The following is a 72089-nucleotide window of genomic DNA, read 5'->3' as shown; positions in this document are numbered from 1 at the left end:
ATGGGGCTGAACTGGGATGGAGCAAATGAAGAGGAATGAAGAGAAAGGGGCATAAAAGAGGCTGTAGTGTGCTTGTCTTGTCAATGCTGCAGCTGATCATCTCTCATTTTCTGGCTAAACTCAATACCTGTGGAGGTACCCTTCTCCTGTCTATGTTAACCTGTTTGCAGGCAGCTGGGCTTGTACAGACCTTGTGTGTGTCCATGAGGGGTTAATGCTCAGCCTCATTCCTGGTAAATTCTGGAAAGGAAACAGGGGTAGCTCTTCTCAGCCAGTCCCAGAGGGGATGGGCCACTTGTGTCACTCACTCCACTGGATTTGGCTATATATTCTATGTGAACTAAATACTCTTAAATTTACCTATTAATCCTAATGTTTCAAAACTGTAGGGTCTGTGAGCTCTTCCAGGAGTCTTTGTTCTTTTGTTTTTTGTTTGTTGTTTTTTTTTTTTTTCAGGGGGTGGGGGGGATTGGGGGTGGTGGTGGTGCAGGGGTGTGTTTTTTCTGTGTACTTTTGAGGACAATGTTGGGTTTTTTCCACTTATTGTATCATTAGCTTGTGTCATAGACTGAGTGTAGATAAGAGAGGAAGAGTTATTAGAAGGCTTTAAACATGGATCTGCAACTATCTGTTTTGTTGTCTTTCTCAGTGAAAAAATCATGCTACAGCTGGAGTCTACAAATCTTGTCAGAAAGTGACCTGAGATAGCCTGACTCATCTCTCTGCAGGTCATGTTTTGGCTGGCTTTGTTTAGGGTATCTAGCCTGCAAACCTGGACTGAAGTTTTGCTGTTGGAAAAGAGATTCTGTTTCAGTCCTCCTCTACTTTTTCAATAATTCATGTTTCACAGGTTACAGTGTCATGTCTTATAACACAAGTCTGACGTGCAATTTTGTTGCCATGAAAAGTTGCAGACCAAAGCATTTTCTTTCAAGACTGTGATAAAGATAAAATACTGCAGGGCAGGTTATCAAGGTATTGAAAGGATTAAATGAGGTTAGAGATAGCTTTGGGGTTTCACTTTGTGTAGGAAAACTTTTCTGAAGGGACTAATAACTTGTATCACCTGAAGGAGAGAACATTCTTTTTATGTCTGTTGAGGTTATCATAGAATCTTACTGGGGCAAAAAAAAAATAAAGAGAAATTATTGATTAAAATTTAAAGGGAAGCATAAGACCTAAAAATATTTTCTAACAATTTTTTTAAAAATTGTTACAAAAAATTAAGATGTGGAAAATATTTTTTTATTGCACTGATTTTATTTGTTGTTTTTACCTGTTGATAACATTCCTTCTTCCCTTAATAGTTGGTCAGTGAAACAAACACTTGTGGTTTACTCTGGTTTTTTGTAAACATTTCTTTCGTGTGATTTGCAAACTAATTATTGAGTGATTTGTAAATTAGAAAAAATATCTAAAAATAAAATTCAAACTGAATTGCTCATTGTGTTATCAATATATTTATTTAACTAGTTACTAACACAGTGAGAATTCAGAATATTTACTCTCCAAGTTTATATTTTTACTTAGATGGACATAGAGGTGGTGCCCCATAATATAAGATGCCTTCCTGGGAAGAAATCTTGAATAAGATTACTGTTGCATGTCATTTTATGAAACAAATGGAAAGCACTCTAATTTCATTTAGCTACTAACCCTCAAGTGTAGGAATGTGTCAGGCAGCACTCAGGCATAAAGTGTTGGCCTAACAAGATGGACTGTCATCTGATCTTACAAGCTTTACTTAATATTTTTTCCTGCCTTTCATGTTCTGTTTCATCAACAAACTTTACTTTTAACCAACTACATTTCTAGGAAATCACAATGTTTTTATATGTAATACCCCTCAGAAGTTCAGAAATCCATCATTCTCCAACTTCAACATGTTCAAATGTCATTGTTGCCTATGAAAATATATAGTCCCAAATAATTCTCTCTCATGGTCATATTCTATCTCTTCATAGTCTGCTCTATGCAGATATAACCATATGGTTTAAGGCATGGAAAACTGTTGATTTCGGAGCTTTCTGTCCTGATATTTAAGAAACAATAAAATTCCGTAACTTATAGCATATTTCTTAATTGAATATCTCCTGCTATGTCTTGTCTTAATCTAAGCAAGAGTGTAGTGTTGCCACATAATCTTGATGATACTCCTTTATTTGCAAAACACTGGTCTTATTCAAAAGACTAAGATCTCAGTTGTGTGTGAATTTTTTTTTAGATGTTTCATTTAGCTCCTGTCAATTACAATCTTTACCAGGGAAAATTCCTTAATCTTCTACATGAAGCTTCCTCAAATGTTTGTGGGGGATTTTTTAATGATTGAAGAAGATATTAAATCAAAATGTAAATTATTCACAAAATAGAAATTTAATTCCGCTGGAGCCAATTGAACAGAATCTAAAAGGCCATCTCCTATTGGAATAATTAGACAATTACAATGAAATTTAATAGATGAACAATCCAAGTGACAAAACACATAATGTAAAAATGTCCCAAGATTTAGAGTACATTTACTTTAGATTCCTCTATTCTCTCCTTATTGCCTTCATTACCATTGCCTGGGCTGTAATGTCATGTAATGGAAGATCACAAATTTTTGCATAGTTCACCACCACAAATAAGGAAGGTTTCTTGACACCCCAAAGTTTAGTAAAGAGCAGGCAACACTGCCAGAATAGTCAGGGTGTAGGGGTAGAAAAATAAGAACTCTTAAGAGAAATAAAATTATCTGAAGTAGCATTTTTCATCAATGAAGGAAATGTTGAATTGGGATGAACTAAAGAATGGTAAGAGGTCTGAAATAAGTAGTCATATCACACTGAAGAGTCTGTGACTTCTTGTGGTTCAGCTACAACAAAGATGTTATTTAAATACTAGCTGTAAATGTAGTTGTAAATCAGTGATAAAAGAGAAAAGTTAAGAAGATATTTTGACTAGAATAAAATAAATGGTTTTCTATGGCAATAGTTCTCAAACAATAGCACGGAGACAATTGACACCAGGAAAGCTGGTACACAGTCTTGACATGCCATCTAGTATGAGCTCTGATGGTTTTGAACATTGTATCCTCTAAAGCAGCTAAAAATCTTTCCTACTAACACTTTTGTATGTAAACAACAGATATAATTGCTAGTGATGACAACTGGTTTGGAAAATCCCTGAGAAGTTTTCTATTTAACAAATCATTTATGTTGCTGTTAAATACACCAGTTCATTCTGCTCTAAGTTAGTTTCCTTGGTGGTATGTTGATTGAAGATAACTTTGGAGAAGCAAAGTTAGTTCTGCTCCATATGTATTTTTTTGTCCTTTGCAGTTTGTGAGAAAAATCACCTTTGACTTGTTTCTGTAGAGTTTCAGTGAACAAGGTGTATTACACTATGCCAGTAGACATTTTACAAAAGGAGGAAAAATGTAGCTAAGTAATCAACATGTATTAGTACGCTTAGCCCTCTAGCCTTCAGGCACTCAAAAATAACATATATTGTAGGAATTATCTCTTTTCAGTGCCTCTGTTGCTGCATGATAATTACCATAACTTTTATACAGGAAATTTATGCATCTGAAATATTGGAAGGGTTTAATCTTGCCCAAAATCTAGCTGATGGATATAATAGCTATTTAAGGTATAATAGCAACAGGTATAAGAAAGCAATAATTTCTTATACTATTCTCTTTTTTTCAGCTATTTACTCCTAGTATTAATATCAGAAACTACTAGACTGGGCTTGGGATATTTTACCAGCACAAAATAAGGGCTGCTGGAGACAAAAAAGCAGGTCAGCTTGTCAGCTTCCTTCCAGTTGCATTGCAGGGGGAGCAGGAGCAATATGTTTTCCAGTGTTTTGATTTAAGCATATTACTTAAATGATGCAAATTATATAATATCTTCTGGTTTCCTTAAGAGATTGTTTCAAAGTTAAAGCATAAGGTCTGTCTTATTTTTTTCCCTTTCTTTTATTTTTCTTCTCTCAAGACTTTTATTTTTATTGGTTAAACTTGTCAGTGTTCATACTTCTGTGGACTTGTTAATCTTTCTTTCATTTATTGAAGTATTTACATCCTTCAGTAACACTTTGTTATTGTCCTAAGCCATTGCTTTCTAATTTCTAGTTTAGCCAAGGTATACATGTCTTCCTTTTTCCAGCTTCAAAAGTAGCTTCATATGTTGTCTTAACATCATTTTTTGAATTCTTTTTGAACTGCTAATTACTCTTTGGCAAGGCAGTAATAGAGCTATACATGGGATCTCTGCCATGCCACATATGCAATTATGATCATGATATGCACCTTATATTAAAATCTAAGATTTATTTGGCTTCCATTCAACATAAGAAATTCATTGCCAGTTCTATTACAAGTCTTTCTAAGTCACTTCTGTTAAATAGCTATTTATATTAGTTTTGTACTGTGAATCAATTATTGTGACATTGTGAAGTTCATTACTAATAGAGTGGGCCTTGTGAAAAGATAATTTATTCAGGTTTTACAGGGGATGTAGTGTGTCTCTTGGTGTATAAGATATTTTAAAATAAAAGTTACAATAATTAGGACATTAGCACAGAATAATTTCAGGGGTCATGAAATTTCCCTGATCACATATCCTTGCTCTCACTAAAGTCATTGGAACTGTGGTTTCCTGAATATAATTGCTAGAGGTTAGAATCAAGTGACTTATTTTAAACTTATTGTACCTTATAACCTTAGTTTCTATCGTTTCACTCTGTTTTTACTCAGATATACAAAACACTGATAAATACTGCTACCATTAATTACCTTGTATTCCATATGTATTCAAACTTTTACAGATCACTTAATGAAAGCTTTATGTTACATGGCAATTACTAGTATTACAGATTTTTTCCTTTTATTTTAATACAAGACAAGCAATATGGATGTCAGCACCTGCCTCACTTTCAGGTATGATTCAGTTCCACTGGTTTTCCTGCATGTTCTTGATATTATGAAACATTTATACTCTTTGTAAGATGAGTTAACCTGCTTTTAAAAAAATACATCAATGGAGTTGGACTAGATGAATGTTGTAGGTCTGTTTTGCTGATTAGGGATACCAATTAAACTCAGACACCAGAGTGAAAAGGGCAGGTGTATTTTACTGGAAATAACTAAATAATGTAACAGAATAATACAGAAAACACAGAGTAAGAAAAGACAGAATAATTCACTTAAATGAGAAAATACAGGGTCATGCATCAAATCATTACTACCTGAGAGACGGAATAGTGATTAAGAAAGATCCATCCCCACGTGCACACGTTGCCATCACCCAGCCCCGCAGATGCTGGGCAGCCCTGGTCACAGCGAGGGTTTGCAGAGCCTGTCCCGGCAAGGGGGAAATCCTACGCGGTGCCTCCACCCGTAGGTGAGGCTGACAAAGTCGATGTGAGCAGGTCCAGCCTTATATACCAAAAATCAACAAGCCAGAATAGCTGGCACTTTTGTTTTAAGTGAAAATATCTGGTTTCAATCTCTCATTAGATTCCCCTCAAGCCTGGCTAGGGCTCAAGGGAGAAGCTCAGGGAGTTTCCCCTTGCTTCATTGATTTATGAGCGAGGTCACACAGCAGGTCACAGGGTCAGACAACTGTCTTTGTGGCCCTGTTATCTTGCCCACACAGGAAGAAAAAGATGTATTCAGGATAGACATGTTTTATGATGTTTAAGCTACATCTTCCATCCATATTTCACTAATAACTACATACTAAGTTAGCTGTCTCTTGTCAGTTCATTAGCAATGCAGGCATGGGGTCTGGCCTACACAGCAGGGCCACAAACAGCTATGGGATGGGGCCAGCTCAGTACGCTCTGCCCCTTTGAGGTTTATCTAGAGTCTGATAATGCAACCACTAAGAAATGAGGGGGTACATCCTTCCAGTACATTCCTGCTTCCCTGGGTGACACTCCCCAGACCAATTCACAGCTGCAGCAACTTGTCTTGGAGGTTAGCACAGACACACACAAGCTTTGAGACAGTCGTAGGACATGTCAGTCTCTCTCATTGACACACCTGCATTAAAGGTGAGAATGTAGTAACTTTTCATCCACCAAAGCAAAAACTCTCTTCTCATTCTAATGGGCAGTTGTACTCAAATAGCATAAAGTTTCAACTTTTTTTTTTTGTCTCTCTAGAAACAATCATGTTCTTTATCACTGAGTAAAAGCAATCTATGTAACAAAAAAGCTTTACTTCAGAAATTCACTGCAAGAGTGCAGCACAGGCTGGGATCTACCTGGCTGGGGAGCTGCTCTGTGGAAAGGGACCTGGGGGTCCTGGTGGACAACAAGCTCGACATGAGTGAGCTGCAATAGCAAAGAAAGCCAGTGGGATGCTGGGTTGCATCAACAGAGCAATCTCTAACAGACAGAAATCATCATCCCACTCTACTCAGTGCTTGTTCAACCACATCTGGAATACTGTACTCAGTTTTGGTCCCCACTATACAAAAAAGGTCTGGACAGGCTGGAGAGGGTCCAGAAGAGGCCACAAAGGTGGTCGAAGGACTGGGAAACCTGTCATGTGAGGACAGGCTGAGAGAATTGGGTTTATTCAGCCTTGAGAAAAGAAGGTTTATGGGAGACCTTACCACCATGTTCCAGTATTTAAAGGGTGGCCGCAAAGAAGATGGAAACTTCCTCTTTATAAGGAGTCACATGGAAAAGACAAGGGGTAATGGCAACAAGTTACTTCTGAGGAAATTCTGACTGGCCACAAGAGGAAGATTTTTCAGTGAGAACAATCAGCTATTGGAGTAGTCTCCCCAGGGAAGTGATGGATTCCCCGACACTGGACACTTTCAAGATTCAGCTGGACAAGGTGCTGGGCCATCTTGTCTAGACCATGCTCTTGTCAGTTTGGAGCAGATGATTCTTGAAGTCCCTTCCCACAATCTATGATATGATTCTATGATATAAACCCAATGGGACTCAAAGTAGGCTTAGAGACAGTAGAGTATCAGTAGTATAAGTTAGGAAGCATTACTGTGTTAAGCAATCATTTCAAATTTCTCTTTCCACTTTTCATACTCTGGAACTTATATTAAAAAAAAAAAATCACATTTTGCACTCAGCAGATCTGAGTTAAATCATTTCACTGCTGTAGTAGATGAGATTAAAAAAGAATCTGTACAAGAATAACAGGGGTGTTTACTCTGGGAAAATTAAAAAAAATAGAGTATAAAGGAAAACTGTCATGTCAGAATGTTCATGTAGAAAAAATCTTAGATATGTCACATGTCTTTACTGTTTCTATAAAATGCTTATCAGCATTTATCTATTCTTTCTGCAGTTTAAAGAATAAAAAATTGAATAGTAAGCAAGAGCATTTTTTGGAGAAAAAAGTAAGGCCTGAACACTTCTATGTGATTCAAGGTCTGACCACTATGAAAGATATCATAAGGTAATCACAACAACATTGATAAATTGGAGATGTAGAGATCAAAGATGCAAACATAGCTCTAAGCTGTCAGGGATATGAAAGTGTTATTGTATTCACACACCCTTAAAAAGACTTTTGTTTTTAAAAGCTTTTTATTACTTTAGAGGAGAATTATTCTCTTTGCTACAAGATGATGATATTCTCATTTTAGATGGCTAGATAGAAGCTCTTTAGTTCATGAACTCTTTACACTTCTAAAGCTTATTGACAATCAATTATTTTAAGATAACTAGTTTCACTACATATCATAAAGCCAGTTTACCTAAAGGGATTTATTTACACTGTGGCTTTCCTCAGCTTAAGTGAGTTTTACATTCATTGTTTATTTTATTGCCTAAATGCCTGTGTGTGTGTTAACGTGAGAATATCATAAAACCTCATTTTCCACTCCATGAGTTGTAAGCACTATTTTTGGCTGGGATGGTTGTGTTTTGAGTAAACAGTAATTAACACTGTTATATGTGTCAGCGTTTTAAAAAGAAATCCATCTATCTAAACCTGAAAATTTTCAAACTGGAATTCCAGGACTTTCATATGGATTTTATGATATGGAGCAATATGTAAAATCTTGATACTAAATTTTCACTGAAGTTGTTTCAGAGGCAGATAGTGATATAATCAGACTTGTACCTCCATCTCAGTTACATTGATCACCAGACCTTCTGTCAGGGTCAATATGTTCCTTTTAACTTGTGTTACCGTGACCTTGGAAATTTAGGCTTGGTCACTTTCAGCTATTTCACTATAATTTTGAAGTTGCCTAGTGCAATTGCCTCCCCAGTGGTAAGTTAGATCATGGCATTTCAGTCTAGTAAAAGAATGCATCTCATGATGTTTTTCATGCACTGTTTACCACAACATCACATATAAAACATTTGGAAAGACAGAATATCTGTGAATGTTCATACTACATGTCTGCTTACTTTGTACATACCTGTATGATAGGTTGTGTATGACACTGAAAGCATCTTGGGATCCCATTCACCACTAATTCATTTCAGTTTTAAGCTGCTATAAAATTCCACTGTGTCTAAAAGACTACAAAAGCATAAAAATGGAGGAAAACAATGCAATCGGTATTCAAAGAATTGGAGTTGATGTGAGAAACAGGTGGACTTCACATCAATGCATTCAATTAATTGTCTTGACTTTTACATGTCTGCAATTACCAATCTATCCTTTAAGGGAGAGGCAAGTTTCAAAGTAGTAGTATATGACTTGTTTTAATATGGCCTTTTTATTTTTTTTTTTTTAATGATCTGTTCAATGACACCCCTGCTTTTTTTCCCTCAAGTTAAGTTCTGGAAAATTATGAGAGTTCTTACTCTTGACGAATCCTCTATAGTAGTAGAAGACATTTTCTTAAATTTCTCTGAATCTGTTAAACTGCTTATCTACAAGACTTTTCAGGCAAACCACTAAAACCATTAACACAGACCCTGTACTTCAGTGTTCCTCCCAAATGCCTGGTGCCAGTAATGCTGTTGCTTCAGAGGAATGGTAAATAACATATATGGAGCTTTTGAGGCTTCTTTTCTGTGAAATCCATGACTTGTGGGCCATAAAAGAAGCTGTAGATATTACAAACAAAGCTTCCCTCTTTGTTTCCTGTTATGCTGCTCTGTGCCTCTCAAACCCTGTTCATTTGTTTTCATGACATCCCTTTACCTGGTACACCAAGTAGGCAGTCTCACCAAGGGTGGAACTAATGCGACACAACAGGAAATTTGCCTTGAATTTGCTCTTATTTTTTTGTTCTCTCTTCAGCCATTCACCATGTTTTAACAGGACACAGGAAAGTTGTGAACAGCCTATTCATACCACATATCCAGTCTAACACAGCTGATTTTACTGAAGCAAGAGTTTGATAATACTGAAGAAAGAGTTTGGCAGGATCTTGTCGAGCATTTTAGGAATAATGGGGTCTGAAGTCAGAGTATGTAGAATTAACTAAGATGTTTTATGTGGGACTTACTGATAAGGAGTGTGCAGGCAGGAGAATCCACATATGTTTTATAAACTGATCAGGGATGCTGACAGGAGCAGGCTATCCTGTAAAGCAAACTGGACAATTTCTGTGGGTGCCAGCATAGGAGTAGCATTTCACGAGCTAACTATGGATCTGCATTTTTGAATAGTAAGCATGTTAGATATAAATGTTGGAAAATGGTCAGAAATCTTTAATTTTGATGACAGCAGCCTATTCTCCATATTGCACCTTCACTACATTGCAGTAATTACAACTTGCATAATTATAAGTTATTAGTTGCAGAACATGTTATCTTTTTCTTAGATTAGATAGCTCAAACTCTAGTTATTCAAACCCTAGAAAAATGTGATCACTGACTACTGGGCAGAAAATATATGTCTCAATATGCTTAATTCTCATCTCCCTCTGCAGCTCTCCACCATGGAGGGATGCAATGAAATATCTATTCCCTTGTGATATGTTAGTGTTAGACATTTTTATGCTTTGGTGTACTTTAAACTGCAGAGGAAACTACATATACTCAGAATGTAATCGTTTTTTAACATCAGAGCATCATCATCAGTTTTTAATATAATAGATCATATAGAAAAAGAAGAATCTTAGAATTGAAACAACAGCCATAAATATTGCCAGACTTCACTGAAAAAAAAGTAGTGAGACTCCTCTCTAGGGTAGGTGTATAACAAGTTTAAAGTCTCTTTTTAAGCTCAGATGATTTTTTTTCACTTTGTTCAAGTTGCTGTTAATAGACACCTCTATGATGTTCATTTCCTCTATTAAATCCCTGCTTTCATTATTTTTTAATAAAAAGTAGATTTTCATTAGAAAGTCCATTAGAGTAGCATGGAAAAAGTTCAAAAAACATGTTAAATTATCCCTTTAAGATTGCATCTGTACAACTCATTTATCTGCAGCTATTTTTACTGTGTGTGTCCACGGCTATAATCTTGTACTTAATAACTTCGTGCACAGCATTTAGTTCTTGTTCTCTTAGGAAAACCATGATGGAAACTTAGCTCTACTTTTGCCACCTATGTTTAATTTTTGTATTTAGAACTTTCCACTTTCCCAGTGCATGCCACCACTTACCTGCTCTGTAATTATTCCATCCCTTAACAGCCTTTACAGGTGAGGTTGTTAAATATGCCTGTTCTCCCTCTCATTTTTGGTTCTGTAACTTACAGTTGTGGCTCTTCTTGACTCTTAGACTATTAGAAGAAATTGGATGTTTATGGAATTTTAAATTATAGTTGATTTCGTTTCAGTTCAAGTCTTACTACAGTAGTTGTCCTCACATGTTAAGGTAAAGATATATAAAATGTTAATCTCAAACAAAAGGGGGGAAAAGGTAGATCTCAGTATGCATGATTTATCCTGTTACTTATTTTTCTTTCTGGTTTTGATTTGTCAAAATCTTTCTGGACAATCAAGAAGTTAAAATGCTTAACTCGATTGAATAAACCTAGTCATATACATTTATACCCAACTCTAAATATGGAAGTAAGGCTATCAATGAAGTAAGTCACTCAGGAGAAAGCTTTATGTGAATAAACATAAAGCCTTTTGATTGGGGATAAATTATTCTGGGAACAAGGAAATGGGAAAATACAAGATTATGCTAAACAGGGGTTTAGTAAACTCAATTGCCAGATGTTATTTTAATACAAAAACTAAACTAAAAGAAGAAGAAATGTCAGTGAGAAGCATGACATTATTGGAAATATGAAGAGGATACATAGGATCATTTGTTGGTTCAGTTGAAGAAAAGTTTGCTCCTCCTTTATAACCTGATGACATTTCTCCATATGTTATGTCTTTATCTTGAAAAGCAATGGGGCAATACACTCTGTCTAGTCTTTCCCTGTCCTGCATCTAACAAAACAATGCTGCTGCAGTGGCAATTGATACTACTTCACACAACTTACCAACAAGGAAATAATAACCTAATTTAAACATTAAACCTTTACAAAAAGAACAAATGGTCAAAGTAGTCTTGTTATAGAAAAAGACTAAACTAGATAATTGGAGAACTATGTCAGTGTAAATTTTTAAGTTGCTAGCATAGTAAATTTTACTTAGCAAGATTATAAAATTTTCTTAATTTCCATAGAGTAAGTGCAGTGCTGAATGCTAAAAGATTACCTAGCTATACCACTTAATTAGGGATGACTTGGTTTTGAGTTTGGAGTAGACTTTTCCTCAAAATTTGGAAAGAAATAAAGAAGACGACAGGAGATATTCTTCTACAGAGGTTAAGAGTTCAAAGGAAAAACTCTTCTTCAAAAAGTAAGAAAAAGTAGATAGCCTTTTCCTGAATTCTTTACCAAAAAGTGGTGGGGACATCAGTTGACATACACATATTTTAATTTTTTAAAAGAGAAATAGGAGGAATTTGGAGTAATAAGACATTAAAGCAGTCTGAAATCAAGAATAAGTATGTACACAGCAGAAAGCTACTTTTTATGTCCTTGATGTTAAACCAAAATCTGGATTATTTCTGTTTGTACAGAGAAAAGAAACACAGGTAAAAATGGTTCTGTGTTTTCTGGGCAAGATTAGATGATGAAGACATACAGCAGAAAATGGATGGATGGATGGATGGATGGATAAAAATGAATTTTACTGTGGACTAAAACAATAAAATCAAAACAGGTATGATCAGGGCTTAGCAACTTCACTGAACATGAAATGAAGTTACTAGAAGATAAGGAAAATATTGGAAATCAGACAACACTGAAGAAAGTGAGGTTAACAAGCTGGAAACTAACATCAAAGGCATGAAAACCTTAAGGAAATATATCTGTTCAAGAACCTGAATCCATCAGTAATGTATTAAAAGGACCAACACTTTAGCATTTAAATCAGAATGATATTTGTAAAAATGTATTTACAGTGCAATGAAAGTGCTAATGGTCTTTTTTTTTTTCAGTATGAAAAGTAGGAAAACACTACAAATTATATTTTAGCCACCCTGGAAATAACATGAATGAGATGGAAACAATTAGAGTGTGAGGTGTATGTAGATTTTTACTCTATCTTCTTGTTTCATGACAGTGGAAGTGAAACTGTCATTTTACCTGAGCATCACAGAAAACATTCTGCTAGTCTTTATCTTCACTGTTGCCATTTCATAAGGGATATGTGGAGGGGTTTTGATCCTTTGTGAGCACAGTGTTGCAGCTGTAGCCTTTCTCTGTATCTGTGCAGATATAAACTGGGATAATGATTTGGTCACTGCTGCAGAACAGATTTGCTTGAACTTCCTACTAGAGAAACTCCCCGAAGTGACCAAAAAGTTTTAGATTAAAAAATACCTTTTATTCAAAAATAAAAATGTAAAAAGTGTATTAGCTTTCAAAATCAAAAGACCTCAAAGCAATGAACAAATACAGAAATAGAGATTAGTATTAATCTTCTGCTGTCTATTGTGTCCCTGTAGGCTGGAACTTAATTATGTGCTTCAGATCAATTAAGTTGTTACTTTCTGAACAGCAAAATTTGTTGGTTTCTTCTGTCCTAGAGAAGCTCATTCCACTGTATTTGTGGGCTTGCTGCAGGACGACTCGTCTCTGCAACTTCTTAGCCTCTGCATGAGCTCCAGGCTGTGCTAGATCTCACCAGCTCTGCAGCCTTTCCTGCCCTAATGATACTCAGCAGCTGCCTGGGGGCATGAGTGGCCTCTTCCCTTTCCAGAGGGCTCTGCTGGAGCCAGCATCTCCTTGAGGAGAGGACAAGCCTATACTTTGGAATACAGACATTGATGTGATCAAAGGATAGCCAAGTGAGCAAGTACAGTTTTCTAGTGTTCATTAAAACACTATATTTCCTGATAGATATTTGATGTATTTTTATTGATTTATTTCTATTTTAATCCTTTGATTTCCTTAAAATTACATCAGCATACCTTTTACTTATTTGACAAGGCATGATTTGAATCACTGGGAGGTTGTGTTACTAATAAAATGTAGTTAGTGAAATGATACAAATTCATTTTAACTTCCAGCTAAAGTAAGATGATTTTATGGTGGTGCATTTCTGCATACACTAGCATTGAAATTCTCCTCTTTACTGGAAATAATTTCTACAAGATGTATCAGACAATTAAAACTGAGGTGTCTGGGCAGTTTTTCTAATGAAGCATTAATACTGTACACTTTTATTTCTTTGGCTTGCTCTTACATTTGTATCCTTTTCTCAAGCTATTTTGTAAGTCTTTTTATCAGATGTTAGTGGTAATCCCCTTCCAACATACCCTTCATAGTTTTGAGTGCTTTGCTTGTTTTGTGCTCTTGCAGCTTCTATTCCTACAGATTAAGCCAGTTACACAGAAGCAATCAATACTAGGACCTAGTGGTGATGAGAGCACTCTGAAAAAGCGTATTTTGTAAAGCTCAATCTCAGTTCAGAACTTAATTTCACCCTTGGAGAAAAACAAACAAAACCCCCCACAACAACCCAAGCCTAAAAAGCAAAACAAACTCAAGAAACAGCACTCACAGTACTACTCTAGAACGGATAAAGAACTGACACTCTAGACTGAGAACAGTAACCTTACTATAAATTCCTAAACTAAGTTCTTCTAGGCTTATCTTTTACATTTTTTGTTTGATGTTCCCTGCAGAAATTCACTGAATTGTAAATATTTGGCATAAATTACCGATTTTCATGGTTCTACCGAATGGTTTAGCTGAATGGTGAAAGATAGAAAATTTCAGTCGCTGCATGGAATCTCCCTGTAAATGACTATGAGTATAGTTAAAGAAGATAAGTAATAGAGGAAGAAAAAAATACAATTTAATTTTTGTCATTGCTATTAAAACTGCTGCAGGGAACACTTAGAAAAATAACTTTAAAAAAAATTACATTGCATTGTATATTAAGATACAGTCCAATGATAACAAGAGGGTCAGAAGAGCATGTTTCAATTTCTGTAGACTGAAGCATTCCCTAAACCAAGTAAAAATCATAAATCTAAGCAATATGTTTTGTATCTTGTAGATCAAAAAATGCTATTAAGTTGGATTACATCTGTATTAAACTATAAATAACCGAGAAAAAGAAAAGGAGTCAGGGAGGAAAAGAAATTAATAAATAGGAAAACGTCATCATTTTTCCTTCTAACCCTGAGCAAGGGTTTGGTGTCTAAGAGTCAAGGTGCCCTAGCTCACTGGACGTAAAATTGCTGGTAACAGACAATGTGAGTCCTATTGTGCTTGAGGTGGGTGAACAGCAGAATCTGATTGCTTTCCAAACCATCAGGCAGGTTTGGAATATGGCAGACAAGGGGTACATCTTGAACTTTGAACTATACATATTTTTTTTTTCTGTGGCTGTGTCATTTTCATATAACTTTCATAATATTGTATATTCAGTGGTTTTGTTAATTTTGAGAACATTTCTATTGAATTTGTCTGGGAGTTTATTTTAATAATTTTCTTTCTCTGGGGGAGGATTTTCTCAAGTATGGTAGTTCTCTGCTCTTATTCTTAACAGCAGTGGAAAAAATCCAATGATATTGCACAAACAGTTTATTTCTTACTCACCTGCATGGATAAAAAGTCTGGTGTACAGCCTTACAGAATATCTGCAAAAGTTTTTAAACTTAGAAAATATATGTTGCTGTTTCCAAATTCAAATTTGAAATGCAGATCACATCCTGATGTTAATTTATAGTTTTTAAAGTTAGACTCTATGTGGAGAAAATCAAGTGAATGAAATGGAAATAACTTGGACTATCTCACTTTCACTTGTTTGTTTTCTGTTTCTTTATGGAAAAGCTCTTCCTGGATGTTTGGACGAGATAATAAAACGTAAACTGGAGGTACTAGACTTGGTTCAGCAAAAAAAGAATGTGTATGCTTTCTGTGAATAAGATTAAAACCCAGTTGCAGTAAATTCATTTTCACCTATCTGATTCAGTGTTGTACATTGGATTTTAGACCACTTTTGCTCTCAGCAATTAGATGAAGTTTAAAATTCAGGGGACAGTTAAAATGTTCCCGTAAAAATACGACCACATCTTACACTGCTGCACGATTTTAAGCTAGTTCATGATACTTGGAAGAGTTTTATCATAACAACACTAATAAGTAGAGCTTGAAATAAGGGGAGAAAAATAAAGATCAAACTGGTTTTACAAATTATACTGTGAGCATATCATTAGATTTTATAAAATAATTATACTATATTTTACTTAGCTCAGTTCTTAAGGAAAATTGTAGACAGTGATTTGGAAAAGCTCCCCCTCCATGGTATAATCATAATCAGTTTTCTCCTAAACAGAAGCAATAAGAGCTGTTAAATATGTTGTCGATGCATAATTTGCATTTTAATAGTATGCTGAGAAATTACAGTTTTCTGCCTTTTTAAAGTATGTATATGACACTTGAATGTTGTGTAGTATTATTGATGGAACACAGACATTTTCATTTTTCTCTAATAGTATTTGTTAGGAGCATTAACACTGTGCTTCTAGCTCTTGCTCATTAATAGGCAGTCATATTCTTTTCCCTTTCTACAGCTAATGTCACTACAAAAATAAAAATGGTTAAAATAAACATAATTTTAAAAATAAAAAATGTATTTGAATTTAACATTATTTTCTTCTTGCAAATTTCCTTGCCAGGTTCTTCATGGAACATGCTGTTCTCTCTGTCTCTCCACAATATCTAACAATGGTCTACTGTAATACTGACCTCTGTAACATAAAATGAAAACATATCCTGAGAATAGAAAGTATTGTTCATGACTAAACATTGTCTTTTATGTCCCCAGACTTATTCTTTTTATACAAATTCATGCATTTGAGATGGCTTCTACACAACATATTACACCAACATAAGATAATGTAAATGGTATTAGCACATAGCAGATAGCAAAAGTATTCTATACATGCAGTCCTTTTGCCTGTTTTACTAACACCTAACTTAAAAATTATAACAAAGTAGAGGATCATAACTGTAGACTTAATGTAAATGAAAAGCACATCTTCATTTAGAAAAGATGAAAGCAGGTAAAAAGGTGGATGTCTGGAGAGAGTGAGAGAACAGTTACCTCTCATGAGCTCTGACATCTTTTGTGCTCACCCAGGAGAAACATCTAAGTGTCTTCAAGCTGCTTTAGGCGAGAGGGTAATCTTCTGTGAAAGTATCTTCTGACTCTCCTCTAGAAGGGTTTGGGGCGGAGAGATTGTAACTCTGGGTAAAATGCAGTGATCAGCTCCATGCTCTAAGGCTGAGGCAGTTACTAGTTGTTCAGTGGCAACCTATAAATACAACTCTGTCTCCATCAACTTGTTCCAGATAGCTCAGGAATTCCTTGGCATAGCCATGTCCAAGCTTTCATGTATGACACTTTTATCAGTAGTTACTAGAGTAGCTTTCTTTGTAGCATAATGGTTTCCCTTATCCTTAGTGCATTCTAAAATGGTAATAATACAGTTTGATAGAATACAAAATATTAGTTGCCCAGCAGTACTGCAAAAGTAGGATGAATGCTTTCAAGCAGGATGGGAAGTTATGGAAGATAAGATGTATCACTCTGTGTGGTTTCAGATCCTGTGTGAATTAAAACCTCAACCAACCAACAAAAAAAAAATCCAAGACCCACATAGAAACTTCACAAATTATGATTCTTAATTAGAAAAGTAAAGACTACATTTGGAATACTTAACAGTGCTTGTGAGTAAGAGAAGCTCTCAATCCAAAGAAAAGATCAGCTAGAGACCATGATATGAGACCTTGGATGGCACATAAGAACTGATGTAATCTCACTTGCTTCTAAAATCCCTGCAGCTATGATTGTATAGCACAACTATTAGTTTGTTTTTATTCAAGGAATGACACATCTGCACTTCACTATATCCCCAGGCTTAAACATATTATACTTTAACTACCATTACACTAGCTCTTTCATCCCATGGCAGACATTTCACTTTCATTTTATTTTGTTTTACTGAGTGTTTATTTTGTGACAGGTTTCTGGGTTTTTGTTGGTTGGTTGGGGTTTTTTGGTGGGGGAGTGGGGGGTCAGTGAGGGTGTTCTCACCTGCATTAGACTGTTTAATAATTTAAAGAAGTGAAGTTACATTCCTTTTAAAGAAACATTATTTTCAACTACAAATATACACTATCTCCTGTGACAAAACAATATTACATCCAGGGTAATAAAAGTATATTTGTGGTGGTGAACTGCCTTAGGATGAAATATTTTTGTTTCTTGTTATAAATCTGTTCAAATGTTTAAAAACTATGAGTTCATTATAATACACACAAAAGCATCTACATTTTACAGGAATTGTCAGTGTGTGTGTGAACAAATACATCCATCCATCCACAAAAAGCACTCTAGGTAAATACTTATCCTTTTGTTTGCTACACACACATGTGTGTGTGTATGTGTGTATATATATATGTATATATATATAAAAAACAGAAGTCTATTTGTTTGTCTTAATTGACAATTGTGTGTTAGCCCAAAATCATGTCTAATATGCTGCACTGGAGCTGCAGTCAACAAAACTTTATTCTGAATGCCTTTAAATGTTGAAAAGGTTTAAACCCAAGGATACTTGTCAGTGCAGAGTGAAGATGCATATTTTCATTCCAATTACAATTTTTTTTAGCATCTCATAAATGTTTTCAGACATCACTTGAACAGGTACTGCCTCTGGGGGGAAAAAAAAATACTTTGAAGAATTTTAGTAGCATAGAAATGTTTATTTCCTAGTATTTTTAATTTAACATGAGTTGTATATGGTCTACGAGAATTCTAGCTAGTGCTTAAAAACTGTATGTATGTGATACAAAGACAGTTGGAATAAGTTTTTAACGAAATTTATTTTTTTCTGAAAAGCAGAAGTATAGAAAGAGCTCCAAATAACATGTTGATAATCTTTGCCACAATATCTGGGAAATCATACCTTATGCTCCTAAAGTCACTGACACAAATAATATTTATCAGAAATCAGTGTTCCTATAGCCAAGCATAATTATCTGAAACTTCTAGATTCCACTGTATATGAACTGAGTAACAAGCCTGAACAATATCTGTTCTTCAGTGATAATTTTTGTTATACATAGGATTAATAGAAATACAAAAATATCATCATGCTCCTCTTTTAGAGCCTGTAATCTATTTCTCTGCCACTTAAGGCTTATTCCCAAAAATATGTTAGTACTGCAATGAGTAAGGAAGGAATGTAATTTTGCATAGTAAAATGTATGAAAAAAGCAGTAAAGTTAAAATAAATGGAAGTATTATTTCATAAAACACAAAGCCAATTTGTAGGATTCATTGGCTTAAGGTGTGGTAAAGGTCAAAATGTATAGAGGCTAAAAAGTGGATTAGGCAAATCCACAAAGAATGAAATCCTGTCAGTGACTATCAAACGTGATGGTCTGGTTGAAGCCTCCCACTTTAGAGAGCCTTACAAACCACTCATAAACAGTACTGGAAGGGACGTAAGAATCTATGTATACATTTTTACATAATAACATGCTTTGGAAAATATTAAACCCAAAAGGTTTGGAAATGTTTTTCCAACTGCTTTGGATAATATTGGATGATTTAATGGGCAACAGACTCAATATTGCAGGTTTATCTGTTAACACACCAAACACCTCATCAGTTGGAAAAGTTCTTAGTAATTTACATTTGCTTACAATTTGCTGATATGTATTATTCAAGATATTTTGATAAAAAGTCAAACATGACTTTTGGCCCTACTTTTTGTATAAATAACACAGTGAGATATCTTTTTCTATGCATTTCACTACCTCTTTTCTTCCAGTGTTACAAATTTCCCTCATTCTCTGCTCTTTTCTTCCTTCCCTCAGCAGTTGGAGATCACGCATGTTTGTTAGCATCTGCTGTGCCTCATTCCTCAGACTCCTATTTTCTTCAGAGAATCCTCCATTTCCCTTCCATAGCCTTACCCCCCCTTCTACTTGGCTGCTTGTTCCTCCTTTGATCCAACAAGCTCTTGTTTTTTCTCCTAAACATCGCAAAATCCTTGTTATGAGGTTATATACAAGGACTATATCAGACTAGAAGCAAAGCTTATTTTATGTCATACCTACATAATTTGAATAGCTTCTGTTTTGACATGAACTGAGAAGGGATTATTGGTCATTCAAATATATTTGTTGTACAAACACTTCTAAACTCAAAGATGAAAATGCACAAAAAGCTGTAAAATTTCTTTATGGTCTTTTCAGTTGAAAACAATATGTATGTGGAATAATAAAGAAAGGAATTCAGCCCTTAAGACTAGGGTAGCAGGCTGCAACAGATTTAATAGTAGTACTATTACTATGGATGAACCTGTACTCAACTTCAGTTGAAACCAAACTCTATATTTACTAAGAACTATTTTATTGTACAGATATATTAAGTGTATATATATCAGTTTATACTGTATTTATAATTTATATACATATAAATTATAAATCTGTATAAATCTAAAATAAAACTATAAAAATATTTACAGAAATGTTCAATTAAATATTTGTTCTATTGTGCCTGCTTAAATTCTCGTATGGGCTTAAACTTGGAAGTTATAAACTCCAACAGGCTTCACCGAATGAAATGATGTATTGGAAACATACAATAGGAGGAAGAGAAACTAAAAGAAGGAATAATATATAATGTTTCAAAGATTATGGCTTTTAAAAAATGTTTCTTAGCTGAAAAATCATAACCTATGTGCAGTCTGTACCACCTACATTGTAGCATAAGATCCTTCCATCAGTGTTTAAAGTTTACTGGTTGAAATGACAAATTAAGGTATGAAACAGCATTTTCCTCCAGACTGCTGCTTGGAGAAAATTTTATTGCATTGTTATAAGTAGTTTGCTGAGTTTAATAGTTTCTCCTTATGCTAGTTCAAATGCTATATTTCTCTTCATGCTGCTACCAGACCTGGAACAGCAGACATATTAAATGATTGAAATGAATTTTAAGTATCAGATTTCCATGGCTAAGCCAAAGGGGTAAGATCACACACACACACACACACACACACACACACACACACACAAAGTTTAAGGTAGAAAGCAAATATAATAGAGGAAATGATAAAGATTTACATAGGATACAGATTAATAAAAAATAAAATACACAACTGAGAACATACTGATTTGTCTATGAAACATATCTCATATTGTGCTTTTCTTTTTACTGTCTTTCATTACAAGAAGTTCTGTGGATAAAGGTACATTTCTTAGTTGCTTTAAAATGGGGGCATCTTTACACTTAATCCAGAAAATCTCTTTTTTCAAAGTTAGTTGATCAAAATTTAAAACAATCACCTTTTCATCTTTATTTATCAGGAAATTTCATGTAATCTCAGAAAGGGTTGATCCACCACAAAATATCCTGTGTCAATTAAATCTGTTAACTAGCCACAGTGTGTCTGGGTTTGTCCTTCATTTGGAGGATATTGGTACCACCACTCAGCTGGAAGGTTTATGAACATTCATTATCTGCTATCATGCAAAGTTGGCCAAGTTGCTTCAAAACACTTTTAGTGTCTGTTCAGACTAACTCCACTCACCTTAAACTTAGGTAATAACAGAACAACAGGCTACAGATAGCATGGTGGAAGACAAACTCTTAAACAGTCACAACTGTGTTTCTTACTAGCATTATCAAATTTGTTCATCTTCTACAATACATAGTAATATTTAAGGCAGAAATTCCTAAGCAGAGCATAAATTAATATTTATATCATTGTCTGCAGCATTTTATAAACTACAGCCTTCTCAGTCTATATTCAGCATAATTTCATACTGGTCCCTTACACAAATGCAATCCTTCTATAATATGCATTTCTCAAACATTTAATTCTTATTCAAAATACCCTATAAAAGATAGTTATCACACTCTATTTCATTTTTATTGTCTACAATTGCTTTTTCCTTAATTTCAGATTTACTTGCTCAATGTATTTTCAGTCCTAGGGAGATGCTCTGATTATCATAACAGGCCACTAAAAATAATAATGTCACTGGAAATAGTGACATTTTGAATAAAATAATGTAATTCGTAATCCTATGTGTATGATGCTTAAACCTCAGCTTTGAAATCATGTTATATTCGTATTGTGTGTCATTTGGGTCAGGTGGACTTAATGTAACAGTTCACCTATTTGCAGATGTTTGTGAGGTTTAAGAGTGATTATTTAGAGCTTTTTCCGGCACGCAGAAATAAATAGATAAGTCAGTTATGACATTCTGAATGATGATAAAAAGCTAATCATACCTATGCCCAACTGCCTGAAGACCTGACTACAGTCAAGCATCATGTAAAGCCTGTGAATTTTCTCATCCTCATTTGTGAAGTATGACAACTGACCAAAGTAGAAATAAGCTGGAAAGGAAAGAATATATTTATAATGTTTTTCCAATTTAATGGGTACTGATCTTCTGGAATGTGTTTCTATTTCATTCTAAATAATTGAAACGTCGTTACGGCTTGAAATAAGACTCTCAGAGAAAAATAGTCATTTACAGTTTGGGAGGACAGTCACTGGTGAGAATGGCTTACGGAAAAGAGTTACCTAAAGCTAATCTTGAGTCACTGTTGTAGACTGAAGCAGACAAAGTATATGAAATAAGGAAAACTAATTCTTTTTCTATTAGTCTGAATATTGCCTACATTACTGTTAACTTCTGTGCTAGGACTCCTTGTCAGGTATTCTGCATGGCCGTTTTAATGTCAGTGTAGAAGTCTTCACTTATTTGTGGAAAAGAGATAAACCTGTCAAAAAAACCCGCAAAACCCCACAAACAAACAAAAAAAACAAACCTGTAAGTAACAACATATGTTATGGGAGGTATTGTTTTGCATCTCAGGAATAGACAAGAGCAGCTCCAGAATCTACAGTATTTAACAACTCACAGGTGACAACTTGCCCAAATGTAGAACAGAACTGAGAGGCTTTTTCGTTGATGATGCTTTTTGCTATTTTCAAAGGCAAAGCAAAAATCAGAGACTGACAACATTTTGTAGGGAAGAGAAAGGAAGGAGAAACAGAAAGAGAAGGGTGTAACATCAGGGATTCAGATAACAGTTTTACCATGGCAACTACTGTACCACAGAAAAGGTTGATTAACGTCAAGCTGGAGATTAGGATGGAATAACAGTGGTGTTACTAACTCTCTTCTTCCCTCCCTCCAAGGAAGTATAAATGCAGCCAGTTGTCATGGGTAGATATGCTTTTCCTCAGGAAAGATGAAGATGGCCAAGAGAGATACAGAACTTTTTATTATTCGTCCCCTATCAAAATACAGAGAACCAGAAAGCATTTTCAGTCTTTGCCCCTGTGATGGTATTTGGGTCACTCAATTTGCTCTCTGTTGGATCTGTTAATGGAAGTCCTGCTCTGTCCTATTTCTGTGAGCTATAAACTTTGACAACTTTCTGAAAGCTTGTATAGTAAAGGGTAGGTTTTAGATGAACTCATCTTAAAGGCTTATCTTGTCCTGGAAAGTTCCAGAGTTTCATCTAAGCTTTTTTTCAAGACAGGAATAACCTTCAGATAAGAATGTATCTTGGCTCTTTTGAAGAGTTTTCTTGAAAGAATTATGTCATCTTTCACCCTTACTGCAGGCTTTCTGTTGGGTGTTGGATTTATTTATGGTGATGACCGTTTAAACACCTGTTTTCTGCTTTTAAGGGTTTTAAATATTGATGCAAAGCTAAAACTATGTAATAGCAGATGAAAAACGTATTTTAGCGTGTGTACTATGAACACAACTTAATGAAAATATCTTTGATGCTGATAAATGCAAATACAGATGACATGTCCTGATAGTTCGTTTGTTTGATTAGACAATTTATTATAGCAGCAGCAGGGACACATATCACTCTTACGAGTGTTCTAGTTGTAGTGAAAGGTACAATAGTGCCTTAATCAGCATCTGTAACTGTAGCATAGGTGTGGCTAGTAGAGCAGCCAGTAGCCACTAGCGCAAAGCATTTCTGCACATAGGAATCTGCACATGGGAATCTGGACTTTAAGTATATTTAAAAGTGACTCTGTTGTATTTGTGATCATTGTGAAAAATTATACTAGCATTTTAGGTATGTATGCATGGTTGTGTTCCTGATCTTGCCTCTGATGATGGCTTTTTAATGATCACAGTTCTGACAACTCTGAATCAAGGTTGCTGATATGGGCCTTGCTGATAAATAAAGGGGAGTTTTTTCTAGGTAGCTTTACATTTTCAAAGTGCAACATACAAAGTACTACATATTAAAGCATTAAATACCACTTTTCTCACACTTACAGGAAAAAAAAAACAAAAACAAGAACACAACTACTAAATTACAGTAGTTAAACTGGAAAAAAAAACAAAACCAAACCCAAAACAAAACAGTGTGGAGAACAAATATTTTAGAATGCAGAAGTTTCTGTTGGATGCTGGCAAGAAGTCTGGCATATGTCAGATGTACGGCAGCAGCAGTCTGCTTATTACGAATGTTTTCATTTCTGACCCTATACAATCTCTTCTTCTTCTAAGCTCTTGCTTTGCTGAAGTGCATCTGACCTATCTCTTCCCCTATGTGCAGAAACTAATTCTCTATAGAAAGTCACCAGCTATACTAATACATGGAACAAAACATAAATGATAACATACGGTGTTCCCAGTGGGCCTGTGGGTAAAAACAAAACAAACAAACAAAAAAAAAAGACAAATTAAAAAAAAAAAAGAAAAAAAAAAACCAAAACCATGAACAACTGATAGTTTTCCAGTTCTAGAAATCAATAGCAGCAACTACTAGAAATCAATAGCAACAACAACAAGAATAGCAAAATCTAGAAATCAATAGCTACCACAACTAAAGGAACTATAGAGCATAAGGATTGTGCCCAAAGTTATAGTTTTACTGAAATTATATAATTTTATACGCAAAGGCTCACTCTGCTCTGCCACTGTAGATGTAAAAAGAAGTGAAGACACAGTTATAAAAATAAACTTCTATTCTGAAATCATATCCAAGCTGTTCAATTTGTCGTAAGCTACCAAAACAGGTTCACTGTTGCCAACCTATGCTTAGGCTTATGTATAACATCAAATAGTTGGGGACTGATGCTCAGGGAAAGAGACTCTGGAAGTGGACTGGAATTCTAATTCAGCCTCTTGCTTTGTCATTGATTGCTTCATGGGGATAGGTAGGGTAGGTGAAGGCAAAAGTGTGTTTGCATTCAGCTCTGAGAACAAGCTCTGGCCACACTTGTCCAAGGTTCCTCAGCCAGGGATGACTTACAAGGGCTCAAAACTAAAATGAACTATCTTCAAACTGTGTTGTCTTCTCCAGATAGTTTAGGAATTCAAGTGAAAGGATACCCTGTCAAAAATTTTCTATTGTTATTTCCAAAGAAGCAACGTGCCCTTCCCCAGATTCTAAAAGGTTTTAAGAATAAAAAGAATAAAAATGCTATTTAAATTAATAAATTCTTTCTGTCTTTTATTTTATCCCAACCCTGACTGCTGTGTTATGGCATACTGAAATTCTTTCTAGGTTTCAGATTTATATAAATACAGCAGCAATGATGGAAAACATTTTGTTTTGTTTTAATAGCTATTTCACTCAACAGGACTAACAATGCTGTGGACACCTACTGTGACCAAAAAACCTTAATTGAAATGGGGAATATTCTTGAAGTCTGAAAAAATGGATTCTGTGATGCAGGTGGGAAAATTTTCACCAATATGTTAGCAAGATATTCCTATGCTTCTCATGGCATGTATATTTGAAATGATCATAATCAGTCATGCTGAAACTATTGTCAGTCAACTCTAGGTGGTTAATTATTATGGATATACTTCAGAGTGAAATTATATGGATTTAAGTACTAGTACCTGACATATGTTTATATATTTTAAGGAATAGTAGTAGTTTGCCAATAAATTATTTATTGATATCCTATGGCAATCCCCAAATGATAACTTAATTAAGCTTAATTTATCTCATAAACCACCAAATTTTTTGTCATCAAAGAGACTCAAGGACTGAAAATATTGCTTAATATAGTTTCTGGGATTTTACAGAATTGTTCCTTTTTTTTTTTCCTTTTAAGAGTTCTTAAGATGTTTAAAGAATCATTTAAGGTGCGTGATGCTACCATAAGGAAATAAAGTTGAGGAATGCCTTTTTCCCAGGTATTCCCAAGTGTTCATTTTAATGCTGCTTTTTTATATAACCTCTTGCAGCTTGCTTTGAAGTCTTTCCTGCTCAGAAATCTCTCAACTGCCAAAGGTCTATTAAAGAAATGTAGTAGATACCTAGAAATCTGCCAGAAATCCAGAAATCAGACAGAATGTATGTGCAATAAACTTGAAAATATATTTAGCATCATGACTGAAAAAATGTGCAGAAATTTTGAGGGGAAAATGATTTTTTAAATATTTAGGTATGTCCTCTAAAAATATAGTAGAAAATCAGAAAGGGATGTAAAAAAGTACATAAATGGCTATCTTATTACTGTGTTGTATCTATGTTCTAGAATAGAGTGTGTGTTGCAAACTGCTTTTCCATTGTGCCTGTTAGTTAAACAAGGTAAGAGGACCTGGGAAATTTGATGCAGAATAGCTTTTTATTTTTCGTGGGTAGTGCAATTACTTTTTCTTCTAAAACCTACTGATTAATATGACCTACTCTACTGTCTTTGTGTTGATCATTATGATATATAGTGTTTTAATTGCCAGCTGTGGGATATATGAGCTCACAAAACTACATGAAATACATGAAGTTTCTTTTTCTGACCTCCTCAATGAAGAAAGAGTAACAGTCTGAAAACAGGACCTGAACATATTATATAGTATGAAAATAACATATTTTTAGTATTTATCTATAATCTATTTTCAATGTCATATTTTTATATCAGTGTAAATATTAGGAAGGTTAAAATTGTTACTGCTATTCTTGATTCTACTAATACATAATTTTCTAAGCAAATGAAAGGAAGAGGAAACCCAGAAGTCAGTTTCTGAAGTGAGTATATGTGAAAATAGCTTATGTAAAGATTAGATACGCTTAATAGAATCAAAAATACAGCATAGTAGTGCAATAATTTTGAAAAATTCAAATATATATTTAGGCACGCTTTTCTAATGAATACCAAGACCTTATGAAATCAGTGTTTCTGGCAAATACATAACATTAAAAATCTGAAATGAAGAAACAAAAATGCAAGTTTCATTTTGAGTCTCTTTTCTTTCTTAGCTGGAGAAAGCTACAGGGGTATATTCCCTTCTATCTGACATGACACATATGAGCCTTGCTTAGAGAGTTTGTCCATCATATAACTCAAGGACAGTGCATAGCAACATCTGTTATATATGCCTAGGTCTATTAAGCAATTCTATCATGCTGCAAAACAACAAATCTGCATTACGATACATGGCATCCATTTAGTATACTTCAGGAACAGGTTTTCTTAAATGTTTGCATAATAACTGTTTAATGCAGCTAAGCGTATAATTTCATTCAGATAACATAATCGTATTTTCCCCGTTTTTTTCTTTCCTTTCTTGTGATCATGGAATGACTGCAAGACAACTATTTCTGACTAACTGATTCCAATAGTATTTTTTGGAAGAATGCTTGAGGCACTTCGTTTTGGTTTATTTTGTCAATTTCTGTCAGTTATTAGTGATATATTTTCAAAATGTAGATCTAGATCTTGCCATTCCTGAGCCAAGCTCACCAGGAGAGTAGTTTAGACATACTCAGGGAGAGAAGACAACCCAGGTCCTACCTCCTCTTAAACTCTTTCAGATGGAAGCGATATTATAGAAGGCCTATATTTATGAAGATTAAAAATAAAAATGAAACTTCTCTGTGAACAATAACAGAGCTTTATGTACCCAAATTGAAGAGTTACCTTGACTTAGCTGATTAGAAAGGCAGGATACAGTTGTCTGATGCTCTTTAAAATCCAGAAACCAGTCATTTCCATGTTTAATTATATTCAGGATCTGAATTTTCTAAGCGTTTTTGGAGCATAATTAACATACGCTATAGGAAGTGACTCAAAGCTCTATAAAAGAAGATTGATCTTTTGCTTGAGCATTGTGCCAAACCTTATGTTTTTGCATTTCCAGTGAAAATTCACATGGAAGGATCCTGCTTAAGAGGCTTCTTAAATATGATCCATCCCGTTCCACAGTTTGAAGATGGAGGAGTGTGTAGCCCAGGTTGCCTGAGTTGTGGGGACCAAGAGGAAACAAGAGAGAGACTCATCAGTCATCAAATTCATATCTGAAGGTAACAGGTCTCGACATTCAGGACTCCTCCTTCACAGACAAATATCCTAATCACCTAAGCTAAGGGTGAGACTAAGCAGCAAAAGCACCACCACGACTTTAACAAAAAGGATAGTGAAGATCCCCATGTCTTTTCCTTTAGTTATGCTACTTTCCAAGCAAAAGATATGGCTTCAGGCTCTTCACAGAACTAAGCATTCTCACTCCTGGCATCAGAACATTCTTGTAGTGAAGAACAGTGTTTCACACACAACCTTGTGCTTCTGTCCTATGAACTGACTCTGGTCAGTGCTGATTGCCAGTCCAGGACACCTACCTCTCCTCCTTTTACTATTTCTGGAACACAAATGAGCATACCAGTGTTGCCGATCACACTCTCAGAGCTAGATGCCCATTTTGAAGATTCACAGTGTTAAGCATTAAAATGTCAAAATCCCCTTTTTAAATCTGACTTGGAGTTTGGCTTGTTTAAGCTAGTTAGACATGGCATTGCCTCTACATAGCCTTAAAAACTAGGCCTAGGGAAAAGTATGAGAGAAGCGCATACAGGCTAGTCATGTTTCACTTCTAACATGAAACTACAAAGAATTCAGGGTCTGTCATGTTCAAAAGAGATGGCTCCTAGCAATAGATTAATGGAAGAGAAAGATCTTACTCCTTTGTTTTTCTTCCTGGTAAATAAAGAAACAGAAAGAAGACTGCCTGCTAGATTATTATGATTAAGATGTTTGCGTGAGGGTCTTAGGAGGATTAGCTGGATACATATTGCTCCCACTAAGTGATTTACAGAGAGTCAGGGTAGTGGAGAGCTTAGGATGGTTTGGAAGAATCAGGCAAAGCTATGGACAAGCTGAGGATCTGTTGGAAGAATAAACAAAAAGACTGTGCCAAAAGAGTTAAACATCTTTGAGATTAGAAGAATCACTTTTTTTCATTCTAATGTCTGATTTCCAAGAGAAAGATTCTTGCATTCTTTCAGGGCAAAAATGAAAAAAGCTTCTGAGAAAGTCCATTTTGATGGGAGTCATTTTAGACAAAATCTCCAGAGGAAGAACAGCCAAGGAGAGACAAAGACAATTCTGGTTTGGTTCTAAATATTATTATTGACTAGAGAAAAATATTTTAGTTTGAATAGTCTCCATACTGTCTCTTTAAATAGTATCTATGAAGGGGAGACTGAAGCAATGCCCAGAGGGATGTACTTGGTCTTCCCTATCACAGAATGATTAAATGATCAGATCATGTTTTTCCTTCTGGACCAACTGGGTCCTGCATAGAAAAATAAGCAATGTGAAAAAAAAAAAAAATCTTATTACTTATGAGCTATGTTCCATCTGTGTGAGACCCAAAGCAAAGTAGTAGAATCTTTTCTACAGTTGTAATACTAACTTATTGCTTGTATTAAAGTTTTCTTAAAAAAAACTTTAACCCCACAGGATCCTTTTTCACCTAATTCTCGTAGCTATAAAATAGATCCTTTGCAAGGAAGCTGTAGTTATTCTATGTGAAGAGAATTAATCTCAAAAAGAAAGGTTTGAAGTGGCAAAAACATTAAATAGTCATTAGCATGAGCTCAAATAAGCAATCTGATGTACTTCAGGAACCTTTAAGGAACTGGTAATTTGAAAAATCATAAAAGTATCATAAAAAGAATTCTGTGATTCTGTGAAACAGATAAGTACATTTTAAAGAGATATAAAAAAAAGGTTAAGGATGTGAGGAAATGTGAACGCCTACATATAAGTGAAATCTGAAAGAAAAGAAAAATAGGCCCAGAGAGAAATGGAAAGAAAAGTTTAAGTAGTGGCATTTACAAGATATAGATGAGAAATTATGAACTTCACACTATTTGGTTTTTTAGAAAGAATGAATTCATCTGCACCCAAGGATGTAGAATGTGATTTACTGTGTGACATCAGAAAAAAGCCTTAGGAGTCTAACAACTTGCCACATATATATATATATATATATATATAAAAGTAATCCAAGTATATTACTGACTTTTAAATCTTTTAACCTACATTTTTATAATGAAAAGAATCTTAATTAACTAAGAACAGAAGGCAGAGATAAAAAGAGAATGGATTCTTCTTTTAAATATGCTGTTTTGATTGACAAGTTGTAGCTGGAAATTTCACTGTGGTCCTCTACACTGTATAAAAATACAAGTGTGGATTTATTGTTTTGTCTGGCTAAGCAGATTTTAATGAAAAGCCCGAGGTCATAAAAATTTATGAAATTTTTTCTTTTTAAGTTTCACAGGTTGCTTTGTTGAGAAATCATATTTCACCATGATGAAATTTTTATTCTGGTTCCCACAGAAGCAAGAGCTAGGAGGTATTTGATTCTCAACGTGTTAGACAAACTAAGTAGTAGTCTGACAAAATTCTCGGAGGAAGTCCCTCCTGTGCCACCTGAAGTCAGGGTTCTGTAATTTTTGTAAAATTGCTGATAAAATTAAATAAAGATAAAAATATTAAAGAAAATATTTTTCTAAGGTAGAAAGAGCATGTATTTGAAAGTAAATACACTATTTGGACTCAGCTATTCTCTCAATATACTAATTATTGGTGTCTATGAAGAAAAATTCAATTATGTTATTATTTAATGTTTCACATTTTACTGTCTTCAAATCTGACTGTTTTCCACATACTTTGATAACATTGCTAAAGTTATGGTAGCACTTTTTATTCCAGGTTTCCAAAAGACTCATACAGTTAACGAAAGTTCATAGTTTGCCCCTTAGATTTCAGAAAGGACAAGCTTTTGCCTCTTTCCTATCAATGCCTGTTTGAATTAGAAAAATGATCCAGAGGCCCCACTTCGATTTTCTTCTTCTGACAGGTGTAGGCTTCAACATAGTGATTACTCACGGCCAACATGCCTCCTTAAGGCCACCTTATCTGTCATAGTTGGTTATTTCCTGATCAGGCTTGTCTGATCACCATGTAAAATATTTTCTCCAGAGTGGTGACCTTCAATCTCACATTTTGCTTCTTTCGTCTGACAGCTGCAGTTGGCTGCATATTTATTTAGTCAAGAAATTGGTTCTAATCTGAGGTGGAAAATGCTTAGAAGACTTTACTGCCTGTTGACCTTAGATCAACTCATAATACATGTTTCTAAAGCTGGCCACTCTGATGGCATGATTAGAGATTCACGTACATATTTATCAATCAAACTATATTGATATTGTGCATAGTGGGGAGAGTGGGCAGTAAAAAGGAGTGTTCTGAAAGGACACTAAAGATTAGGAAGGCAAAGATGGGTAAGAGTGAGAAAGAAAGAGGAAAACTCAGTATACCATAGGTTTAAATAACATACCCATATGTTTCTCATAGTGATGAAGTCTTGAAATTATAGTGGGAAAAGGAGAAGCCTTCTACAAGGAAAATCTGGTGGTTTAAGGATAGTATGTCTTCTTTAACTTAGCAAACAGGAGACTTGTCTGCTCAGTCATTACCTTTAGGAGATCCATATGGAAGGATTTATACAATGGTAAAAATAGAAAACCACAGGAGTTAATGTTGATTTAAGCAACATTTTCTGCACCTGAAGAAGTAAAAGGAACAGCACAAATTTGCTGTAAATGGCAAATCATGTGGTTCACAGTAGTTGTTATGGAGTCCCCAAAAGACATATCAGGATATTGGAATGGGTCTAGCTGAAATGAATGGGAACCATCTCACTTTTACCTCACTTATCTGTTTGCTTTGGGTAGCTTCCTGTCATAAAACTGATGATCTAAACCCCAGCCAGCAATCTTGTTCTAGGCCATTATATATATGCATAAAAAATGTATTTCAATGGCAGAAATTAGCAATCACATCACAGTGCTTTTCCTTTGTTCCAAGTCTTCACAATGTATTACTGAATCATAACCTGATAGATCTGTCCTTAGTGATGTTCTTCTAGACAGATTCTGTTTGAATGTAGTAATGTCAACTCTGACAAAGAAATGCCCTTCTGACACTTTAAAACGTGTATATATGGATAACCCGAAGTAACAGTAGTTTTTCCTAAGGTGATATCTTTTGTAATTCAGGCTGAAGTTTAAAAAGCTTGTGTCCTTGCAAAGTCTTGCTGTAGTTCTGTTCTTGTGAGTAGGCTGACATTTTCAAACTCTTTCCTCTTTTTTTCTCTACATTTGACATGTCTGAAGATGTAGTAACTACCATCAGCCTGTGTGCAGCGAGCTGAGATTTTGACACTTCACAAAGACACATGCCTGAACGTAAAATGAGGCCACTGAGGAAAAGAAATAGATATATCATTTTGTTAGCCTACTTAGCTAATAACAACATTAGATAAATACTTCTTTTTCTTTTCCCAACCCTTAAAATGCATAAGAAAGCTTGAAATCAAATTCTAAATTCTTCCTTAAAGAAAGCATATCTTTTTATTTCCTTTTTGTACAGGAGATGGCATTTAGTACATTATGTCATGCAGTATGAATTACTCATCTGAAAAGTTCTGCTACAGTGCGGTTGAGTGGTCTCAGCAATAACTCATAAACACTACAGTAGTGGAAGGACAGAGGATGCTGTCTGTCCTAAAGAGTTAATAATCTAAGGATGGATAGAAGGAGAATCATTGGCTAAAACAAACATATGGAGGGGAATAAGAAATCAAGGAGATTATACTGATAAACATGAAAAACTGGGCACAGAACCACGTACAAGCTTCATGATGTCACAACTAAAAATTTTACACCTTTTTTCCACAGTCCTCTCTCTGCCTGTCATAATGAAATCCAACACAAAGTGGACATGAGCTGAAACAACAGAATTTCATAGGTCATGTACTGAAACTATTTTATAATGTGCCTCTAGATCAGGTCCTTCTATTAGCAGATGTGCACTTTTAATCAGCATAATAGACAAGCCTGTGTTCCTAGAAAGGAAAACAACAAATTCATGCATTGGCTGAGAAAGAACTGATTAAAACAATGAACATGCAAGTTATTCTCTCCTGTAGCATTAAGCGACCTAGCACACAGGAGCTTTGGAATAGCATATTTGAAATTACCTTCAGTTTCTCTCAGGCAGTGTTAACTGAAAATGCATGCAAATGCAATGACATTGAAATCAACAATGGCACTCAATGTGTCTGTAACTGCTCAGTTTATAAAAGAAGTCTTAATTTATTAACTCTAGGGTACTGAGTGCATCTGTTGTCAGTGTTAAGCATGCCTAAAGATAAAGGTTGCTTTCACTTTCCTTTAGCTTAAGGTTCTGTACTGATCTATGGGATCATAAGTTATCCAAGTTATAACTCCAGCAGGTTATAAATATACAAAATTAAAATTATGTGCCCAGTATAAGAGTAGAATAGAGGCAGTACTTTAGCAACGGCATGCAGTGTCCAGCAATGCTCATTTTCTGATCAGTCTATGTGAAATCTGAAAAATTTATTATTTTCCAACTCAGTGCATGCTCCTTGGATTTTTTTGCAGATCTCAGGAAATAGAAATACTTAGGTTATGGTTGAGTGGTGGTTGGTTTTGTTGTTATTACTGGTGTTGTTGGTTGTGGGTTTTTATGCAAAATGGCATAATCTCCTGTATTTTACTGAAACATCCCTTGCAAATATGGTTACAATTTTTAAAGATGTTTTAATTAAAGCAATGTATTTCAAATATTTGTAATGTCTAGAATGAAGGAGCTGAATGCCTCCCTCTCCCAGTAATATCCCAGAAAGAGCATGAAAGAAAAACCACTATAAGTCAAGGCAGGAGAGGGGGAATTATGGTATGGGGAATTATGGCATGGACTTCTCCTGTCTGCTAATTTTGGTGTATTTCCATATTTATTTCTTTAGATTTTTATTTTACTCAGCACTAGAACTTTAGCAACCATAAGCCAAAATGCCTCAAATCAGGGACATAATTAAGAAGTGGTCTCTCAACCAAAGGAAATCTTAAAAAGCTGCCCTCTTATTGACTTTCTTATGTATCTGTTTGGAAAATACTGTAATCTGAACAACCTATTCATTACTATGGATGCATTAAAATGCTCAACCTACTCATCATTTCGGTTCAAAACCACTAAAACAGTGTTTTAATTAGTTCAGTAGCACAGACTTCCCAAACATCTTGGTTTTGAGATTGCATAAATACTGCAGCAGTCCTCCCTACAAATTTGTCAAACTGCTAAGTGAGCTGATGGGAACTCAAGTTGGGGAAATGGCAAGCAGAGACTTTGGTGATAGTAGCAGCACAAGGATCCCAGCAACTGGACCTTTGTTTAGGACTGATCCTAAACAAAAAGTTATAAAGAATTTTCTTTTGGTACTTCTGACACCTAAAGTAAGAGTAAGAATAGGAAGAATAAGAAAAATTATTTCTTTGTAAATAGCTGCAGCTTCCTGATTTGCTGAAAATTTCTTTGAAGGCTTCTAGGATGGATGTTCTCCTACATAACTTGAAAAAATAATCAGTGCCATATGTGTCACCCCTATTTCAGTTTTAAATCTCTTTTAAGGAAAAAGAATCAGGTCATTCTCTGCCATTGTGAACACTAACGGTATCGTGTCAGATCAGTGCCTTTGTGATGGAAACCAGTTATGTTCTTGTCATCAATAGGCAACGTAGAACTTGACTATTGCAAACTTATGGTGTGTTTGGCTCTTGCTTAGTAAGAAATTAGCCCTGGAGCTTTCAGAAGGAGCCTTCAATATGGGAAAGACTTAACAGGCATGAGAGGCAAGAATGTGTTATACAGAAAAATGAGCGTGTCTGCTTTTTTTTTTTATTATTTTTTGCTAATCATGTATCTACCTCGTTAGGAAAACTGGATCCAGATGAATGATCAAGTAGTGTCTTATTTTAGTAAAGTATTAAATACTTGGGCCACAGGTTAGTAAAAGTATTAAAGAACTTTACAGGTTCAGGATAAGTCAGGATATTTTAAAATAAGTAAACCCAAAAGGCAATTTGATTGACCAGGAAGAGGTTAATAACAGAGAATTTCTGGGATATAAATTGTAGTATTCACCTTAAAGACAGCTGAGGAATCTCCATTACATTGATGGACTTTAACTATGAATCTGGCTATACAGAACATATAGGTGCGGCACCATGAGAAGTCTCTATGCTAACTGCTCTTATTTCTCACTTTTGTTAATGAATAGCATTTCCATTGCCATTGCTGTTTCTAGGTTCCTTTTCAGAAGATATGTAATTATTGAAAAGTATAGTACAAATATGAGAAGAGATTTTCTGCATTTTAATAGAAACCCATAAAGGCTTGTGCTATTTCATTTGTTTTGTGTTTATATAGAAGAAATACTGAAATATTTTTTACTAAATTTTTATGACTTTTTTTCTTGTGTCTTGCACCTCTCCACAAAGAAATTATTATTCTTATTTGATAATTTTCTTTGACTTTTTTCTGCACCTCTTAACTAGCATGGCTGAAGCTTTCCATTTCTTTTCCTATGAGAAGAAAAGTAATAATTTGGACCATATGTTAATGCCTTTTAAACTACATTTTCAGTGTTATCAAGGGAATGTGACTGTCACAGGAAAAAAACTACTCAATTAATATAGTTTAAGCCAAATTAGGATTGAAGCAGTTTATTGATTTATTAATATATAAACACTGGACTATACATTCAAAATCTGTATCTGTAGTGCCACAGATAAAGAAGAACACAAGACTGTTATGAAATGTTGAAAAATACAAATTCCTAAATGCTGTTCTCTAACTAATCCCAAGGTGTTCTAATCACACACACATACACATGCACAGTCATATGTGCACACACATATGCACAGATTCCCACCATTGCACCCTCACACCTCTCACAGGCCCTGTGGGTTGCAATCACCCTCCCCTTTTTTTTTTTTTTTTTTCCAAGATTTTGGGTTCCCTTTTTTGCTCACCTGTCTGGAGGGAGATATGGGTGCTTCCACTTTCCATGTGCCCTTGTTGCTCTTTGCAGCCCATGGATCTGCACATGGGTGAGGAAGCCCCACCACGAAGTGCTACATGCACACCTGAGGTGTGGATCCCCACTTGTTTTGCCCTGGACTGACAGGACCCTATATAGGCGCCGGCTGCTCACGGTGTCCCATGGGCAGCTGGTACTTTTCTGGCCTAGACTGAGGTTGCAGTGGCATGGAGTAACAGCTAGTATGGCCAAACCAGGAGCAGATGACCATGTTGACAGTAACCTGAAGATATCTTTGATATTGTACACACTAGAAAGTTAAATAGGGACAGATTTTGTTAATTTTGTCAAAGGCAAAACAATGACTTCTCTGGATTTGCAAAGGGGAAAAAAAAAAGGTATGTGAGTTTAGTGTACAGGTTAGAGCTGGATGATTCAAGGTCTGTAAATCTATCTGATATCAAATGTCTTCTGGGATTTAGATAAATTTTAACTACTGAGGAGGACCACGGCCTGATTTTTGTCTGACCAAAGACCACATTTGGGGGTTGAGGAAGCACTTGGAACATCGGAAAATTCTGGTTTGTTGTTCTTGAATGAGGAATGGGCTTTGTTGTTCACTTTTTTTTTTTTTTTTTTTTTCTGTTTAACAAATAACTGCTGAGAACAGGAAATGTTGCCATAGGTGAGAAAATGGCGCTGGTGATATTTCTCCTCTCTTAAAATGGATTACAGCTTCCTAAGGAAAAAAAAAAATGTATATATATATATTGAAGAACTGAACATTTAATGTTAAGTCCTTTACATTTAATTTATTTAGAAATAAAAATTCATTTCTGTTTTCAAGAAATTGGTGTTTCTCAGGAACAAGCTAAGCTAGTTAGCAGAATTGAATAAGTCAGCCAGTCTTGTTGGTTTTGTGGCATTTGATAGCACTGATATTGTACTTTATTACTGTGTCTGAGTACAGCTGGGTTGTTTCAAACCAGCTCTGCTGAAGCACTGCCAGCTAGTTTCAGTGGCAATTTTTCTTTTGGGCATCCAGAAATCTGTATGGTTCCCCAAGGATCCATGCTGACCCAACTGTTTCTGAAGTTACTATATGCTGCTTCTTGAATAGCTCTATTAGAGGTTTCAACTAGTGTGTGGCTGTTAGGAAGGTGATCTCTAACTACATATCTTATGCTCTTTAACAATTGTGGGAGGCATTAGACCCCTCAGCCTTTATACAGGGAAAAATCCCAGAAGAGCTCTTTACAGGACTGAGACTGAATTTACAAACTCTCCATCAGATACATTACATCTTCTTAGATTTCAGCACAAAACCTATTCAGTTCTGAGTAATATTAGTATTATCTGCTTTATATAAAGACATAGTAACACTTTAATAGAAGAGCCTTCAGGAAATTTTTTCAAAGTTAGGAAATTCTGTAATTTGCTGGTGAACTATGAGATGGCTCTTGTGCAACTGCATTGTTTTATAGAAAACCAGACACTTAAGAAGCATATACACAGATCTGTGGGTTTCTGTTGAGGTTTTTTGTTTTGTTTTTTTTTCCTCCATCTTGATCATCTTCTAATTTACTATGCATTACTGAAGCCATTTATTTAAAAAATAAAAAAAATAATATTTGGCTTACTCATTTTCTCTGATGGATATTATTCTCCTGTTGAAGTGTTACAAAACCACTAACTGATGAACACTTTGACAAAACACAGCACTTTTCCTGCTCTGCAGTCCATGCTACTCTGCCTCTCAACCCAACCTCATTCTCATCTTAGTCCCACTCTACAGATAACGAATGTTGAAACTTCTAGTACAGAGTCCATTCTTTTTTCCAAACAAGTAGCACTTCTCAGACACTGCCAAAAACTGCCCTAAGACCCTTTGTTATTCTATGTATTAATTATTATAGTTTAACCTAATATGAATATATATTATAGTGTTTATTTCTTCAGACTGCTCATTCCAGATCCAGTTTGCCCAGTTCCCATTAGTTCTCTCACCTTGTTAAACTTCTTGTTCGCTTCTCCTCACTAATGTTTCCCTACCAGACTCCTCCTTCCTTGCTCAGACAGAATAATTTCTCGCTTCCTATTTCTCATCAAATCAGTTTCTCTTTTCTCTGTTATGCAACCTAAAAGCAACCCGACTCATGCCAGGGTTTCCCCTGGCTGTTTAGCTCATGCTCTTGTTCAGTTGGTCACAGTTCTTTTTACAGTGTCACTGTCTGTGGGACCTGTGAGACTTTATCCTTCCTCTCCTCATGGATTCATCTGTCTCACAGCCAAATTCATACCAACTACCTCAGTTGCCATTCTAATTTCAATTTTGCCCTTTCCCCTCCTCTATAATGAGTAATGTATTCCTGATCAAACCCTATCAAATACCAGTTATCTTTCTTATAACACAACAGTTCAGTTAATCAGAGAAATTCCTAGAATTTATTAGCAACATTAAAGCTTATCTTTCTCTACCTAACAGTGACTGAATTAATTTTGCTGAAATCTTCCAAAAATTTAGTCCAAATAAAAACATATTAGGTAAAATTCAACAGAAATTTTTAAAAGTTAAAATAAATGTAAATATTAAAAAGTTAAGATTCTATTTCCATTCTTACATATCACAGTTGGAAAAATCCTTCAAAGGGGTGATGCTGCAGACTACTGATAATATAAATAATATTTGTTGTTATATTTATAGGCACTATAATTTCTATAATCCATCTGTTATAGTCTAAAACGTAACATGGAACTGACAATTATCAATCAGTAAAAGGAAATTACAGAGCCTTAGAACAAACATATCAGTTTTAATGACTTTTTTCCTTGTTTTGACAGATTTTTAATTTTATCATACTTTTTTTAACATGATTTGTGAAGCATACATTTGTAGTAATAGTAAGAATAAGCATAATCAGAAGCAGATTATTGAAAAATTAATAATAAAAAAATAATAGAAATCTTTTTAAAAATTATTTATTTGCCTAAAAATTTCTAGTACTATAACTAAACAAGCATATGACCATGTCATTAAATCAACATATAGATATGTATAAATTAATATTAGTACAGTTCAAATGTGTTCCTAACTTATTCCTCAACAAATATTATCATTTTAATCTTTTAGCAGACTTCCATTATTGAAAGACCGAGGTTATTTTAAGAGTTATCCATATATAAAATTCAGACGAAAGTTCTAGAAAAATGAGATAATAAAAACTCCTCTCAAAATAATTTATCATTAAAAGTAATATTCATCCAACTTCACTGTAATACATTATAAGAAAAAGCATTCACATGAACCTTAGTGCTTTTTGTCTTCTAGCACTTGGTTATATTTCTTTAGACAGATGTTAAATGCAGTGCTGCAAAACCAAAAGGTAACATATGCCAAATATGTGGCAGGAAAACAGCAGGAAATAAAGCCCTTCAACTCTTTTTGAGACAATCAGTTATCAAGAACAGCGCATCAAAAAGAGCTTTCAGATAAATTAATCTTTAAAAAGAGTGGGAAAAGTGCATAGGTGATTGGAAAAATAAAGAAAAAGGAAAAATAAAAGCTTGAGCTTTCCAGAAAAAGAATTTTAAAAAGTTTAAACATCTAAAATTTTGTCATGTTGTACTAAACTAGTTACCTAGATAGTCAATACAGAAAAGCAACTCCTGAGAAGTGTCTAAAATACACGAAGGTAAGTAGACCTGCAAGTACCTAATGCTCTTGTAAAGTGAACTGTAAGGGCAAGCTTTAAAGAAAGATATATTTTGGAGAAAATAATTACATACTAATGCAATAGAAAGAGATAATAGATGCTTGAATCCTGATAGAGACCTGAACCCTAAGCATTAAATAAAGGTCATTGTCAACTTAAATTTTCCCCATTACAAGACTGCTCTGCTGTCACGAATGAAGCAGAGTAAGTTAAAAAGCTTCAAAATGCCAATTACCAGAAGTGTTCATAACAGGAAAAAACAGCTATTCTTGAAGAAAAAAAAAACAGTTAAATACTGAGCGTTGAACCAAAGTCAAAAATAGTCTTATTCTGTGATGTATACTTACAGATGAGGCAAGTTGCAGTGAAATATTATGTAGCCATATGGATGACTTTTAGTGAAATGCTCCTCTGTGTAAAGGGAAGAAGTCACCTGTGTGAGTCGGCCAAAGGGCAGTTCTGAGGATTTATCTGGGTACAGTTCTTCCACCTTCACTTTGCATGTCACAGCTAATAACAGTTTATCAAATAAACAATATGTGATAAAAATAAGACTTTAAAGTACAGGAGGTGAAAACAGTGGTTAGATTGACCCTTGAAATGTGAATATTTGATCAAGTCATCAAATCTGAAATCTTGTTAGATATTGATATTGATTGTAAATCAAACTGTGTTAAATCTTATTTTAAAAAAGCCATTTCTAATAATCTCATCTGATCAGATCATTTCATCCCAATGGAAACTGATGCAGGTAACTAAAGGCAGTTTGAACACTGACAAATTTATGTTCAATTTTGTAACATGACAAAAGCTGTAACAACTTGTAGCTCCTTCAGAAATTAGGAGTGAGGAAGGACTAAGAAGGGATGTTTCCTGTCCTAACATACATTTTAGCCCATACTGATGTTATATTTCTCACCAGCTCATTTTTCTCTTGTCTTCTAGGGGAACAGGGTCTTAGATAAGACACAATTTTTAGATTGCTAACATAAGCCTTAGATAGCTAACATAACACCTTAGGCCAAGTCCTCTAAAAGAAGCAAGATGTATAGAACTTTATTGTGAGGTGAAATTCTTTTTGCAGAATTGAAAATTCTGTCCCATATTTCCACCTTTTCCAACTTCTCTACCAAGTGATTTTCACCACTTTTAAGTTTTCAAAGGTCTGTCTTCTATCAGGCTTAGTCCATTAGTATGAAGACACCATATAATTCAGCCTTTCCTTATGAAAGTGTTGTTCTTTTAAATAGCCTAGTTTTAGACACCAAAAGATAGTTTCATCAAATGACCTTGCAAAACTAAGCAAGCATCTTTATCCCAGTCTCATTCTGTGGAAATCATTCTTCAAATATGGTATCTCTAAAACCATTTCTAAGCCTGGTTTTAAATACAATTTCTGGCCATCAGTAATATCTGGCTTTACTCATGCCATATTTTTACTCATTTCAAAGTGTTTCTCACATGTTGTGCATTCACATAGAACGCCAACAGACACTATTAACATATTGTTGTGACCTATGCAATGTTTTATATTTTGTTTTTTAAGCTAAAAGTAATAAAAACAGAGACCCAAATAGCTCTCATTAGTCCTTCTTTATTTTTCAATAAGTAATTAAATAACTATTCAGCTTTCTGGAGGAGAGATGGATGTCCCAAAAAGTAGTAATAGATGTAGAGATCTCAATGGGGTTTTGGGGGTTATTTAAAATGAAAAATTAACAATTACCCTAATGAATGTAGATGTTTTAAAGTGAAAAAAAGTAAGATTTTTAAGCTTGCAATCACTCAACTTTCTTTTTGTGTAAAATTAATATCCAGATTTGTTCACCTCTTTCTTTTAAAAAATGCTTTCATCACTGTGTGCTAAGAATAGCTCCTCCTGATCTGTTTTCATCCCTCCTCATTGAAAACTGTCATAATTACCTTCAAATACAGGCTCTGATGAAAAACACCTTACCAAGAAACAATTCCTATTAAAATATACTACAAAACTAATTGAATTCACTCTTTAGGAAGGACAAAGAGGGTAATTTTAAAGCTCATCTCAAAGACACACTACTCTGTAAATAAGAAAATGTTTTCTTCTGATAACTCAAGACTATCACCACAACTACCCTTCTAAAATACTGCTCTAATTCTATTAATGTGTTTCCTGGTCTGCAGTTATGAAGTGTTGTTATACACTAAATGGATGTAAGTTAGAATATTTTTTCAGGCTGTACTAAGTTATGCTATGTTAGTGACAACTGATAGCCATGTGTTACTTAAATAGACCAGATCAGCATCTCTTTTTTTTGGTATGTACGTATTACATATATAAAAATACTTTTGCCATCTGAAAATCGTCCATCATTTACTCTTTCACAGATGGAAATTGACCTCATTCCAAACCAAACGTCCTAAGTTGAAGCCTTGTCAAGGACTCTTTAGAAGCTACAGACTTCCTGGAGAACACTCCTTTCTTTGAAATCTTCACTGATGCTCCCTTCCCATATCATTTGCTCTCCATGCTTTATGCCCTTCCAAGGGTTACCTATACGCAAAATCAGTTTACATCCCCCTGCTTCCTTTTTACCTAATCTTCCAAGAACCTCCTCAATGTTGTGATTCCCCATTTAGCCGACCATCTGACCTCTAACCATGCTCTTGGCTTGGCCCTCTGGGTTGTAGCACCTGAGTTTTCTACCACACCCTGGCCTGCTTTTAATTGCAGCCCCACCCTTTGCCTGTAAATTATTCCTTTCCTTCTCTGTGGTTTAGACATTAGTTCAGACATCAGTTCTTATGGCTAACATTGTCTTCAAAGCAAACTCAGTACAGATTTAACCACTCAAAATGACCTGAAGGTCATAACTGAATATCACTTTCCTTTCAAAAAAAATAGAATCCCTTTAATACTCTTGTGTAATATGAACAAGCATTGCACCCTTCCATTTGTAGCCCTAAAGTTATTATTGAAAAATACGGATATAGTTAAAAAAGAGACCAATCTTTATGCAAAAGAAACAAATTATGGACAGTAGTAAAAAATGTTGCAAATTTGTTTTACTTAGTTGGAAAAAATAAACATCAGATATGGTCATTTGTAAACTAATTTTCAGAGTTTCAACTGGTTCACTGGTTTTAGTGACATGAGAGAAATAATACCTGTCACAAAACAAAATACCAAATGGTCAGTTAAGGGTCAGTTTACATCTTCTCACATATTAACACACTGACAATAGAATTAAGGGCTTCAGTAACTGAGAATCAGAAGTATAAACTAATCCTAAAAGGATGAACACTTACATCCTGTTTACAGCTACTTACTCAGCTCAGAAGTGCTTTCCAATCTTGCTATTGCATACTCAAATAGGTGAAATAAATTACATGTTATCTCCTACCACCTCATCTAAACCCATGAAAATGCAATAAATTAATATGTTATCACTGAGAGCTGTTTACATGAGATATTCTTTGTATTGGCAGCTGATTCAGAGGAAAGAAAGATTTGTTAATTGCTAACCACTTATTAGAATAAAATTAAATGTGTTTCACAAACGCATTCTCCTTTTTTCTGTATGTTAGAAACAAAAACGTAAAACACTGAGTTGTTTTCCAGATCACAAACTGCAGCTTGGTAACTGATTTAATGTACTTTAATAGCTGGTTCCTAGCTAACCCTTTTATCATACAAAGTGTCAGCTTAGAAATGGCTGCTTGTTTAAAGCTAGTGATTCTTGTCAGACTTAAATAGAGTCTTTTCCTATTTAGGCACATATTTCAATTAATAACTCCCATTTCCAAGAGTTATAAATGGAATATGCTCGTTTTTTTTTTTTTTTTTTTCTTTTTTTTCTTTCACATTAGTACAGATTTTAGACTGTAAGTGTTCTCTTTGAATTGGCTTTCTGTGTAAACTGCGTTGACATTCAGTGCAGAAAATCTGCAGTTACTGCAATTGGCCACAACTTTCTTGGAATGAAAAGGAACTAATCAATCAGAAAACACATTCTCATATCCATGATAAATAAAGCTGTCTGCATACATTCAAAGTGGATATGCTCCACCTGTTTGTTCAATGAGATGCCCTAGATTTAAGTGGCAATTAAAACTCACAACTCTTGCCTGAATATCAGCTGCCAGGAAATGTCTCACCCAGGTGAAAATTTTGCTTAATGAACAAAGGAAAAAGTGTTCTATGAGTACTTAACACATGGTTACTTTGCACTGAATGCTTTATATTTCCCTTTTTATGGGAACAAACCATTCAATTTTATGATTTTCTTCACTTATGAAGCACTCATAAATATGAACTTGATCCTGGAAGATGCTGAGCAACTGGCCTAGGTCCAGAAAAGCACTTCAGCATATCTTTAAGTATGAAACTAATCTTAGGGTTTAACTGACAGTTATCCCAGAGGCCTGTGTGCTTTCGTGAATCAGTAAGACTGGGCAGAAAGGATAAGGCTTTGGAAAACAAAATTTCTGTCTGTTCATGGTAGGTACTGCTTGCAGTTCAGTGCAAGTTTAATGGAAGCCTGGACCTTTCCATAACCTGTCAGACCACTCCTTTGCCTTAATGATATTCTTTTTTTTTTTTTTTTATCCTTCAGCAGTGTAACCCTGGCCTTATTACTAGCTGTGATCTGGTAAGTGTTTTCAGGTACGACAGCAAATGATGTGATTCCAGGTGTTTCCTGTAATAATTGGGGAATATGTCAGAGCATAGTGATTGTATGGTGACGAATATACCAGAAGTGATCATGGTTCTGATTTCCTGTGGGTTTAATCATAGTTCATATCCCACTGCAAAACTATGGTAGTTACATAGTCCTTATCACATAGCAAGGAATCCTTGCAGACAACTTTGTCTAGGTTAATAGTTCTACTCTTTAACAAACAGTTTGATGAGAATACATAGGTGCATAACTGAGCACAAGCTTAAGGATGCCCATCCACCGAAGGATCAATACACCTTTTTGCTAACACAGGATTCGATTCATGTGATCCACAGTACATCAAAGTTAATGGCTTTGGCAGGTTTCAATCAGGCACAAGAATATGAGAATTATTTCACTGGCTGAGACCGAGAGTTAATCTAACCCAACATTACTTCTCCAGCAGTGAACCTAACCAGAGGTCTAAGGAAGACTAGGACCAGGGCAAGCTTATATAAATATGCACCTGCAATATCCTGTGAAAGGATCCTCAGCCCAAACATGACAGGTATTTAGCAACCCTTTCAAACTTTCCCACAGTTTCACTGAGCCCTTCTAAATTTCTTAAATCCAGAACATACGTTAGCAAAAATCTGTCAGAAGAAAAGACATATTTTTCTGTTTTTAACCTGGCTCTCACTGACTACCAGTTTTATGAGTCTCCCTAAGTCTTTCAAGTGTGATCTTTGTAGAGTTGTGAAGATTTTATCTCTATCTACCCTCTTCATGCCAAAAATCTCAGTATCTTGAAGATTTCTTTCATAATCTCCCTATGTTCTCTTTTTCCAGGCTGCTCATATGGCTTTTGATCACCCTGTTCTCACTGCAATCCACTCTTTTTCTTTTGGAGAAGGACGGAATAAGACTTTCCACGGTGAGTGTTTTAGTTGACTAGTTTCCTAAAGAGCTTGTTCATTTGAATTACCACATTTTGCCCTAACTAGTATGTGATAATTAATTTTTAGTGACTGATAATATCAAAGCTTTACATAAAGCCTATCTGTCCTAATCCTCCATCTTCCTTCATCTAGTCACTTTCATAAAACTATTGCATTAATTGCACTGTATAATAACTAATCCACTTCATACAAACTGAAAAAGATTTTCCTAAGAGTTGAGTCAGAGCCATAACAGAAACAAAGGTTTCCTTTTCTTTTCATATTCATTACTTTAAAAAATTGGTTTGAAAAAGGGAAGATGAGAACAAAAATATAAATAGGACTATTCCTCTCAGGAACCCAAATACAAGCAAGAATTATTACAAGATGGAAAGGAGATGACTGTTTTAGTTCGAATTTCAAGCAAGATCTGTTAATACATCACTCAGAGTTCTAGCCCACGAGCCTAAATTCAAATCTTTTCAGATCAAACTAGCACTGTGACCATTTTTGTCAAAAAGCAAAAGAATGTCTCTAGTCCATTCATAAATCATTTTTCCTGGGGGGAGATAAATCTTTCCCCTAAAACCAGATATTTAGTGAACTGTTTCTATTATGTTAGTATAAAACTTTGACAGATGGTGTGCTTCAGGAAAACATGGGTTAATTTGATTATTTTTTGTGAACACTTTTGTTAAAATAAAAGGAATGTTTAAAGAATATCATAGTTGTCTTCTATCTAATCAAAGCAAATTTTATGTCAATCTAGGGATCTTAAAATTATTATTTTGATTCATATTTAAACTGGTTGTTGTCTTATTAGGAAGCCACATTTGTAAGGGTAAAACATTTTAAAAAACATTTTAATTTTTCAGTTTTTCTAAAATGAAACTTCAGGCCACAAAATAACATGTCAATATGATTAAAATTTATTTATTATATATTGACGTTTTAATCTCCCACTACATAATTAATAAAAGTATTGTGTACAAATAAGTGCCAGTGTTCAGGTGGAGTACTGTGGTCCTTACAAGACTAACGACTAAAACTATCCTATTAGCTCCTGCAGCTCTTTAACTTAACCCTTAATTAAACTTGTATTCCAAGCCATTAGTTCTTACCCACAATAAAATGAAGCAAAAGCTGTTCACTCCTACCAGCACAAACCTTAACTTTAATGGTTAGTTAATGAATGGTTTATCCTGTTAGTCAAGTAGGGAATCTATGGGGCTATAGCTATCATGATATGGCTGAGCTATTTCTAAAGCTATGGTTCAGTACTGCAGGAACTGACAGGTTCTGTTTATTGAGGCTTAGCAATGCCAGACCTACATTTCTGGGATGAGGTCAGCAGAGCTGAATGAATCTCATTGCTTCTTAGGACAAAAAAAAAAAAAAAATATTTAGAATACAGTTAATGTTCTGAAAAGAAAACTAAAATCCTAAATAAGGTATCTAATAAAGTATCTCGAACATATTGACTCTGTTAGACTTGTTTCACCTATCTTAAGTCTTTCCACTACTTACTTTGGGTCTCATATCTCTGTCCGCTGTTTTACTCTCATGCAGAATAACCCCATTAATGCATCAATAATTTCATTCTAGGTCAAATGATGATGCCTGAAATAAGTTCAGAGTTGGAGAGAATGATGTCTCAGTACAGGTAGTGCAATTGACTTCAAGATGCAGGGTGGAAAATTTTGGTAAGTAATCAGTGTTTTATGTGTAACTTGAAACTGTGATTAGAATATGATAAATAAATAAAGTGTAGTAGTGAATGAGAACATGGGTATGTAATATTTCTCTAGTGGAAAAAAATGGCTTACCAAGTCCTGTCTTAGGATCCATGCTTTCCATTCCTTCCATGGTGTCCCAAGGCTGCCACAACTATGGTGATATGAACTGCTTGTAATTTCAACATCAAAAACATTTGTTTTTCTTTCTGTTGGCTATATAACCCAGTTCTTTATAGTGATTCAGTTCAAGTTGTTGTATCAGCACAAGTCACAGTACCACAACTGCTGCGCAGGAGCAGGTACAAGTGACAAAGGGCAGAAGCAACTTAATCTATCTCACCACCAAAAAATAAGTGTACTGTGCAACCAGAAAGGAAGAGCCTACTGAATTTAAACTGACCCTCAAATGAATTTTATATGCAGAAAGGTTCTTATTGCATACCTATAATTGATATAAAAATATTTTCACTAGTAGTTTGCCTGAAGTTAACCTATATTCTTCGCATACCTGTACTAATGTTGCTTTTCAGTTTTTACACTCCAACATTTCTGTCATTATCTTCACCTTCTTCAACCTCTTTTTCACTTATAGTGCCTTCACCATTTTCAGGATCATCATTGTACACATAGAATCTTCTGTTCCATCCATGGAATTTAAAATACAGTATTTCTTAAAAATACTAGCTACAAGTTTTGGACTTATCTGATCTAGTGATCTCTTAATATGATGAGGTAGTTTTGCACCACTATGTATTTTTCCTGTAGAAGCTAGAGCATGATCCCTGCCAATAGTCATTCTGAGTACGAAGACTTCAAATGGTCTTTAAAGGGCATATTCACTACTGTATAGAGAGTTTTGACGTTGTTACTCTTGATATAACCACAAGATCAATATTCATTTTCTTTGCAGAATTCTTCACAGCTGGCATTAGATGACCTCTGAATGTATCTAGGACAACCATTCTTTTTCTTAACAGCACACCTGGTCTTCTGATCCAAATGATATCCAGACAATTTTTCATTAAATTTTTAGACATCCATCCTTGGTTTTGACACCTTACAATTATTCCAGTAGGCAGCTATTCCTTCAACGTTTCTTTATGCTTCCATATCGCATATGGCAGCAATATTATGCCATCTGTTAACACTACCAACATTACTGTATCATGCATTTTTTCATCCACGAGAGCTTTGATGGCGGTAGATTTTGTACTTATTTTTTCAATATTACAATGGATGGTAGGTCAAAGTAAACCAATTGTCTTGTTTGGCTAAGCAGATAACAAAGGGGCAGACTCCTGGCAAACTGAAGTTCTTTGCCATAGGCAAAAAAAAAAAATTATGTTGTATCATCTGAATGGAACACCCCCTGCTGGTCTTGAATTCTTGCTGTGAAAAGTTTTGTACTTAAGCTAGCTCTTGATCTTTCTGTTCAGTCATTCATATATTTGGGTTTCCACCTTTTCTTTGACTATGCACAAATTATGCAAATTTGTGCTCACTCTTCATGGTAGGATCCTGTTCTGGCTCTAATTGGGCATCAATTTAGGGCATAAAAGATTCTATTTTTATTTTTTCAATATTCTCACATTTTCTTTTGCCATTATATTTCTTCTAAGCCTCACAACTCTTAATTGTTTCTGCACACGACACCACCATTAGTTGAAAATTTGCATCAAAACCTTTGCCTGTACCTTTTAGTACATTCCCTTTTGCACTCATACCTCTCATCTCCAGAGCAGTTTCCATTTTTCCATTTCACAATTCAATTATAAGATTCACAGAGATTCATAAAACTGCCAGAAATACCAGTGGGATTCTCTGAGCTACAGCAGGTTACACTGCTGCACCACTGAGGAGGTGAAGAAAGCAGCAGTAATCAGGGGCTTTCTCTATGCCACCATTTTCTAGGTACATATGGTATATATCAAGTCAAGACATCATTAGAGTCTTGATAGGATAAGGAAAAGCAAATGTGAAGATTTAAACTATTAAATACCTTTCTGTAGTCCAACTCCTGGAGGTTGAATAAAAGGTTGTTTAAATGTCTCTAGTGAAAAAAAAAAAAAAAAAAAAAAAAAAAAAAAAAAAAAAAGTAAAGTAGGCCCACCTTTGAGGTCCTTAGGATGGAAAGAAGAATCTATAAATTGCCTGGCAATAGATGACATAAATTAGAGCTTCAGCATGTGTTAAAGTCTTTAGGTAACTTCAAATAGTAATATCATAGAAGTTAACAACTGTTCTTGCTACACATCTATTTAAACCACATAACTGGAGGTAAACTAAAGATCCTGTTTCGTGTACATTCTGCAAAGTTCATTCATTTGTTTTTACTGAAAGTCAGTATAATTGCAAGATAAGGAAAAGAAGGTCGCATGTATATTTTGTGTGAGTGTCAAACAAATGGATACATGAAATATTTTGTGGTGAGACTGGAAGCTGTAACAAAAGTGAAAGGCTCTTAGCAAACCAAAGGAAGTGGTTTCCATAATGTATTTTGTTTGAGTGTAATAAGCAAATCTTTTACTTTAGACTAAAGCTGATGATTTGCCTCTCTTCAGATGTCTTTTTCAATCAGATGTGCCTCATCTGATGATTAGATTTACGGTGAGGTTTTTAGTCTCTCTTATGGTTTAGAGACTAAATCTCTCATATCTTTCACAGAGACATATATTGCACTTTAAAAGGCTATTGGCATTTGATCCATCTTTGGGACAGATGAAAGATACAATAACCTGCATATTTTCTCATTTAAATGAACAAAACACCTCAGTATCTTTCTGACCCTTGTGTACACAGAAAATTCTCATTATCCTCATTAAGAATTCAGCCTTACTGCATGAAAGATATAGCTCTGTCTCTTAGATGTTATGATACTTATTTGAATTTGAATATATTGTCTATTCTTAATACCAATACGATAGAGAGAGCCTTTGGAGATTTCTCTTTTTCTTTTGCCCTTCCAAAGAAAAAGAAGGCACAGAAAAAAGACAACAGTAAAAAGAACTTACTGGACATTAAAAACAGGATGAAGTATAAAGCACTGTCAGGTCTGCTGGTAGTTAGTTCTCTATTTATAGACTTGATGTCAGAGGTATATTCCTCTATTTTGAATAATTGTTAATAGTATAGCCATTGACAGAATGAGCTGTCAAAAAATAAAATGTTTCACTGGTTTAGAAAGACAGAGCCCAGCTTTGGTTCGTCCTTCTTAAAGCTTCTGTCTCTTTTCTTTCCTTTTTTAATTTTTTTTTTTTTAAGGTGAGAAAGTGACATCGATGGCAGCTAATACCTAATGTGTCAAGGTTGCCAAGTAACAGGCTAGAGATGTGTCAGTGAAGTCTGTTTCTATGAGAGGAATTCAGAAGGCTACAGTTTCAAGTACTCAGAAATAAACTGATCCCATCTCTCTCTCTCTTTTTTTTAATTTAAAAAAATAATTTGTGCTCTAACCAATGAAAATAAATGTAGTCAAACAAAGGATACAGTACATGCTTAAGATGCAAATCTAAAAATGGATAGTTGTGTTAATAGTTTGTGTTGCTTCTAAATCTTAAAAATAGTGGAATAATTAACATAACATACCCAGTTGCAATTTCCAGAAATAAATGTCTGATGGAAAAAATGACTTGAACATATCATCATTTCCCATGAAGTTACTTGGATTGAGGAGGTGCTATAAGCAAAGTATGAGTTTAATTGCTGAATCAATTTTAAGAGAGCAGAATTTGATTGGATAGAATAACAAGGTGTTAAGAAAAGTCCAGTAGGAATTTAGTAGGAAGAAATTCAGTCAAACCAGTATAATTCTTTTCACAGTCTGCGAACTGACTTGGTCAACAGTGGGGAAAGTTGTAGACGTGATAATGAAGCACTCCTATTTTTTATACTGACTTCACTGACTCATTACTTACCCTCAGACTGTATTGGGAGAATTTTGCAGTGGTCTGTACTGGACAAGATAGTGGTCAATATCTTCATTAATGCTCTTCATTATTGAATAAAGTGTTTCCTTATGAAATTTAATGGGAATGTTTGCGAGCACTTAGGAGGACAGGATTAGAATTCACAATGGCCTTGATAGACTGGAGAAACAGACTGAAATCAATAAGATAAAAATCAGTAAGGACTAAGGACAACTTTAAAGTATTACCTGCAGGAAACTAGATTCTCTCCCCCCAAAAAATTCCTTCAGTGCAGAATTAAAGATTTAAATCATAAAATATGACAGTAGGTCTTTCCAGATGACCATTTTTTGCTTTGCATTAATCTGTGTATCCTCTTGCTGTGAATTATGATGCACGGTCTTTCTAATTAAGGAAGTTCCAACAAAAGGCAAAGTGCCTTTGGTTGAACTCTTTGCTTAACACCCCTATCTATCTAACTGTCAAGAAAGAGATCATGTCTGGCCAATATGGCCAGGACAATTTTAGATCCATCCAAGCTTGAACTGCATGGAGAGATCTTAAATTAGATATTTCTAATGAGTGTGCCAGAGCCAACCACCTATGGTTTATGCATGAAGCAGCTAAATTAGGCAACCTGGATCTTTGCTGTGTATCTGGCCAAGAATGTGCTCTGTGTACAGAGATGACGTTCAGAGCAGTACAGGCCTAAATTTTCATGAGATTTAAATTTATTTGATGTCAAGCCACATTTGGATTTGCTGTTAGTTTTCCTAGGCTTACAAAATAAGTGGTGCTTACCATCTGAAACATACAGTAGAGTATGTATTTTGGAAGGCAGGTTACAAGCTTATTTCAATACACTGTGAGTATGCATGTCTGTCTACTGTAAAAAGTATCACCAGGGGAATAGGACAAAAAGGCAAAAGCAGAAATAATATCCACAAAACTTTAACTGAAATCTAGTAAATCCAATGCATGCTACCCTTGCTAGAGGCTGCCTACATACCTCTAACATCCTTTTTTTCTTCCTTTCCCTGGCAGTGTTCCTCATTAGCATCTTGCTAAAAATGTGGATTTTTAAATTTTTTTTAATGTCTCAAATCATGCTTGATGTTAAAAAATTATACATTACATAAATTCATAAGGTAAAAATACTTTGGAAAAAATATAGCATTGTCAAAACTTGCATGGATGAAACCAAACCTTTCAGGGTTTTTCCCCATTTTAAAAATGAGAATGACTATGGTGAGACACATCATAGACTGATTCAAAACTTTTATTTATGGGTTATGTACATTCAAGTCTCAATTTGCCTAACTCAGAGAAATTATACTCTTGAAGTTTTCATGGCTTTCCTTTGTTTGAGCTTTGGGTAGTGGGTTTTTTTTCATTATTATACTTCTTTCTGGTTTTGATATGCATCTGTGCAAAGCAGGATAGCTGTAATTAAAAAAATACAAAAAAATTCTACCTGGAAACCCCAGTAAATTTGCATATATTTTCTTGTGATAAGTAATTTTGCAGTATTGAGGGAGTGGTGAAGGCAAAAAACAAGTTTCATTTATCTCTTCTGCCTACCTAGGTCTCAGACCCTAACAGTAATAAATAAATAAATAAATAAATTCGCAAATGGAATAAACTGAAGTGATCTAGAGCAGGGTTAATATTAGCCATATGTAAAGTAAATACCTCAGTTGACAGTGGCTGTTTTGTCTATGCTAGAGGAGGTGGGAGTTAGTTCCTTTACCAGTGAGTGTAAGCCATAAAATCACTTGTTGCCTCTTCCTTCCAGAAATCTCTGTTGCTGATAATGTTGTTCCTGATGGACTCACAAGAAAGCTTCCAGTAAATGGCAGAGCCAAACTCTTGTGTCTTCTTCCACTGTCTCATCTCCAAATCCTGGCTCCCTAAGCTCCCAGCCTTCCACCCTAGTTTGTCTTAGCCTCCACTCTCCTTACTTAATACCCATCATTAACATCAGAAACCAACAGAAAAACCAATTTGCACTCCCTTTTTTCTATCTGCAGCCCCAATAAAGCCTTACTAACATCTTCCACTGATCTTACAAAAAACTTCCCTGAAATTCTTACTGACTAAATAGGCTAATATATGAAGGAAACTGGTTTGATTTCCCACTTTATCTTCAAAACTGACAGAATATCTCTGTCAGCAAACAAAAATATGGTGGAAATCAGTTTGTATATGATTCCACATTATTTCCATAGATATGACATGAAAATTGTATGTACTGAACAGTACATTTGAAATAATGGCAAATAATAACTACTCTTGTCTTTTTTTAATATTCAAATATACATTACAGTAATATTTTAACAGCTTTTTATGGAAATAAACCACTTGTCACTGATATATCAAAACCAATCATAAACTCAATGGTTATTTACTTATTCTTTCATTCTAATTTCCTTTGAAATTTACAGGAATATTGTACCACTGAGTAATGGGTGGCAATTTTTCATTACTTTAGCTAATGTTAAAATGAAGTTGTTCTCGGTTCAACTGATCCGAGATGATCGGATGATCATTTTCCATTAAGGAGAACAGAAATTAAAAAGTAAAGGCAGCATTTTGCTAGGGAGCATGCAACATCTTCTCTTATTGAAAGTGCAAACTAGATCACCCCGCGCTGCTGTGAACAGAGATAATTCACAGAAACCAGTCTACATAAAAGAGTAGAAAAAAGAGTGAGGAAAGAAGGGTAGGGAAAGAAGATATAAATTTTCTTTACTAGCACAACCTCATCACAGATATTCTCTTTCTGAGTCAACTGACAGGATTGCCAGGAGTCAGTAACTATGCTAGTATGTTCAGAGAGCTGTCTAAGGTTGTTTAAATTATCATCTCAAATCAAACCAATCAACCCACAGCTACTTTTAAAAGCCTCTCAAGACATTCTTTTTTTTTCTGTGTATATGTATTTATACTCAATCATTCCAGGCCATCATTAGCTTTTGCTTCCTATGGTTATCTAAAATATAAGGAAAATTGGTCAAGTTTCTTTTCTGATTCCTACAGTAATGCAGTGTTTAAGATAGTTGTGAGTAAATACTTTAAAAACTGTAGCTAATTACTGTACTTTCTACCAAATTCAGTAATTTCCCTAATAAAATTGTATCTTTTTGTCTTTTGCAATACAAAGGAGCTACAACAATGCTTACCCACCCTTCTGTATCAAGCACAATCTTTATATTCATGGGTGCTTCCTCTCTGACCACATTAAGAAATAGTATTTACTATTCTGAAAGACATACCACCATAATCCTTGAGAAGGCTGCCAGCAAATTATACAACAAAATGTAATGACGAGGAAAACAGCTCGTTAGCATTTTTTTCATATTTAGTGTATTCAAATAACTTTGAAATAACTATAATGTGTAATAGTTGCATATCACAGCTGGACTTTCAAGGCAGCTATTACAAAATCAGCAAGTGCTTTGAAAACTCTGGATTCCCATGCCCAACTGAGTTCATATCCTCGATTGTGTTTGCATTAATTGTCATGGCACTTTAAGTACAGTACTTAGTCTCAGAAAATGTTCTGTAATCAGTCAACCCTCATGGCTCTTTAGAGCCTGAGGTGCATATAGCTTCCCTGAATAAAGACTATCACAGCTACTGTCCAGATGTCTGCTCTTTGTCCTGGGAAGAGGATCTTTTAAGTTCCCTATCATCATCTCTAAGCTGTGCTTAGAGCCTTCAGGTTCTCACTTTGACTAACATTAGTATTGCACTGGAGAACAAGGGAAAAAGCTTCAAATGACACAGGGACTGATTCATCCTCTCTCTCCACGCAGCCTTTTCCTCTGAAAATCTGATCTGTAGTGTTGGGCTCATCAACAGGAAGGTTTATTACTCAGCTCAGTAGTGAAATGATGAAGGGGGCATTCTATAACAATAATATCTGCAGATTGAAAAAATCCTGAAGTACAAGATATTCGGATGAAGTCCCACGTTAGGAACACTCTGCAGGGCCTGTTCTCCAGCATTACATATTGGAAGGAACAACTGCAGGGTATCAACAAACAACCTGCACATCAGCAGGGCAGTTCTTTCTTCACACTTTGCTATTTCAATTATCTTAATAAATACAGATCTCATCATTAATAGGACACCTTCCTCCAGCAAAGATTTAGAGATGTGTGCAGCAGGTGAGTTGTTATTTGTCAGCATTCCCCCAGGTACACTTACCTTTTTCTCTGAAGTCCTTAATCATCTACTTGTGCATTTCCAATTCTTTTATCCTTTATTCCTTTCGGTTTCTGTTTTTTTTCCATTAGTCTTCTAGATTCTCACCCAACTACTATTATTTATTATATCTGTTATTTTCTCATAAATTACTTTCTCTTATGTTTTAATCCAGACTGCATTATTTTATTACTTGAATCTTCATTTGCAAAAGCTATAATGTAGTTTTTGCATTCTGTGTAATTCTTTACTCATATAAAACTCAAAACATCCATTCTTAAACTGTTCTTAGTTGAATTCAAGAAAGTTCTATATTTCTGCTCAAATTAATCACTCAAAGATGAGGGAGACTTTTTTTTTTTTTTTTTTAAGACAGGCAACCAAATGACCCAGTATTAGTTTAACAAGAATGCGTTCACTTATTAAGTTCTTGTAGTGATAAGACAGGATGACATCAATTCCACTCAATAGTCAATAAGTAGCGATTACTGTAAACTTAACTAAATTACAAACAAGTGCATCTCCAAGACTTCCTACTAGTAATCTATACGTGTTTTGTCCTTTGTTTTGTTAGAACATTAAGGTTTAATACAGAAATCAGCAATAAACAACAGGATTTAAGCTCAGTGTTTGAGCCAGATACCTGAGAGATTTTGACTTGAAAAATTTGAGTTGATTTTTTTTGAGACTTAGAACTAATTTCTAGAGGAAATCTGCTGAATTTTCAATTCATGGGGGAGAATGCACAGTTTCCACTGAAAACAAATAGTAGCTCTCCTTTTTCCTCCTGCTTCAATCTGATAAGACTGAAACTATATCTTCAAATGTGTAGGTTTGTTTACAATAAAACTGATGTGCTAGAAAGTGAGACGGTGAATCTGACAACATGAAACACAAAGAAGGATGCCTGCAAGCTGAACCCATAATTTAAATAGTTTAAGGGACATGTTATAACCTCAGGTAATCTAGTTTGCTTATTATCTGAAATGCCATTTTTACATCAAAATACAGCATTGGTATCAGAAAGTATCTTGACAGCCTGTAAAAAAAGCATAAAGAAATATAAACTTCAAATAAGGGTCATTATATACAAATACCTCTTTTCTGATAAAAAACACCTCAACAACAATAAATAATGTTATGAAAAAACAAAAGGACTGGCTGGCAAGTTGATTTCATCCGACAGACTAGAGGAGTTCAAAATGGTCTTGTAGTAAGGAAAATCATCCCTGAGTGGAATTCTAGTGTGTCAATATATGTTTAAAAATAACAAGTAAACAATAAAAATATGTGAACAAATAATAAAAGGATCTTTGCTAATATCTCTATTAGGAGCACTCTTTGTGCTATCCTTCTATTAAGCAAACAAACATTTTTACAGTTTAACAGTATTTAAAATAAAAATCTTGAAGAGAAATGGAATAAATTATACTAGGGAAAGTTATTGTAAAAAACACATTTTCATGCTTTCCTTAGTCCTTCTCAAATTTAAGCCTTAGCTCTGGTAACAGGTTTTGTAACTGGTTGGGATGTTATTAAGCAGACTGCATTGTAAATGGCATAGAGTTCTTGTCTATTTATTTTCTTCAACAGCTTTTCAGACCTCAGGATTCTCAGACACTTTTAAGAGGGGATTAAAAAAAAATATCTCTCAGAAACAGTTTTGATGTAGTTCATCAAATCTTTTGATGGAGCAATGGCTTAGACAGGATCTTGAGGTACCTTCCATTTCTATTTTCTAATTCTATGATCTCTCACACAGATGCTGTAATTTGGAAGTAGCCTCTCTTTTGTGTACTTCCTCTGGTTTCTTTGGTATTGTTTATTAAGGAACTGTAGCCTTAAACCTTGTTCTCTTCTGACAGTCAGTGACTGACACATCTTTTTTTTAAGCTATCAGGTGGTTCATGCTGCATTTGTAAGTAATTGCTGCTTCTTTCAGATATTTTCCTCTTTCCAATAAATTATCTCTGAAGTTACCACAGATCTCCTTTCATTATCCCTTTTTTCAGTTTTCAGGATACCACATTAGTAATCAGTCAAACCAGTTTCGTCTCCATTTTTGTCCTACATGCCCTATTTAATATTTCACTTCTTTATTGTTCTTCATTTTTGTAGTTTCCTCTTGTTCTGTTTGAAGTGCACTGTATTTTTTTTTCTGTTTTCTGGTATTCTAGCACATAGTTTTCATCTACAATAATGGGAGCAGTTGTTTTTATTTTATCTTGAGGTGGATGAGGATGATGCTTCCATAAGTAAAACACAAGATCATCTGTATTTTACACAAGTATGTATAGGACAATTTAATAATGTTTCCAGTAATCCCTGGGGGGAAGAAAAGCACCTATTCAGCAATGTCTTTGAGCTAACATAACAATATTCCTCCTGAAGTATTCTCTTGTATTTTTTTCAGTATATTAATATAATTTTAAATATAACATTTAAATATTACATTTTGCCACTGTGTGTCTAAGTTAATGAAAACAAGCTTTCATGGAGTCCCCCAGTAGTTCAGGTTTGTGTGTGCAGAAATAGTAAGAGAAATCGTAAATTGGAATATTTGTCAGATAAAAAAAAAATTTTTTCAAATGTTATTGTTCAATGACAGGGGGGAAAAAAGAAATCACTGCAGCAAAGAAATCCCAAATGTCTTGTACTAGCACATTACAATTCCAGATAATTTAATGGTCTGGCACAGGGATATGAATAACTTAAGACTGACCACCAACTCTTTTTAATTGCATGCAATTTTTAATTAACACCTAGGATTTTATATACTAATGTGGACTGGTTCTGAGTTTCACACTTAGGACTTAAATATAAAGGAACTTGTTTCACTTTGAATATTTATCAAGAACATCCCCAGTTGTTCACAAGAGCTCTGTTAAGGGGTATAAAATATGAAAGGGCACTGGGTGGAAGTATGGCAGGAGCCAGTTGTAGTCCCTTTGTATGGTTCTGGGCAGGAAGCCTACACATTGGCCTGCTATGTCTTAGGCATAGCTGTGCATTTCCTTGCCCAGAGAATCTTCTTTTTAAGCCAGACTGGAATAGTCTTGCTTCTTCTCCTGTATGTGATATGTCAGAGGGACATTCTAATACAGTACTTCAGAGCCATGGACAAGAGACACTTTTTCTCACTGAAAGCAAGCGTGTTGGTTTGTTTTTTTCCCAGTATGAAGAGGTATTTAAAGAGATTCTGCTATTAATGTCTAATTTGTTTTGTAGAATTGTGCTTGGTGCTTCTTAACAAGAAGTCTGTCCTAAATGGACTTCTTGAAAGTAATTATCAACTTTAAGCAGTCAGCCTAAAGGAAGGGAATCATAAACCAGTTCCCAGTGTTGTCACAAGTTCCCTCTCACAAGAGGCACACCCAGTTATAACACTATGCTAGAAATACTGGTATTTCATAATGAGTCTGTACAACCGTTTACCTCTATTTGGAAATATAAATCAGGTTTGTAGTTCAATTATACAAGTGCAACATAGCAGAAAGTTCCATTAACTCTTTCTTTAGGGACTGCAGGTGCTTCTACCCGGTCTCCTTTAGCATTCTGCTTTTTTTTGTAGTTTTCATGTGGTCACTTTCAAGACAAAGTCTGATTACCAGCACTGATTAAATTCTCTAGTCTCAAAGAGCTTCAAAACCAGATGATATTGGAATTCAGTTTTCACAGAAGTATTTTTCCCTTATTTAACTTGCATCTTCTTAATCCTGAGTTATCTTAAGCATCCTTTGTTCTTCCTGAAAAATGAAAATCACAGAAATGAAGTCTTACTCTCTGAATGAGACATGTATTATAAAAGACTATTAGAAGATTTACTGAAATAATATAATGCATATATCATTGGTCTGACAAAAGATTAAGACAGCGATTTAAAAAGTCCTGAAACTTCAACTTCAGGTTCCTGATAAATTTGGCCTTAAACCTCATTAAAATATAACTTTCTAGTCTAACACTTCAAACTGACACCTCATGCAATAAGTGTGGCTCAGTTCTGTAGAAGGATGTCTTCTGAGTACTTTGTATTTAAATATGTGCATGATGATTTTGAAACACCTCTGAAACACAGGAAGCTAAAATATTCATTAAATGCTTGAAAAGAAATAAGAATCAGACTGTTAGGAAAGCTTTCCTCACTCAAAGACATGGCTTTCAGTAAGACCATTAACATGGGACAATTACTCTTGGTTACTGATAAATGTAGAGTAGATTACAGTGAATTATCGAAAAGATTAATCATCTAGTACTTTTCTTGAAGACTATTAACTACTATATTAATGCTTTTTCCACTGCACTAATATTAACTAGTCAAATTATCAGTCCTAGTATGTGGTAATTCTAGGCATGTCGATGTCTAGAGATACAGTCCTTATAAAGCCCTTGCCTATAAAAAGACTGATTGTTAGAGGCTTCTGGAGGTAAAACAAATATTTTAGAAACTATTATTATTATTTCAAACAGTTCTATATCTAAATGCTCAATATTGTATATAGTAGCATGAGCCTGCACATGTGTTGCTTATCCCACTAACGAAGTTTGAGGTTTATGTCTTTCAAAGAGTTCTTATGTATTGGACTTTTAAACCTATAAGGTGATGGTGACTGCATGCATTTCTAGATATTTAATGCAGTCTAAATGTGAATATATAACACCTGCATGAGAACATTTAAGAATTATATAAATTATTATCCTCTTCATGGTCACTGTTCATTGTGATCATATTTGGTAGATACCTAGCATTTGAAAAAAGTTTGCAGTAGTGGTTTTGCTTCTTACTCTACCTTGACTTTCTCAGTCTTCAAGTAGTATTTACTGTTCTTCATCACTATCTAAAATTGGAGATTACACAGGGTTGTGTAATTACTCACATATCCTGGACTGGAGTCAGTGGGCAATTTAGGCTCGGAAATGTTTGAAAAAAAAAAAAAAAAAAAAAAAAAAAAAGGTATAATCTCTAAGCTAATAATGTTAGATTAAAAGAAAAGGAGTGGTATAAACAGGTCTCCTATTGAACGTTCTGTTCTGACCCTTTCTGTTGTAAGACTATGTGACAGACAGTTTGCAAAAATTCTTGTAAGAGGAAAAAGGGAGACCTACAGAAAAAAAGCAATAAATTAATACACAAAGAAACCAGGGTAGTTAAAGAAAAGAAGATTAAAGTAGAGAAACAAAACTTGTAGCAGAACATGCAGCAGAGGAACCAATGAGGGGAGGTGCTATGATGGAGCTTGTTCCCACCAATAAGTACGGACTGGTGGGGAATAAAGGTTGGAGGCCATCTAGGGTGCAGTGATCATCAGATGATTGAGTTTTTGATCCTTGGAGAAACAAAGAGATGGGTTAGTAAAACTGCTACCTTAGACTTCCAGAGGGCTAAATTTGACCTGTTCAAAATACTGATTAACTAAATCCCTTGGGAGGCTGCCTTGAATGACATGGGAGTCCAGGAAGGCTGGACATACTTCAGGAGTTAAGTCTTAAAGACACAGGAGAGGCTGTTTCCGTGTGCCAGAAAAACAAGCAGGTGGGGAAGAAGACCATCCTGTCTAAACAGGGACCTTTGGATGGATCTCAAGAATAAAAGGAGAATCTATTGACTTTGGAAGGGGGGGCAGGTCTCTCATGAAGAATATAAAGATGTAGTGAAGTTATGCAGGGAGAACATTAGGAGAGCCAAAGCACAGCTAGAGCTCAACTTGGCTACATCTGTTAAAGATAATCAAGAAGATTTCTATAAATTTGTTAACAGCAAAAGGAGGATTAGAGAAAAGCTCCCTCCTTTACTGGATGCAGAGTGAAATGTAGTGACAAATGATGAGGAAAAGGCTGAGGTGCTCAATGCCTACTTTGCCTCAATCTTTAGCAGTGGAACTGGCTGTTCCCTGGACACCCAGCCTCAGGAGCTGGGAGATGGGGAGGGGAAGCAGATTGAGGTCAGCACAATTAAGACAAAGTTGTCAGAGACCTGCTGCACCACTTGGATGCACACAAGTCTGTGGGACCAGATGGGTTACACCCAAGGGTGCTGAGGGAGTTGGCAGATGTGCTCGCCAAGCCGCTGTCCATGATTTACCTGAAATTATAGCTAACTGGGGAGGTCCCATTAGACTGGAGGGTAGCAAATATAACACCCACCTACAAGACAGGCAGAAAGGAGAAAAACTGGCTGCCCATGCCCTGGATGAGCGAACGGTCTGCTGGATCAAGCACTGGCTGGATGGATGGTCCCAGAGAGTGGTAGTAGTGGAGTTGAATCCAGCTGGTGGCCAGTCACAAGTGGCCTCAGGGCTCAGTGTTGGAACCATTTTTGTTCAACATCTTTATTGATGAGCTTGATAAGGACTTAGAGTGTATCATCAGTAAGTTCGCAGATGACACCAAGTTAAGCAGGAGTGTCGATCTGCATGAAGATAGGGAGGCTCTACAGAGAGACTTGGATAGATTGGATCATTGGACCAATGTTAACAGGGTGAACCTCAACAAGGCCAAGTGCCAGGTCCTGCACTTGGGCCACAACCACCCCGTGCATCGCTACAGGCTTGCTGAGGTGTGGCTAGAGAGCTGTCTGGAAGAGCAGGATCTGGGGGTTCCAATTGATAAGCAGCTGAACATGAGCCAACAGTGTGCCCAGGTGTCCAAGAAAGCCAACGGCATCCTGGCTTGAAAGAGAAATAGTGTGACCAGCAGAAGCAGGGACGGGATAGTCACCCTGTACTCTGCACTGGTGAGGCCACACCTGGAGTATTGTGTCCAGTTTTGGGCACCTCAATATGAGAGAGATATCGAGGTGCTGGAGTGAATGCAGAGGAGGGCAACAAAGCTGGTGAAGGGCCTGGAGAACAGATCCTATGAGGAGTGATTGAAGGAGCTGGGACTGTTTAGTTTGAGGAAGGGAAGGCTGAGGGGAGACCTCATCACTCTCTACAGCTACCTGAAAGGACATTGTAGAGAGGTTGGTGCTGGTCTCTTCTCACAGGTAATTAGCAATAGAACAAGAGGGAATGGCTTTAAAGTGCAACAGGGGAGGTTTAGACTGGATATTAGGGAAAAATTTTTCACAGAAAAAGTGGTGAGACAGTGGAATAGGCTGCCCAGAGAGGTGGTGGAATCACCATCCCTGGTTGTGTTTAAAGGTCGTTTGGATGAGATGTTGGGGGATATGTTGTAGGGGAGAAGTTTGTAGAGTAGGGCTGATGGTTGGACTCGATGTTCCCAAGGGTCTTTTCCAACCTGAGTGATTCTGTTATTCTGTAGACTGAGAGAGTTGGGGTCATTCAGCCTGGAGAAGTCTCTGGGGAGACCTTATAGCGGCCTTCCAGTACTTAAAGGAGGCCTACAGGAAAGATGGGGAGGGACTCTTTATCAGGGAGTGTAGGGATAGAATGAGGGGTAGCGGTTTTAAATTGAGAGGGTAGATTTAGTTTAGATATAAGGAAGAAATTCTTTACTGTGAGAGTAGTGAGACACTAGAACAGGTTGCCCAGAGAAGCTGTGGCTGCCCCCTCCCTGGCAGTGTTCAAGGCCAGGTTGAATGAAGCTTTGAACAACTTGGCCTAGTGGAAGGTGTCCCTGCCCATGGCAGGGGGTTGGAACTAGATGATCTTTAAGGTCCCTTCCAACCCAAACCATTCTGTGATTCCATGAACACCACAGGTACAATAAGTAGTTCTCCCTTTGGTGGTTTTTATAGACTCCAAGAAAGATGCAGTCTTGTCGGGAGTAAGGGATGAATGGTAAAATACAAAATCTTCTCAGATGATAAACCTGCTTCTTATTTACTTCTTATGTTGTTACAGTTCTCCATTATGTGGCCAGATGTTGTCAAACCGTAGTTGACAATATCTGTAGAACAATATCTGTAACAGTAACTATAAAACATCACAATGTATTTGTTTATAATCAAAATTGTTAACTATTGGTTCACTCCCATTTCATTTGAATGACATAAGTTCAGCCAAATGTCCTTGCAAATCCCCCAGTGCAGAGAGCCGAGGTGTGATTTTCAAAGTCTTGCTAAGGCATACACCACAGAAATGATAGATGGGAAAATGAATGATAGACTCTGACCAGCAGTGAGCTATGAAGATGTATGTTTGTCACCTTCAGCATTGCAGGAACTCTTCAGGTAGTCATGTACTGACAAGCATGAAAGCACACTGATTAAGAGTCCTTAAGAGAGAAACTGAACAAGCAATCCATTGAATTAGTCTTTTCTAGAAAGGTTTCATGTATTTTATTCAGATTTTTAAAATAGAAAGCTGTTAAGCGTCAAGGAAAGTGGAAGATCGACAAACTGTCAGGGCACCAGTGCATTAAGCAAACTTATATGAACTTAATCAGTTTAGAATACCTTATTTCTCCTCCTCAGGCCATGATTTGCTTGCGACTTTCAGAGGTGCATTTTACAGTGAATCTGCTGATTGTTCTGACTAGGTGTCATCGTTTCTGACCTAATTTTTCTTTCTTTCCCTTTTAAAAAATAATAAACAACTTGATAAATCTGTTTGATGCAGACTGAACAGAAGCTGTTTTGAATTTTCTGGCAGAAGAGTTTTATCTGATTCAGAGATCTCACATATACATCTCTGCTTGATGTTCTGTTGAGAAACAGAATGAATAATTTTCCCCAAAATAGATAGATAATGTCAAATCTAATGGCAACGCAAAGCATAAGATTACCCATTGAGCTTGGCTACACTGCCTTGACTTTCAGGCACGTTACTTTTCAATGGAAATGGCAGCCTAAAGTGATATGTTATGTGGTGAGTCTTTGAGTCATAGAGAGCATGTTGAGTCACTCTTCTCTATAAGGAGGAGGAGGATGACGCCCAGCACATTGCAGCATACTGTGAGAGAGAACATTACTGCAGCTCCTCCTCTAGCTCAGCAAGATGCACTGGCACTCACTGAATGAAGTCACTGGAATTTATAGCATCAAAACACCCAGTAAAGCTCTGAAATGCCTACATTTCTGCTGCTCAGGATGAACAGCAATGCCTACAGTAAAGGTGCTCTTTGTCTGTGCTGCATCTCAATGACAGTAGGATTCACAGATTAGACCTCCAGGGTAGGATCTTGCAGGCATTCGCAGAACAATCTGAATGCCTTGCAAAAAAAAAACAAAAACAAAAACAAACAAACAAAAAAAACAAACCCCACAGAGAAGTGTCCACTCCTGCCATAGAGCACAGCTGCAGAGCTGACAGTGTGCTCAGCTGGGACTCAGTTAATGTCTGTTCAGTATCTGATTGTATTTTACATCTCAGCAGAGTGCCCTAATTACAATGTTACTAGATAGTCAGGAACATATTTCTCTTGCTCTGAATTCCTTCAGCTGAAGGTATTTATTTAATTTCCCTACCAGAAAGTAATGAAATAGTCGCTGGAACAAAGAGAAAGGAGAGGTAAGAAACACAAGGTTGGCTCATGAGCAGGTTCTAGTCCTGGCTTCAATGAACACCGAAACCTCTTAATTGAAAGGTAGCATTTTCCACAGGAGATAAATTTACCCTGGAATACAGCTCAGCTCTATGGTTAGGCTATTTGGTCAGTATTAGTATAGACCTGATGTATGCTGTATTACTTGAGACTATAACTGGTCTGGTCTAGACAGCTACTGAAGGGCAGGGGAGGTTCAAGGGGAAGGCTCTTCTGCATATCCCTGTCCATGTATTCTTGACTGCTTCCTGTTCCCTAAAAGCCCAAACGTATTGTTCACTATTGAGAACTTAAATTAGGTGGTAGAACATCTCCCAGCAGTCACAGTAATACTAAACTTCAATCTTTCTGTCAAATTTAGTCCCCTATTAATTTTAGGAATGCAGTTCTTGTAGTAGTGGGAATGTGGAGCTACTCGCAATCTTTTCCCCTCGTTTAGTGGAGGTGGTTACATTTATTTATTCAGCTTTTGAAAAGGTAATTTTGAAACAATATGAAAATGTATCAGCAGTACACAGTCATGCTGGAATGAAAGAGGCATTAGGTAGTGTAAATAAAAGCTGAATCAGACTGTATTTAAAGCAGTGTTAAGGCAGTGACACAATTAAGTGAATATCAACATTATCTCCCAATTATCATGGTTTGTATAATTGCTCTTAATATTGTGTATAAACAGATCTTTTTGCAACTCAGTAATTAATGAAATGTATATGGTCAGGATTCAGCAGGCTTTTAAATGATGCAAATTTGTTTCGTCCTGTGGGATATATAATAGTTCTGCTATTCTTCAGCCTGAAGGCTATATTGGACTATATGTCAAGTGAATTTAAATGCAGCCTCCCAGTTGCACCTTCAAATGTTTCAAATCATTGCTCACTTCGGTGGAGTTATATCAACACAATGTCTTTTTTTCTTCTGCTGGAATCATTTACAAAAAGTAATCATTGTGTAAAAGTACTTTCATTTACAAATAAAACGTAATGTGAGACTGTATTTGCATGAAAACCTTAGATGGCCCAGTCTGTCATGTCATTTTTTTCACCTGCAAATTTATATATGGCTGATCACAAAATATACAGTTTATAAATTAGACAGTGTTTAGCCACAGAATAAAAACCATAGTTAAATAAAAAGACATTACTTTTTACCAGGAATAAATAATTTTTCAATACCAAACTGCATTTGCTTCTCAGAATTATCTGTAATCATAAAAAAGGGGTTTGTTATTATGTAAAATCAGAATTTTGTAACTCTACTAGGCATTCTTAACATTGTCAGTAACTATAATAACAGATCATGACTGTCAATGAGATGGATTTATTCCTACCTTCAAGGATCTATGATTGTGAAATTTACATTGATGTTGCATTAGTATGAATTAATAAAGGAAATAAGCTAGCTATTTTCTCTTCAGAACTAGTGTGTGCATATGTAAAGACAGGAGAAAATTAGAGGTAGAAAACAAAGTTTGAATCGAATCTACAGAAAAGGACTGGCAGGTAAATGAAGTATCACTGATGTCATTTAAGTATTAATAGTTAGAGGATCATGAAATTGAAGTTTATTGATAACTGGTTAAAGAATCTTGTTAACACTGTGCTAAAATGAAGCATATAGTTCATCACATAAAATATCATTGTGGGAAGAGGGAAAGGACAGGGAAGGAGGTTTTGTCATTACGTATAGATATGCAATGCCACCTGGGAAAGGTACAGGAAAAAAAAAAAATCACCTACATGAATTAACTTGTATCACAGAAAGTTTTCTATGCAACAGTTTCTTTCAAGTGATGACAGTAAGACAGGCAAGTGAAGGTCTTCAAAAATCTCCAGACATGTCAAATTAATTACATGACTTCACAGACCAGTAGAAAATCACTTTTCAGGCAATGTGTTATAGAGTCATAGAATAGTCTGGGTTGGGAGGGACCTTTAAATTCATCTAGTCCAATCTCCCTGCAATGAGAAGGGGGGCATCTTTCACAAGATCAGGTTTCTCGGAGCCCCATCCAGCCTGACATTGAATGTGTACAGGGATGGGGCATCTACAACCTCTATGGACAACCTATTCCAATGTTTCACACTTGTTTTAAGATATTTCTTCCTTTTATCTAGTCTGAATCTACCCTCTTTTAGCTTGAAAACATTGTCCCTTGTCCTATTGCTATGGTCCGTTCTGAAAAGTCTGTCTCCATCCTTCTTATAAGTCTCCTTTAAGTATTGAAATGCTGTAAAAAGGTTTCCCTGGAGCCCTCTCTCTCAGCTCTCTCAGGCTTTCCTCAAAGGAGAGGTGTTTCATTCCTCTAATCATTTTTTTGTGGCCCTCCTCTGGCCCTGCTCAAACAGGTCCATGTCTTTCCTATGCTGGGGGCTCCATAGGAATCCAGGTATGGGAGAGATGCAGGAATCCAGGTGGGGGTCTCACCAGAGCAGAGTAGAGGGGCAGAATCACCTCCCTTGACCTGCTGGCTGGCCGTGTCACACCACCTCCCAGAGATCAGAGTTCCCAGTGTGACAATATTAACACTTAACCACCTGCTAACACCTGTGTAATTGATGAAAGCAGTGTAGAGAATATTGTGTAAGGGGGGAGAGGTAGGAGTATTTTTCATTTCAGGTTTGGTTTTCTACATTTCTTAGCATGCCTGAATGTATCCATTCATCTGTCAGCCTGAACACTGATTCTGCATTTGTGAGTATTCAGTTCCTCTTGAGATCATTCATAATCATGTCACCTAAAGCATCCCATATATTCTGAGATTTGCATCAAGACCACCTCCTTTTCTGATGTGCAAGGATTATGTTTTTCCAGATTTGGTTTGGTTAATAATTGAGTGCTAACTCAGTGCAACTGTATGTTTTCTTTCCTGCTAATCTTTTCACTCCCCTTGTTATGAAAGCACATTTATTTTGCATCTACAGAAGGTTTAGTAGACTTTTGCCGTTTAGTTGATTTCAGTTGTTACCTTTCAAGTGCTTAAATATTGCTCAGATTATCTTTCTTTCCAATCTCTTATGTCTATATATTAGTTAATAATCACATCTACAATACTGTGCTAATCACTCCTTTCCACTTCAATCAATTTCTTCTAGAAGAATCAGTCTTTTTCTATCAGTCTTCTATCTCCAAGTCTACATGCATCATCTATTTTTCAGTCTCCCCTAAATACATGTATTTATATATTTAAATAAATATATTTTCTCCATTACTCCTATCTTTATAATATCTGGGTTAACTCATTAGTTTGCAGTGATAAATCTCTTTTCCTAGTGTTGCTTGAGTAATGCAAACTGATATGTAAATGAGAACACTGACTTTGGCTCACAGTTGCTTGTTAAAATCTTCTTTTTAATATTTTTTTTTCCATTCATTGGTTAAATTTTGGCACCCTAACAATTCAAATGGGGCACAGAGTACTAATTATTTTTGTTGTTACATCATTTTTTAAACTGTTGCATTCATGCATATCAGAATTAATACTGCATGACTCAGGAGAACGGTTCTTCACAAAGGGTGAAATAATGCCATCAACAAAACCATTACTTTTTAGTCTGTAAATACTTATGTAAGTAGCAAATGAGTTATTAAAAAATACAGTTGATTAATGAATGATTGTCACATGTGAAAGCTAAGTTTTTTATCCTATTATTTGAAATAAAAAGCCTAATCAAGTTAAGAAACATAATTGGGATCTGCAGAATAGATGCTATGCTAGCAAAGGGTCAACTGAGTTTCCATCAAAGAGAATGACAATACTGTACTTGTTCAAATGTGAATAGCCTTAGAACCTAAAGACATTTAATTGCATGCTGCATAATATGTGCCCCCATGCTGTAGGCTTAATATAAAAACTTTTAAGAATGTGTTTATTCAGAGATTAAAAAATAAATTATTTAACTGTAGTTGCTATACAAAATTCTCATTCTGCTTAATATCTCACAGGTAACATTAACAAGAGTAAACAATAAGTTAACTTTTCTCTTATATTTTATTTTCTTTTAAAGTTCAAAAGAAAACTTGGGAATGTTATAACTAGAAAGGTAGAAGTGATTCTTTACATGTGCCACAGTTGATGTCACATTTGTACTGTCCTAATGAGGGGTACACCTCAGCTTTCCAACTCATTGATTTTAGTAGGAATTAGATATCCAGTGCCAATTCTTTATAGAATTTAGTTGGGTGAAGTTGTTTTTTGAACACGGAATTAGTTTTGTCTGTATCTGATTCCCAGGAAGCTCTTACACAGTGCCTCTGGCAGCAAATTTCAGTTGCTGGTTAGTAAAATAGTTGGCCAGTGCAAAATACTAAGTACAACAGTGTCTGAATCACCTGTTGCAGCTTAATGATGGCTTCAGAAGTACTGGCAGCTACTCAACTACTTCTTAGATATCTTAATTTATTAGTGTAGCTTCTGAAATGGTGAGCAGAGCAAACTTTGTTTTTTGAAACCTCCAACATGATGTTGGAGGCCCCCAGTTACTAAATATCTTGTAGCCTTCCAAGCAGTGGGATATCTGGGCCCTTCTCAGACTAAAGCTTAAATTGAAATTTTATTTTATTAGTGTCTAAAGGCAGAAGCAAAGATGAGAAAACCCACTCTCTTCTTATTGTAATACACAAGATGCTACAGTTCATTTCTGCAAGAGCTTATATTCTAATTCAAAAAGCACTACAAACATAATGTAGAAGCATGAGCTTCAAGGTGGAAGAGTGTAAGGTCCCTGTCATTTATCAAGTTAAATAGCTGTTCATCTTTATGGTTGCGAGTCACACGAATACTTTTTTTTTCTTCCCTTTAATATACACTTCATACAGTAGTGCGCGTGTGGATGAATATATATTTATAAAGGAGATTGTTAAGGCTGGCACAAGAGATTCAAAATAACAGACAAGAGCCATTCTCCCCTCCTTATAGGTATTCTAAGTGCTAAAGAAAGTAGCTTAGCTTAAAATGTTTACCATATCCAGTATATCATACTGTCTCCACATCTGAGTTCTGAATATAATTCTCAACTTCCTAAAGAACTCTTCCCCTTTCCTCCCATTCCAAAATGCCAATGACTCAATAACTAGTTGGATGACAGGTACAAAACTGGTAACTATGGAATTGAACAGCTATTGGGCACAATCATGCATCCATTTACTCACACATCTCTGGTATACTTATGTTTACAGAAAACACTCATTTATCTTACCATATAAATCAGAAGTACATTTTATTATTTCTACACCCCCCACAATTTTGTTTCTCTCAGGAAATTACATGATGTATAGTGTAGGATTTTTCCCTTGTAAAATAAGATGTAAGCAATTAATTGGTAGATTCTTGACCCATCTAAATGAAAGAATCAGATTTAAGTCATGCTTTAAAAATGGTGCTGCATGTGTGTAAGACAGAAATATCAAGTCTCTGCCCTGACAAAGGGCTGAGTACAGTGCAAGCAACATTGTGAGCTTTCTTGTGAACCATGAATCAATAACTAATGGGAAAAAAATACTTAAGCCTGCTAGAAGGGTACACCACGGTATCCCCATGGGCTGATCATGGGCCTGTGGTGACACCTCATCATAGAGACTGTCTGTGTTAGAAACCAGGAGGGATATAGTTCTGTGGATATCTGACACCATCCAGAAGCAGTAAGCAAGGGGAAAACATCTGTTACTGAGCTGCTTCACAGAAGCTGAACGTCGAGATGGACTGGAGCATTGCATTCATCTCTCTTGGCTGTGATGATATATTGGAGTGATAACTGGGGGACAGGGATCCCCAATGAACACTCTCTGCGTGTGTGTGAGTGTGCACAAAGTTCTCCCTGACACAGCCCCCCTCACTTAGTAAACTCAATGAACTGGGCTTAGCAGTGTCATGTTGTTTGGCGTACGAGTGTTGAAGGGTTCACTCGTAAGCACTGCACTCTGTGAGAGCTGGGTGTCATTGTCTAAACTGAAAGGTCTTACTCAAAGCAAATATTCTCCCACAAGAGCTTAAGCATGAGGGAGAAAAAAAATGTTTTTAAACAAGTGCCTGAAGACACCAGTGGCTACATGAACAATGTTAAGAAAAGAGCCAGTACACACATGCATCTGGGAGCCTCTAGCTCAGGACAAATGGTGAAGACTGGTTGCATTTCACCTATCTAGCACCTGGTTTCCTAGAATGCTCTAGGAGCATTCTAGATTTGATAATCACTTTCTCTATGTGTATGTAATTGTGTGTGTATGTGTCTCTGTGTTCAATTCAAGGTATGTGGAATAATGTGAAGATTGTACAGGTAGTTTCTGAAAACAGTTTCACAGCATGAAACTGATGGATGTATCACACCGTGGGCCAGGCAAGTAGGGAAGATGGAGAATGCAAGGCCTCCTCAGCTAGTGTTGGAGATCTGTGTCTGACAGAAAGACAAACCTGGTGCAATCTGGTCCATGATGTCCACTATGGAGCTTCCTTGGCCTGTGCTGTAGCTGCAGATGAAGGCCAGAGAAGTGCTAGTTTACATGGACCCCAAATCCTACCTTGTTATCCACTGAGCAGTGAAGACATCAGAGGTCTAGTGCACAAACTCATTTAGATAACGCCAACAGCAGCTGGGGCTAACACTAGGAATGTTTCGAGTATGCAGAAGAAAAAGAAAATACTCCAAAATATATTATTTGAACATATAAAACTGAGAAAAAGAAGTAATATATTTTCTAAAACATTACAAACTGCTGCACTGTTACTGAGTGACTCCCCATAAGTTATACAGTAACAAGACATAGCTCTCCTGCGTTCCAGGCCATGGCCATAAGTGCTTATTTGCACACTAAAGCAATATTTTACCTATCCTTATGAAAAAGAAGCATTGTACTTCCCTGTTCTAGCCTTGCTCTGTTGACTGATTGTGTTCCCAGCAGAAGACTTTGTAAGAACGGAACAAATGACTGAAAACTCCTATGCACCAGACCTCACCATTCTCGTAAGGACATCAGTGACAGCACCAATGCTAGGACAGCACACTATATTTTAGTAAATAAGTACTTATGATTATAAGACTCAGAAATGTTTTGTGTCTTTTATTTTTTCTACATTGTGAAGGAAAATTAAGATCTATTTCTAATTAATATAAAAGCTTTACTTCTGCATATCCAATGGCTTTGTAAATTCAGAAGTCTGATATTGATTTTTTGGATACTATTTGTTGTAAATTATTCACATGAAACAATTGACAGTAAATGTAATGAATGGGCACTTATAGGATACTGAGTACAGTTCTATAATATAAAACCAACTGAAAAAGGATCTATTTTATCGTGTTCTTTGAAGTTAACAGAGAATGACCTACCTGGGTCATAGCCAACATACATAATTTTCTCAGTCTACAGTTATTAAGTCAGTCTTATTACATCATTCAGATAAAATATAAAAGCAAATTCTTGCTTTTTCAGTAAAAAGTAGCTCTTCCATCCTCTGGCAGCCAGAATTTAAACTATAATAAATCAAACTTATCTTTAATACAATTCCACTGCTATAATTTAAACTGCATCAGAATTAAGTTTGGCTTTAAAAAACATTTTGTGATGAGAGCTTGCAGGTATCCTTATCTTTTTGCTTTAGCTCACTTCCCTAGAAGCATGTTTCAGAAACATTTTTGTCTTATCAGATCTGGGCTTGTGGGCTGATCCCACTGCCAGGCTCAACAATATGGGTGATGGTAGCCACAGTGCAGAAGATGGCTGTTTTACGATACCTTTGCTTTCATTCTTTGGAGGTGAGGTGCTTTCTCAGGACAATGTTAATCCAAGAAGGGAGGAATGTCAAGAATGGGAACCACTACAAGGTCATGAACAATCAGGGGGTTTTAGCCATCCAGCTGGGCCTCCTTTGCAATTTGGAATGCTTATGGCAAC

General features: G+C 35.6%; 2 long non-coding RNA genes across 3 annotated transcripts in view; one reads left to right on the top strand and one right to left on the bottom strand.

Annotated features, from left to right (window-relative positions):
* Positions 1 to 25047: 25047 nt before the first annotated feature.
* Positions 25048 to 46619, top strand: LOC113479828. Of its 2 annotated transcripts, XR_003398344.1 has the most exons (5): positions 25048 to 25148; positions 27563 to 27725; positions 43926 to 43961; positions 44820 to 44904; positions 46514 to 46619. It is a non-coding gene; the product is annotated as an uncharacterized LOC113479828 (long non-coding RNA). The 2 variants fall into 2 exon arrangements; XR_003398345.1 differs by lacking the exon at positions 43926 to 43961.
* A 25226-nt stretch (positions 46620 to 71845) lies between these two features.
* Positions 71846 to 72089, bottom strand: part of LOC113479727 — a 22766-nt gene continuing 22522 nt past the window's right edge. The window contains exon 3 of the long non-coding RNA XR_003398327.1: positions 71846 to 72089. This exon is cut by the window's right edge and continues 239 nt beyond it. This is a non-coding gene — a long non-coding RNA (uncharacterized LOC113479727).

This window comes from Athene cunicularia (assembly GCF_003259725.1).
Source record: "Athene cunicularia isolate RWA chromosome 4 unlocalized genomic scaffold, athCun1 chr4_part2, whole genome shotgun sequence".
In the NCBI taxonomy this organism is placed as follows: domain Eukaryota; kingdom Metazoa; phylum Chordata; class Aves; order Strigiformes; family Strigidae; genus Athene; species Athene cunicularia.
The sequence above is the reverse complement of the archived record's forward strand: the minus strand, read 5'-3'. Positions and strand labels throughout refer to the sequence as shown.